The following is a 72,089-nucleotide window of genomic DNA, read 5'->3' on the forward strand; positions in this document are numbered from 1 at the left end:
GCTCGTTTCAGTAGGGTCATCTACCTCAAACGTACTTCAAAAATCATGATCCAATACAAAATACATCACTCAAATCTCTCACAGTATCACAATGGTTCTGAAAATATATGAACAATTACCAAAATGCAGACAAGGTACAATTTCATAAATGCAAACTAATCCTACTCTGTAATTACGTAGACCTGTGACAGTGACGTAAAAAAAAAATTTCTTCCTCTCAGTTAAGTGATCAGACAACTGTGTAATTCTGTTTTAGAGAAATATGGTACCGATGTGTAAAATTGTATAAGCAAATACCATATTATCTAGGGCTCCTTGCACTTGCCACACACATGGTATACAAAGTAGGCGTACCCCCATGAGAGATAATGTAATTATACCGTCAGATGCTACAGATTAAAACTGTGGAATGAAATGTAACGCCAAAGACCTTCTCTGTATCATAGTCGTTCAAAAATATTTCTTGAAAATGGTCCAGTTACAAAAGGTAATCACTCAAATGTGTGTCATGAAGCGCTAAACTATACTTCTTGCTGTAAGATAATTTCTGTCATTCGCTAATGGTAAAAATGTGCCAAGTGTCATAGTTATCGCTGATCATAAGCAAAGTTCTCCAAAAATCAATGTACTTACCTTTGTCATATACAGAAGTAAAGTACTATGCTTATAGATGTCGTAGTTATGACGCTCATTGCCGTGTCCTTGAAAGTACCAAACTGAAAGATATTGTTATGTTACAAAAAATACCTATCTCATTGCAGCTATGCCACAAAATCAATTACCAAAACATGTTTTACTTTTCAGGAGAACGCGGAAAAACTGTGCAGACGTAAAACAGATACAGTGTAAAAGCAATCATGAAAATTGTGTCACTTACAAGTAACGTCGTAGTATCATCGTGTAGCTCTCAATCAAACCAAATACTGTGTGGTCTGTTCCCAATAAAAGTGGACTCGTAAAGTTACTGTTTTAATAAGTTCTATAGGTTCCTGGTTAGATAGTTAACTTCAAAATATCGCTGCATGTTAGCAGTTTCTATGTGTGACCAAGCGTAATAGTAACGTGAAGTGAAAATTTATGGCAATGACTAAGTCAGAAAGCAAATTACCTCTCAATAAACGGTTTTACATGAGAAACATGGTGTAGTCATTTACTTTTCTTAGTATGCAGAGTTTCAACTTCAACGCAATTATCATGCGGTATACGTCGGATCCTAAACGGTCCATCAGAAAGAGTTTGTTACTCAAATGTTTCTTCTTACGTGACAATGAATGGGCTTTAAAGAGAACTTTCTGAGCAATATGTAATCTCTTTCCGTTTGTCTTATCGTGTAGTTTTCTCCTTTTGTCTGCACCACAATTTATATTTTTATAGCCAAATCAATTATGTTCCTCGTTCTTTAGTATAAGAGTAGGTGGTAAAACAGTGGAGTCATGAGGCATTTCATTTAGCACGTTTTGCAATAAATATAAGTATCTGTCCCAATACTGATGCTTTCTGTGACAACAAAGTCTGCAAAGCTTATTGATTTCTTTCATAATCCGTTCAGACGGGTTACAATGTGAAGAGTACAATGAAGTAAAAACAGGCTTGATTTTACGACTCCTAAGCATGCGTGACTAAACAGCAGATCTGAATTGTGGTCTGTTATCTGAAAAGACTTTGGTAACGTTTCCAACTTCACTTAAGAATATTTTAACAAAGGCGTTGGATACAGACCGTCCAGCGGCTTTACGTAAAGGTGTGAAAAAAACAATTTTTCAAGTATGTTCAACAGCGACTAGAACGTACGAAAATCCGTTCAATGTTCTGACAAGGGGCCCCAGAAGATCAACAGCAGCAAATTCTTTAATCTAGTAGGAATGATAGGAAACAATGGAGCACGATGTGAGATGGTAGATGGTTTAGCTTCTTGTCAAAGTTTACAAATAGACAAGATTCTCCTAATATTCTTTTCCATGTAGTTAAAATAACAATATGATAACATTTTCGTGGACCAAAATGTGCGTAGCAGACAAGAATGTACCAGATGAGCTTATTAACAAAATCGTCAAGAATACAAAGAACCCATAGCTTGTCATCAACAGTGCGACGTTTAAAGAGTATGTTGTTTCTAACCAGATAATTATGACGAATCTGCAGGTGTGTCTTTACACGCCATTTACTTTTGATGTCTTTCCAAATCGGATCCTTGTCTTGTTCATAAGCAATCTCCTTTAAAGATCCAATGATGAAGTTTCCAAACGCTACTTTCTGAATGTAAAGACTACTGAAATTTTTCTCAAGGTTTGATTCTATGTTACTTTTCTCAAGGCCTGCCGGTGCACGTGAAAGTGCGTCCGCAACAATGTTTTCCTTTCCAGAATGTAGACTATTCTGAAGCGGAATTCTTGCAAAAATAATACCCAACGTTTCAGCCTGTCATGATTTAATTTTGATGATACAAGAAATTGAACTGCACGGTGATCACTATAAACTTTTTCGTGCTTGGCAGAAAGAAAGAAACGAAATTTGTCGAATGCCAAAACAGGAGCTGAAGCTTCCAATTCAGTGAAGAAGTAATTTTTTTTTCAGATTTTATTGGCACGCGTCTAGCAAAAGTGATGGTTTTCTGAACGGTAATGTCATTTTCTATGGCTTCTTGAAATAAATGGGCACCAAGACCAACTAAGGCAGAAATCTTGTGACAGATCTTGTTGGGCTAAGACTGGCGCGTTAAGTTGCGCTTCTTTTAAAGAATCAAATTCTAACTATGCCTGTTCATCCCAGTTTCAAATAGTGTTTTTATCAGTGAGAGAACTAAGTTTTGGTGTTACTAGAATTTGCATATTCAGAAAATTACGGTAAAATTTCACAAGACCTAGAAAAATAAACAACTTATTTTTTTGTGGATGGAACTGGAATAGCTCTGATTGCTTCTAACTTTTCAGGATCCGGCTGAATGCCTTCAGAAGATATAATGTGTCCCAAAAACTTCACCTTCGACCTACCGAATTCAGATTTTTCCAAGGTAACTGTAATTCCAGATTCTGCAAAAATACGTAACACACTGTTCCCAAGATGCTACTGCTATTAAAATATTACCCACATATGACGTGATGTGTCGTTTTAAGAACTCAGGTAATATGGAATTTAGCCCACGAATGAATGCTGCCGAAGAACTGTTCAGACCAAAAGGAAGTTTCCTAAATTGAAAGCAAATGCTGAAAGATAGAAAAGCCGCATATTTCCTACACTTTGTATGAAGTTCAGTTTGATAAAAGTTGAATCTGAGATCAATCGATGACAACAGTTTTACGCCATTAAAATTGTGAAGAAGTTCTTCCAATGTTTGTGGCCCGTCTGTTACAAGAATGATGATGGTATAGATTTGACTCCAATCTAAGACAAGCTTAATCGATCTGTTTTTCTTCTCAACACGTAATGGATTGTTGTATGAGCTTACCGCTGGTTCAATAATGCCCTCGTCAAACATAGGTTGTATTTCCGTTCTAACACGGTCCCTGTAATGTGCCGGAATTACGTATGGTCTCACGCACGATTTAGTATACTTATGAACACGAAATTGGTATCGAAATATTTTAATTGTACCTGTTTTGTGAATAAAAACTGTGGAATGTGCTTGTATAATGTCAGAAAGGTCCTGCCTATCAGTGTCATTACAGTTCTCAATTGTTTGAACTTTTTTCTGAATCAAAACTTTAGTATCTAATATATCACCAATATCATCCCTGAAAGTAGCGGGTGATCAAAAAGTCAGTATAAATTTGGAAACTTAATAAACCACGGAATAATGTAGATAGAGAGGTAAAAATTGACACACATGCTTGGAATGACATGGGGTTTTATTAGAACAAAAAAAACCAAAGTTCACAAAATGTCAGACAGATGGCGCTGGACAGCAAAATGTCAGTGACTGCCCATGACAATCGTGTATAAAAGGAGCTGTCATGAGAGAGAGAATCGGATGCGCCAGCATTTGCGGTGTGGGCGTTTCAAAAGATGGCGGAAGATGACGATTGGTTGAGTAACGTGTTGTGGGCCGACGAAGCTCATTTCACGCTCCGCGGGTCTGTCTGTAGAATTTGGGCTACCGAAAATCCTAGAACTGTCGTGGAAACTCCACTGCACGACGAGAAAGTCACGGTATGGGTTGCATTTACCACATCTACCTTTATCGGGCCTTTTTTCTTCGAGGAAATGCGTGATTCTGGTTTTGTGACTGCTACTGTGACGCGTTAGAGGAACGTCGATATGTTACAGAATCGCATCAGCCCCAGCCTGACTGATAAACACCTGCTGGGACGTACGATGTTTATGCAGGATGGCGCTCCACCCCATATTGCTAGACGCGTGAAAGATCTCTTACGCGCCTCGTTTGGTGATGATCGTGTGCTCAGCTCCCACTTTCGTCATGCTTGGCCTGCCAGGTCCCCAGACTTCAGTCTGTGCGATTATTGGCTTTGGGGTTACCTGAAGTCGCAAGTGTATCGTGATCGACCGACATCTCTAGGGATGCTGAAAGACAACATCCGACGCCAATGCCTCACCATAACTCCGGACATCTTTACAGTTCTGTTCACAACATTATTCCTCGACTACAGCTATTGTTGAGCAATGATGGCGGACATATTGAGCATTTCCTGTAAAGAACATCGTCTTTGCTTTGTCTTACTTTGTTATTCTAATTATTGCTATTCTGTTCAGATGAAGCGCCATCTGTCGGACATTTTTTGAACTTTTGTATTGGTTTAGTTCTAATAAAACCCTATGTCATTCCAAGCATTTGTGTCAATTTGTACCTCTCTATTTACATTATTCCGTGATTTATTCAGTTTTCAAATTTATACTGACTTTTTGATCACGCGGTACTTTCCAAGTGATTAATAGTGTTAAATTCCGTCGAAAGTTCCAAACTGTGATCTAACAAGAGGTAAAGCCAATTAACTTCCACGTCATGGTTTGAAAGCGAATCTTCAAATTTCAAAGCTATTGACTTACCTTCTTTCTCTAAACTCATTTCAGCGCCGTGAAAGTTTAAATCTGCCTTATACTCATCCAAACAGTCTACACCCAATATAATTTCCGTCGACAATAATGGAACAATTAGAAAATTCGTAGTAAATCTGTGACTTTGACGAAAGAATTCTAAGTTAGTTTGTTGGTGTACATCTACACTTTTTCCAAAAACTGCACCTTCTAATTTAATCTTGCGTAAAGGAAGTGTGGGGCAATTGTTTGATTTGTTGCATTTACTGAAAGCTGTTTCGCTAATTACTGAAATAGGACTGCCAGAGTCAAGTACTGCCGTAAATTTTATGTCGTTTGCTGTGATGTGAATTAGGATATGCATTGCTATTCTTTTTCATGTCATGATCCTGGAGTAAGATGTCCCTAATGTCTTCCATTTCCACGTAATTGATAGCCACAGCAGCTACGTCGTCAGCTTCATAATTACGTTTTGTGGCTGCCTGTGGTGCAAGTAATTGTCTGTTATCTCTTTGTTGTCACACGTCGTTATTGCGATTTGGGCGAAACTTCGACGTATTAGCTCCCTGCCTCATTCTGTCATTATGCATCCAGAAGTGCTCACGTTAAAATAATTTCAGGTTTCTACATGGCAGTGTGGAAGGACACTGCCATGCAAGGTACTTGATTTTTGTTGCACTTTCTTCGATGACTAATTTAGTTGCATGCTAGTCACACTATGATGCCCACAAGATCCATAAGCTTTGCCGTCAACACTCACGCAAAACAACCTCATGCAAAATACACTGTGTAAAAAAATGGGGTAACATTCAGTCAGAATCTAATGAGATTTCAACGTTCTGCATAGTTCGAAAACTTGCTTTAAACGTTCACAGTCGAGAGAAATCGTGCACGTCACAAAAAAAGGAAAAATTGCTGTCATATGAATATATCTCTGAACGCAGATACCTGGATGCCTGGATGTCCGAAGGAATATTGCATCATTCTTCTTAATAACACAGGCACGGCAATATCGTGATCGAAACAGTCACTATTAGGGGTCGAATCAAATGTTTCAATGACGATACGCTAATTACCTTAGATGAAAAGGAGGAAGAACTGTGTAATAGACATGAGGTCGTCTAGTTTCTAACGCGAAAGTTTATGCTGTTTCATACTGAATTCACCAAAACATTGTTTCACTATTTCTGAAGTGTTGAAAAATGGTTCAAATGGCTCTGAGCACTATGGGACTTAACATACGTGGTCATCAGTCCCCTAGAACTTTTTTAAACCTAACTAACCTAAGGGCCTCACACATCCATGCCCGAGGCAGGATTCGAAGCTGTGACCGTATCGGTCACGCGGTTCCAGACTGAAGCGCCTAGAACCGCACGGCCACACCGGCCGGCTGAAGTGTTGAAACTAAAGACGTTGTTAATAATCCAGTTTTTGGTAAATGTTGTTATAACTTTCTTATAGATTTACTTCTGAAATTTGTCGGTTGTACGAATACTTTCAAGCTGTTATTGCGGTCTTCAGTCCGAAGAAATGTTTGGATAGTCTATGCAGAGCAGGCCTCTTCATCTCCGCTAGCTACTGTAACCTATATCCATTCGAATGTGCTTACTGTGGCTAAGCCTTTATTTCTCCTCAACAATTCTTGATCCACACTTTTAAGACGTTCCTCCATTATCAAACCGAAAAAGTCATTAATGGCACAGGAAGTGCCGTATTAATGATCCATTCTCTTACTCACCTTCTGTCATAAATTTCGTTTTCCCATAATTCGAGTAATTAATTATTCGATCGACCGAACTAATTCTAAGCATTATTCTGTAGCCTCACAATTAAAAAAATTCCATTCTTTTGTATTTCCGTTCTAAGCTGCTATCCATACAGCTACCTTCAGGAAAGATATCTTCGAACTTAACTTCATATTGGAAAAGTTTCTCTTTTTCGGAATCTACATCTACATGGTTACTCTGCAATTGAGATTTAAGTGCTTGGCAGAGGGTTCATCGAACCACAATCATACTATCTCCCTACCATTCCACTCCCGAACAGCGCGCTGAAAAAACCAACAACTAAACCTCTCTGTTCGAGCTCTGATTTCTCTTATTTTATTTTGATGATCATTCCTACCTATGTAGGCTGGGCTCAACAAAATATTTTCGCATTCAGAAGAGAAAGTTGGTGACTGAAATTTCGTAAATAGATCTCGCCGCGACGAAAAACGTCTTTGCTTTAATGGCTTCCATCCCAACTCGCGTATCATATCTGCCACACTCTATCCCCTATTACGTGATAATACAAAACGAGCTGCTCTTTTTTGCACCCTTTCGATGTCCTCCGTCAATCCCACCTGGTAAGGATCCCACACCGCACAGCAATATTCTAACAGACGACGAACGAGTGTAGTGTAAGCCGTCTCTTTAGTGGACTTGTTGCATCTTCTAAGTGTCCTGCCAATGAAACGCAACCTTTGGCTTGCCTTCCCCACAACATTATCTATGTGGTCTTTCCAATTTAAGTTGTTCGTAATTATAACACCCACGTACTTAGTTGAATTGACAGCCTTGAGAATTGTACTATTTATCGCGTAATCGAATTCCAACGGATTTCTTTTGGAACTCATGTGGATCACCTCACACTTTTCGTTATTAACGTCAACTGCCACCTGCCACACCATACAACAATCTTTTCTAAATCGCTTTGCAACTGATACTGGTCTTCGGATGACCTTAATAGACGGTAAATTACAGTATCATCTGCGAACAACCTAAGAGAACTGCTCAGATTGTCACCTAGGTCATTTATATAGATCAGGAACAGCAGAGGTCCCAGGACGCATCCCTGGGGAACACCTGATATCACTTCAGTTTTACTCGATGATTTGCCGTCTATTACTACGAACTGCGACCTTCCTGACAGGAAATCACGAATCCAGTCGCACAATCATTTTTCTTTCTATTGTCTGTCTACATTTTATGTCCACTCTGCTTCGTTCATCATTAGTAATTTTGCTGCCACAATGGCAAATTTACCATTTAAGTTTGGTGTCCCATTTCCTATTCTAATTCCCTTGTTGTTGTTTTTGTTTTGGTCTTCAGTCCTGAGACTGGTTTGATGCAGCTCTCCATGCTAGTCTATCCTGTGCAAGCTGCTTCATCTCCCGGTACCTACTGCAGCCTACATCCTTCTGAATCTGCTAGGTGTATTCATCTCTTGGTCTCCCTCTACGATTTTTACCCTCCACGCTGCCCTCCAATACTAAATGGGTGATCCCTTGATGCCTCAGAACATGTCCTACCAACCGATCCCTTCTTCTAGTCAAGTTGTGCCACCAACTCCTCCCCAATCCTATTCAATACCTCCTCATTAGTTATGTGATCTATCCATCTAATCTTCAGCATTCTTCTGTAGCAACACATCTCGAAAGCTTCTATTCACTTCTTGTCCAAACTATTTATCGTCCATGTTTCACTTCCATACATGGCTACACTCGAAACAAATACTTTCAGAAACGACTTCCTGACACTTAGATCTATACTCGATGTTAACAAATTTCTCTTCTTCAGAAACGCTTTCCTTGCCATTGCCAGTCTACATTTTATATCCTCACTACTTCGACCATCATCAGTTATTTTGCTCCCCAAATAGCAAAACTCCTTTACTACTTTAAGTGTCTCATTTCCTAATCTAATTGCCTCAGCATCACCCGACTTAATTCTACTACATTCCATGATCCTCGTTTTGCTTTTGTTGATGTTCATGTCATATCCTCCTTTCAAGACACCGTCCATTCCGTTCAACTGCGCTTCCAAATCCTTTGCTGTCTCTGACAGAATTACAATGTCGTCGGCAAACCTCAAAGTTTTCCCTTAGCATCGCCCAATTTAGTTCTACTACAGACCATCACCCTTACTTTGTTTTCTTTTATGCTCCTCTTATAACCAAATTTCAAGACAGTATCCAAAAAATGGTTCAAATGGCTCTGAGCACTATGGGACTCAACTGCTGTGGTCATAAGTCCCCTAGAACTTAGAACTACTTAAACCTAACTAACCTAAGGGCAGCACACAACACCCAGCTATCACGAGGCAGAGAAAATCACTGACCCCGCCGGGAATCGAACCCGGGCGTGGGAAGCGAGAACGCTACCGCACGACCACGAGATGCGGGCAAGACAGTATCCAATCCATTCAACTGCTGTTCAAAGACTTTCGCCGTTTTTGACAAATTACAGTATTAATCTGGAACCTTGAAGTTTTTATCTCTGAATATTAACTCCGTTTTGAAGTTTCTCCATAGTTACCTTTAGTCAGCTACTGTTTCCATTTCTCGTATAACTCGTGTAACTACTGTTTATGTGCAACTGTAGATAACCTTTCGCTCGCTATATTTTATCCCTGCTACCTTCAGAACTTCAAAACATGGTTTTCAGTCAATTATGTCAAAAAAGTAAGAACAGTCAAATAAAATTACTTCTCTTTTGCGCTATATACAAGGTGAACCAAAACTCCTCAAACAAACTTCCAGAAATACCGCCCGAGTGTTTTGGAGTAAGGGACCCCCAGTCGCTGGCATTTCGTATGGTTTCTTGTCCCGATTACCTTTGTACCCTAACTGCAGTGAAAGCAGAGGTCGATGGTATGCGTTGTGTGTCCTGTTTCCATTCGCTCACGGTAAATGCGGTCGACGACAGTTGTTCCCATTATACTCTTCGTCTTCAAGTTTGCGTTCAGTACTGTTCGGTCCTATCTCTAAGTTTGTTTTCCCGGCAGCGTAGGTTGTGCGTTAACAGCGATACACAGCTCTGATGTGCATTTAGTATATGGGCTAACTTAATGCAGTGGACTAGGGGCGGTATGTCGCTACGCTGTTGCCGCAGTGACGACAGCCATATCACTGTACAGCCTTACGTCTGAGGGTTGTTGCATTACTGTATTATGCTGGTTGGTTGGTCTGGAAGAGCGGACCAAACAGTGAGGTCATTGGTCGCAATGAATTAGGTAAGGATGAGTAAGGAAGTCGGCCATATCCTTTCAAAGGAACCAGACCGGCATTTGCCCGAAGCGATTTTGGGAAATCATGAAATACCCAAATCAGGTTGGCCGGACGCAGGTTTGAACCGTCGTCCTCCCGAATGCGAGTCCATTGTGCTAACCATTGCACCACCTTGCTGTATTGCGTGTTGTGTGATGTACGTTATGGTTATTGCATGTTACAAAAAATGGTGCAAATGGCTCTGAGCACTATGGGACTTAACATCTTACGTCAAATGTCCCCTAGAACTTAGAAATACTTATACCTCCGTAACATGCAGCCGGCTGCATGTTACGGATTTCTTCACTATTGCGAAAATGTTGAGCCGGCCGGAGTGGGCGAGCGGTTCTTGGCGCTACAGTCTGGAACCGTGCGACCGCTACGGTTGCAAGTTCGAATCGTGTCTCGGGCATGGATGTGTGTGATGTCCTTAGGTTAGTTAGGTTTAAGTAGGTCTAAGTTCTATGGCACTGATGACCTCAGCAGTTAAGTCCCATAGTGCTCAGAGCCATTTGAACCATTTTTTTGCGAAAGTGTTGTCACAGAAACAAGTTTAATTTCAGTGAAAAAAACGATTAAATCGTAACTAAATTATCACACCTTAACGAGCCGGCGGAGACCTGTTGTGTCTTATACCATAACACTCCTAAGGTATCACAGAACAAAAGTTTTTCGGGATGAAACAACTAAATATCTCTAAAAATACACGCGGAACGGGAAAGACTTCCCAGATGAAAAGTTAATATTTGCAAGGGGGGCAAAGGTGTGTTCTAAAACTGACCGCCCCTTAACCCCGCCCACCATCCCACGGGTGGGATCCACTTTTTCATTTCAAATGAAAACACTCCTCCCCGTGCGACGCTTATATTGCAGATTCCGATTCTAAGCCAAAAATACGTTCCGTTTGTCAAAGGGATTTTTTTCCATTCATGGTAGATGACGATGTAATCAACCAAATGTTCTGGTTTTTTCAATTAATAGCCGACTCATTTGATTCTGCTTTACACTTTCGATAAAAATGTAAACTCTTTTGTTCGAGTCAGATAATATTATTGTTGAATATTTAATTCAGTTTTTCAAATTTGCTAATGCGATAGACATTTAAAAGGCCCGCAAATAAGCTACGTTTAATGTAACTTTGTCTTAAAATTTTATACGTAGCTGTAGCAGCAGGAATGTCTCTGTAACAACATGTGATCCAGTTGCCAATATTTCCTTCTGAAGAAAATGTTTTTATAAAAGTTGAAACCATGGTAAAGGGGTTTTAATAAGCTTTCCATTTTGCATGTGATTAACTGTTTACTATTTGTGCAGTAAGATAACTTAGTTCCTGTTCCTTTCGGTGTTGATTTCAGTGGGTGCCGTCTTGACCGTTTACAGGGAAATCTACCACGAATGTAAAAAGGAATGCTTCATATAAGCTCTAGGTAATCTTTGACTTGGAATTCGTGGTGTGTGGCACGCCATGGTGGCACTGGCATAGACAGACGTTTCCATTTGAAGGCTTTAACTTTTCATCTGAAAAAATTTCTGTACGGTGCAGATTTCTCTAAATGCTCAATTAAAACATACACCCTGTAAGAACTTATGTAGGATATCCACTTCACAATCTGCCAATATATTTTAAGAAAGTGGAGTCCCAACAGCTGGTACATCTTTGAAAAACGTCATCATTTACCGCCAAGAGCAGCTGGTTTTTCTCTATTGAACGACCAGTTTCGACACAGTGATTTCTATTAAAATGTGATAACAATGAATAATTGATGTTTTTTTTTTATTACATGACGCCGTTAATTTTATATCGTCTAGTATGATGGCTGAATAGGCACTGTCCGAAGGTAAACTGAAACAAAAACCTGATGATGGTCCATGCACCAAAACTACCTTTCCAATAAAGAAATTTTATTAGCAGCGCTTGGCTGTAAACCATGACATTCTTCAGTATCTAACTGTCTCTACTCCTACAGTGCACTGCCGTCTGTCGAGATGACGAAGCTTAATGGACTGTTTGAAGAGCTAGGGGATCATAAAACGAACACTGAAATTTCGTTTCTCATTTAAAGGGAGGCTGGATGGGGAGCCCAGGCAAACAAGGGCCTCCTCATATCGGCGGTCCTTTCTACACAAGCCAGCAATCGTTCCCCCCGCAAGAATGCCATCGAGCGTAGAACTCGTTCACCTGCCGGAGCCGCTACGCCGAGTCCCCGTGCCCCGCGGGAATACTGGTCGATCGCATCATCCATCGAGCGGAAAGCAGATGCCGCTGTCGATAGCTCGGGGAAGATTCCGTTGCTCGGCGTCCCTTGTCTGAGACGTCGCTGGCATTCCTGCGGAACACGTATCGACCAGCGAGGCTACAACCGAGGAGTTCTCTAGTGACGAAAACCTAACTCTGTAGCCGATATCGCGTCTTTCGAAGCTCCTCATGTATCAACTTACAAAATATACTGCTGAATCTCGGCAAACGCCATCATTGGAAATATGAATTGCACTTTATGAGGAGTGAACAAATAAAATGGCAGCAGTTAATAGAATACACTACCCTGATTCTCAATACGATGATGGTTTGATACGTCCAGTAAAACAGCAAAACAAAATTTTTGCTTCATAAACAGCTAACCTTACTTATCGACATAGTCTCCTTTAGCGGATATATACTTGGTCCAGCGATTTTCCAGCTTTTCCAAACCATCGAAAAAATAGGTTCTGTCACTATCTACGAAATACTCTTTGACTACAACTAACACTTGATGAAAATTTCTTCCCAGTATGCCAAAGTTATTTCAAACGATCCAACAATGAAGCTTAATAGGGTCCAGATATGAGTATGCCTTCTTCCAAGTAATCTATGAGGATTATTCCTCGGAAATCTCAGAAAACCAGTAACCATCACCATAACAGAGTCTGCGAGAACATTCTACTCTCTTTTAATTTGTGTGATAATTCAATGCTTCAAATTAAACAGCATCAAAGTCGGTTTTCTCTATTTCCAACTGCAGTCGACACACTGACCAGTTCAGACTGCTGTCAAGAATTACCTGGTGGTGATGGTGGCGGTAAGTTCCTATGGGACCAAACTGTTGAGGTCATTGGTCCCTAGGCTTACACACAACGTTTATTTTAGACAACATAGTTGTGTGGAGATAACAGCGATTAATTTAATTTGGTAACTACCAACCGTGCACAGACAGGGTGACGACTCCAGCGAGCGACCAAATGGTGTAAATTGCCCTGAAGATGACCCCATCGCGGGTTTCAACCGGTTGGCGGCAAAATAAATAATTCGATTGTGACTGTCATTTTGAATAATAAATTACACACTACTTAATCTAACTTACGCTAAGGACAGCACACACACCCATGCCCGAGGGAGGACTCCAACCTTCGACGAGGTGAGGCGCGCGAACTGAGGCAAGGCTCCCAAGACCAAGAGGCTACCACGCGCGTCTACAATGATCTGAACAATGTACACTGTCGACATTCTTCATACGAACCTTGGAATAATTAAGCATCCAACCATGAAGACCAAACAAAACTATTCTTTGCTGAAGGTTTACCTGTTTATTAAACCACTGTCGTTAATCATTGGTACCTTCATAGCAATGTCTATCCAGTACGACGAGCATGGTGCGATATTGTTCCATTTCGTGGAACACTTAATTGATTCACATCTTCATTTCAGCTCTGGACACAACTGGGATAACGCATCCCAAATACACTGAAGAGCCAAAGAAACTGGTCCACCTGACTGACATCGTGTAGGGCTCTCGCATGCACGCAGAACTGCCACAACACAACGTGGCATGGATCCGACTGTTGTCTGACGTAGTGCTGGAGAATTACCGCCATCTCAATACTGCAGGGTTGTCCATAAATCCGTAAGAGTTCGAGGGTGTGGATATCTGGGCGGAGATCTCCTCTGAACAGCACGTTGCAAGGCATCCCAGATACCCTCCCTAATGTTGAGGTCTAGGGAGTTTCGTGGCAGTAGGAGTGTTTAAACTCAGAAGAGTGTTCCTGGACCCACTGTGTAGCAATTCTGGACGTTTGGGCTTTCGCATTGTCCTGCTGTAATTCCCCAAGTCCGTCGGAATGCACAATGGGCGTCAATGGATTCAGGTGATCCGAAAGAATGAGTAAGTAAATTCCAACTTTCAGAGTCGTATCTAGACGTATCAGATGTCCCATATCACTCCAAATGCACACGTCTCACACCATTACAGAGCCTTTACCAGCTTTAACAATCCCCTGCTGACATACAGGGTCCATGGACTCATGAGTTTGTCCCCATACGCGTACACTTCCAACCGCTCGCTACAGTTTGAAATGAAACTCGTCCGACCAGGCAACATGTTTGCGTCATGAACAGTCCAGTGTCGGTGTTGACCGGCCCAGGTGAGGCGTAGAGCTTTGCGTCGTGCAGTCATCAAGGCTAGAAGACTAGGCCTTCGGCTCTAAAAGCCCATATCCGTGATTTTTCGTTGAATGGTTCGCACGCTGACACTTGTTGATGTTCAATAAGATCTCGGGCTTGCAGCCGGTCGTCGTTAGCTTCCATCCACGATATTTCGACTGGACAACTGCCAGCCATCCTCAGGTGAGCCATCGAAGACTGACGAAGACGCCCTCCGTTCCGTAATATATAGCGTGCAGCGAGTAATCCGTCATGCAAGTTAGACGGAAGAGTGATGGCTCTCGGGGGCATTCGGTTTATCAACAGCCCACACATACTGATTTGTATTTAAATTCGTCCAGCTGCCATCACCTATCGCAAACAATGAGTGCACTTAAAACACTTGTACACAGAGCTCACGTAATATCACATGCAGATAGTTTGCCTGAAGAGCTTGCCCATCTGAAGAGGGTTTTCAAAGAGAATGGGATTCTACCCGGCAAATTAGCAAGGCACTTGCAGTTAAGCCAAAGAAACAGGGAGTGGAGAAAGACAGCACGCCTACTAAATCTTCAGCTTTTCTTCCCTTTGTTGGCAACATTTTCTTCAAAATTGCAAGAATGCTCCACGTTTCGAAGTGAAAGTGATTTTCCGTCCACCATCGAAGATTTACGATCTGCTGGGATCAGTGAAAGACGATCTGGTATTACGGAAGGCGGGAATACATAAAATACCTTGTCAGTGTGGCATGTCACATATAGGACAAACATTGAGAACAGTAGAAGAACGTTGCACTGAACATCAGCGCTGTACTCGCCTTTTGCAACCTAACAAGTCTGCAATTGCTGAGAATTGCATTTCCACTGGACACTCAATGGAGTATGACAAGACAACAATTTTGGTCACAGGAACAACCTTTTGGGACTGCGTCATAAAAGAATCAGTGGAAATTCCCATGACAGACAATCTTATCAACCGTGACAATGGCTACCAGCTAGATAATGCGTGGAACCCCGTCATCTCTAAGACCTGCTCCAGACGAAGACGTCAGAGTACTCCGATGGCCGCGGCAATTGACAGCGCCGAAGACAGCTGAGTTCTGCAGTTCCACCAGCGAGGGCGCTGCTGGCGGGCGGTGTGGTTCGTCTGTCAATATCATTTTGACGCATGCGCGGAATACCCGCTGCAAGCTATATATTACGGAACGGAGGGCTTCTTCGTGGTGTCTCCCTTCCTCTCCACTCCCCACCAGTTGCCGCGCCTTTACCGTTGTGTCCCTCCCTCTCTCCATCTCCACACCCTCCATCTCCTTTCCCAACACAACTTCCACCGTCAACCTCTCCCGGATGATGAGCTTCGCCCTGACATCTACCAACTCTAACCCCCTCTTCCTGCCTCCTCCACCGGGCTCCCTCTTCTCCCCCTCCCTCCTTCTGAGCGGATTTCGCCTCCTACTCCCCCCCACCCCCATCTCTTGTGCCTTCTTTCAGTGTCTCTGCGCTCCCTCCTGCCCTGTCTTCCCTTTTCCTCTCCCGCCCCATGTGTCTCCTGCCTCTTCGTGAACCCACGGTGGCCCCTCCTCTCTTCATCCCGCCGCTTCCCCAGCTGCCCCATACTCTCCCGTCCTTTTCCATCCTCTTTGACCTTTCCCTCGGCAGGTCCCACCTGGTAGTTTTATTCTTCGTCGTGTGTGCTCCAAGTTGGTTTTAAGTGTGTTGTTTCAGGGTGTTTTTAATACTGTGGCCAACTTTTAACCTGTGCATACGCATCCAGTGTCTTCTCTGTGTTTTAAGAATCGCCAACTGTGTGTTTTAACTTTCTGGTGACTTTTTTAACTGTCCCCAATCTGAACGTCTACATGTCAGTGTATTTTTACCTCCATTTTCTCCCCTTACTCTGTTTTATGTTCCCCTTTTTTATCTCCTTATGTATGTATTATTTTATTCTTGTTTTAGTTGTCGTGTCACCCGGCTGAAGAGCGGCTGACAGCCCTCCCCTGCCCTTATCGGGCAGGGGAATGAAATCACAATAAAGGAAAAAAAAAGCGTCTTCGTCAGTCTTCGATGGCTCACCTGAGGATAGCTGGCAGTTGCCCACTCGAAATATCGCAGATGGAAGCTAACGACGACCGGCTGCAAGCCCGAAATCTTTTTCAATATTTAGTTCGCTGGGAAAATTTTAAATTTCACACTTGTTGATGGCCCAGCATTGAAATCTGCAGAAATTTGAGGGAGAGTTGGATTTCTGTGACGTTGAACGATTCTCTTTAGTCGTCGTTGGTCCCGTTCTTGCAAGATCTTTTTCCGTCCACTGCGATGTCGGAAAATGGAAATGAGCTTACAGCATTGTGGGCCGGGGGTCCCCCATTCAGGGAAGTTCGGCCGTCGAGGGCATGTACGTATTGCATTTGACGCCATATTGGGCGACTTGCGCGTCGGAGATGGGGAAGAAATGATAAGGAGGACAACACAACACCCAGTCCCTGTGCGTAGAAAATCTCCTGCCCCATGGGGGAATCGAACCCGGGCCCCTTGGCGTGGCTTTCCGCCGCACTGACCACTTAGCTGACGGGGGCGGACTGCGATGTTGGAGATTTGGTGTTTCACCGAATTCCTGCTATTCACGGTACACTCGTGAAATGGTCGAACGGGAAAATCCCCACTTCATCGCTACCTAGGACATGCTGAGGCTCTAAGCACTATGGGACTTAACGTCTGAGGTAATCAGTCCCCTAGACTTAGAACTACTTAAACCTAACTAAGATCACCACACACAGCCATGCCCGAGACAGGATTCCAACCTGCGACCGCAGCAGCCGCGTGGTTCCGGACTGAAGCGCCTAGAACCGCTCTACCACAGCGACCGGCCGGAGATGCTGTGTCCCATCGCTAGTGCGCCTACTATAACACCACGATCAAACTCACTTAAATCTTGGTAACTTGCTACTGTAGCAGCAGTAACCAATCTAACAAGTGCGCCAGACACTTGACTTACAAAGGCGTTGCCGACCGCAGCGCCTACAGCAGTTACGTTTCTCCTTATTTGAATACGCATGCTTATAGCACTTTCTTTGGCGCTTCAATGTACACTCCTGGAAATGGAAAAAAGAACACATTGACACCGGTGTGTCAGACCCACCATACTTGCTCCGGACACTGCGAGAGGGCTGTACAAGCAATGATAACAACCACGGCACAGCGGACACACCAGGAACCGCGGTGTTGGCCGTCGAATGGCGCTAGCTGCGCAGCATTTGTTCACCGCCGCCGTCAGTGTCAGCCAGTTTGCCGTGGCATACGGAGCTCCATCGCAGTCTTTAACACTGGTAGCATGCCGCGACAGCGTGGACGTGAACCGTATGTGCAGTTGACGGACTTTGAGCGAGGGCGTATAGTGGGCATGCGGGAGGCCGGGTAGACGTACCGCCGAATTACTCAACACGTGGGGCGTGAGGTCTCCACAGTACATCGATGTTGTCGCCAGTGGTCGGCGGAAGGTGCACGTGCCCGTCAACCTGGGACCGGACCGCAGCGACGCACGGATGCACGCCAAGACCGTAGGATCCTACGCAGTGCCGTAGGGGACCGCACCGCCACTTCCCAGCAAATTAGGGACACTGTTGCTCCTGGGGTATCGGCGAGGACCATTCGCAACCGTCTCCATGAAGCTGGGCTACGGTCCCGCACACCGTTAGGCCGTCTTCCGCTCACGCCCCAACATCGTGCAGCCCGCCTCCAGTGGTGTCGCGACAGGCGTGAATGGAGGGACGAATGGAGACGTGTCGTCTTCAGCGATGAGAGTCGCTTCTGCCTTGGTGCCAATGATGGTCGTATGCGTGTTTGGCGCCGTGCAGGTGAGCGCCACAATCAGGACTGCATACGACCGAGGCACACAGGGCCAACACCCGGCATCATGGTGTGGGGAGCGATCTCCTACACTGGCCGTACACCACTGGTGATCGTCGAGGGGACACTGAATAGTGCACGGTACATCCAAACCGTCATCGAACCCATCGTTCTACCATTCCTAGACCGGCAAGGGAACTTGCTGTTCCAACAGGACAATGCACGTCCGCATGTATCCCGTGCCACCCAACGTGCTCTAGAAGGTGTAAGTCAACTACCCTGGCCAGCAAGATCTCCGGATCTGTCCCCCATTGAGCATGTTTGGGACTGGATGAAGCGTCGTCTCACGCGGTCTGCACGTCCAGCACGAACGCTGGTCCAACTGAGGCGCCAGGTGGAAATGGCATGGCAAGCCGTTCCACAGAACTACATCCAGCATCTCTACGATCGTCTCCATGGGAGAATAGCAGCCTGCATTGCTGCGAAAGGTGGATATACACTGTACTAGTGCCGACATTGTGCATGCTCTGTTGCCTGTGTCTATGTGCCTGTGGTTCTGTCAGTGTGATCATGTGATGTATCTGACCCCAGGAATGTGTCAATAAAGTTTCCCCTTCCTGGGACAATGAATTCACGGTGTTCTTATTTCAATTTCCAGGAGTGTATATCTTACACCACGCTCTCGACATGCTTTCAAAGATAACGATCCTTAAATCAGAGGAAAGCACAGGTCGCGTGAGATTCCAGGTGGACGAATCCATTCTACCCCAAAACTTTCAATTGATTGTGACCTTGCATCAACAATATAATTTGCCAAGGCTCCTTCCTTCTTGAATCAAAGACTGTTGTACACTTTGTGCAAAAAATTTTGTAAATGTGGTACACAGAAACTGATGGCAAAGTACCTACAATGGCCGTCAAGAAGATACACACCTCATGGTGCAAGCATTGTGATTCACCCGCCTCATAGCTTTGTTGCCATATGGTTGACAGTGCAATACGTCAGCGTCCTCTGAATGTTCATTGTCTCCGTGCGATATCGTGTGGTCACTTATGGCTTCAGTCTTGGCTTGTGTCTGGTAGGGAGTGAAACGCAGAAACAACAGGTGCTGCGTAGAGGAAGAAAAGATGTTCAAAAAACGATCTAAACTTGTCATATCGAATGTACTGATGTTTACTCATCTGGCTAACAGTGAAAAAACTAGGAGTAGTATAAATTTTTCGCAAGTTCTTAAAAAGACAACAAAACGTTGTTGTATTCGGAACCGACTGTACTTCATGTTAACAGGGCAGAAACGCCGACAGAATATCTAGATGTGAACATGTGTTTTGATTCTGCAAGAAATGGGTATAAATGAAAACGGAAGTCTACAAAATTTGACGACTTTTGCGAGAAGTGAGTGGTTGAAACTGTACTTAAATACACTGACCGATGAGAGTATCTGACGGCTAGAGCAACACAGGGTGGTCTCGGAGAAAAACTTAATTATTCTTGCTAAAAGACATCCGTTCTTTCTCTTCTCCGTTCAACCGACTTTTTATTCAGAAAGTGTAATGACGGGGGAAAATTTTTACTGGAATGCAGACACTGCAGCTGCAAGATCGAAGTCTTGTGGGAAATGCACTTATTGTTTTGCTGAGGCCAATAGCTTTGTACATACAGTGTGAGGAAAATAAAAGTGGATGCAACTGAACGTGAAAGTATGCATATAACCACACCTTCTGACGCGCACAACACATGTAGGCCTGCCACGTGACCCACATCGGTTGAAAGAATGGTGCAGGCTGTGTCATTGTGACTGGAACAGTGTCAAGGGGACGATGGTGCTCACAGTGGACCAGCGGGAATTCATTGTGGAAAGTTACATGACAACAAATTTCTGTAAACGGTGTGTCAGTTGTTTGCTGCAGACTTAAATGGTGCCAAAGTGGCAGCAAAGAGTGTCATGCAGTGCTTAGACCGAAAATGATGTCAGACAGGATCTGTCTTGAACAATCCAAAAAACATTTCGAAACATGACAGCACACCAGATAATATGATTGCGATTCACCAGAAAATGCTTCGAGCCCTACCAAATAAACCTGGTGCCTGTCACCAGACACAACCATATCACCCCGATCATGTGGACGAATACTCTACCTAGACCTGCACATGCATCCCTAGCGAGTGTCCTTTGTTCTTGCATTGAAACCAGCAAATGCTTTTCGGCGCCTCCAGTTTTGTCAGCGGCTGTTTCCTGAGATAACAATGAATGGCTTGGATATGGATCTGTTCTTCACATCTAACGAAACCAGGTTTCACCTGAGTAATTATGTCAACTCACAAAATCAAAGGTTCTGGGCAGCGGACAGTCCGCATAACTTCCACGAAACACTACTGCTTTATCAGAAGTTTGGTGTTTAGTGCCCAGTGTCTGCATGTCGCTTTATTGGTCCCATCTTCTTTCATCAGACGCTGGCTTGGGCGAGTTACATTGCCAAAATTTTGAAACCGTTTGTGTCAGCATTAACGGAGGAGGAAGAGACCTACAGTTACTTCCAACAGGATGAAGCAACTGTGCATAGAGCCAGCCGAACCTTGGAGCACATTTACAGTCTTTACGTTGCCTGGCATAATTGTTAGCAAAGGTCACTCTGGTCGCGGTCCTACCTGGCCACCCAGATTATCTGATCTGTCAGTGTGAGATTACTTTCTGTGGGGATCCGTCAGAGTCTAGCGTGTATCGCAACAACTCTCATGATCTTCAGTAACTGCAGCAGAATATTTCGGATAAGACTACAGCAGTTCCGGCAGTCCAGCTTCGATCCGCCTTCAGCAGCTTACTGACCAGGGAGATGAATGGTGGTAACTACTGATATCACCTACAATCAAGTTAGCACTGTATTGTCTTTCCTTTGTTGTGTTTTTTTGTATCCTGGAACTCTGCTCTCCGGGCCACTAATATTTGCCCCGCCCTGTAATTCGATGAAACTTGGCTTTCACGAAACCACACACAGAAATGTATTTTGTGCCACTTCGCGGGTGACACGATACAATAGTGATGTCTCAAATGTTACCAATATTAATATTGTAGTTTTGTTAGCAACTTTGTCGCTAGCAGTTTTACAACGTCCTATACTACACAGGTCATCACCGACGACATTTTTCGATCACAGGTGCAAAAGTTTCACCCATCTTACGGTATTTAATTTTTTATCTCGGGATACTTTTATGTTTTCACGATACAATATGTATCATATGCATCTACGAACTTTCAAAATAGTCATATATTTTTTTCTGCCCAAATACGCCAGTTGTTCTGTTTTATCAACTCTTTGAAGTAAAAAATTATTTATCTTCAAAATTTCTTATAACAATAATTTTTATTCTTTCGTAGCAGCAGAAAAGAATTTTATTGTAGAAACTACTGCATAATTTTCTAGGCCCAAAATAGACTGTCTAATTCTTTTTCCGAAATCCTTACTATTTGAAATTTTCACTAAATGTCAACGCTGTAAGACTGTGAGATGTCTTTGTGACGGCCGTTAAAGTGAAAAGCTTTGGTAGGACAATAGGTCCTACAACCTAGTTAGCAACCATTGCACATCAAACGTTCACGGAAAATTATTGTTGGTTAAAGTTGGTGAATCCTAACAGCAGGCACGGATCGCAAAGTCTCTGGTGCTACTACTTCGACTTTTGAGGTAACTACCCAACATAAAGTAGAGCGCAACTGTGAATATCAAATGTTTATGGAAAGCAACTGCGGAATCATTTTTATAAAGAAACATATGCATAGTTCCCACAAGAGCTGAATGATATGTAAAACTGTTGTGGTAATGTCCAATCGATTATGCTATCTGTTCTTATCGCACAGGGAATACTTAAAAAGAACATGCTCTGACAGCGTGCTCACGGCAAAGATTCCTTTCTCTACAAGATACTGTCAAAGTGCTAAAGCGGTAACTGGTGTGACTGTTTCCTATCAGAAAACCGATGCCCGTATTTTTCTCCCATTGTCCATCAACTATCATAATAATGTCAGGGACATCAAACAGTTTGTGGTGGATCCAGAACTTCACATGTTGACAACTGAAAAGACAAAATGAAGACGCAAAAACAACAATGAAGTTATAAGATGACCACAGTGGGTTGTTATCATGACAGTCAGCCCTTGTCAAGCGCTTGACTTGTAAAAGATGTGTTAAAAGCATTACTTGCTCCTCCGCAAAGAAATTATCCTTTGTGGGCGAACAATGGTCCTTAATTTTTAACAGTATCTATGCGTTACACATGAACCTAACGCCAAGTTTTGAAGAATTTGCGAACATACACTCCTGGAAATTGAAATAAGAACACCGTGAATTCATTGTCCCAGGAAGGGGAAACTTTATTGACACATTCCTGGGGTCAGATACATCACATGATCACACTGACAGAACCACAGGCACATAGACACAGGCAACAGAGCATGCACAATGTCGGCACTAGTACAGTGTATATCCACCTTTCGCAGCAATGCAGGCTGCTATTCTCCCATGGAGACGATCGTAGAGATGCTGGATGTAGTTCTGTGGAACGGCTTGCCATGCCATTTCCACCTGGCGCCTCAGTTGGACCAGCGTTCGTGCTGGACGTGCAGACCGCGTGAGACGACGCTTCATCCAGTCCCAAACATGCTCAATGGGGGACAGATCCGGAGATCTTGCTGGCCAGGGTAGTTGACTTACACCTTCTAGAGCACGTTGGGTGGCACGGGATACATGCGGACGTGCATTGTCCTGTTGGAACAGCAAGTTCCCTTGCCGGTCTAGGAATGGTAGAACGATGGGTTCGATGACGGTTTGGATGTACCGTGCACTATTCAGTGTCCCCTCGACGATCACCAGTGGTGTACGGCCAGTGTAGGAGATCGCTCCCCACACCATGATGCCGGGTGTTGGCCCTGTGTGCCTCGGTCGTATGCAGTCCTGATTGTGGCGCTCACCTGCACGGCGCCAAACACGCATACGACCATCATTGGCACCAAGGCAGAAGCGACTCTCATCGCTGAAGACGACACGTCTCCATTCGTCCCTCCATTCACGCCTGTCGCGACACCACTGGAGGCGGGCTGCACGATGTTGGGGCGTGAGCGGAAGACGGCCTAACGGTGTGCGGGACCGTAGCCCAGCTTCATGGAGACGGTTGCGAATGGTCCTCGCTGATACCCCAGGAGCAACAGTGTCCCTAATTTGCTGGGAAGTGGCGGTGCGGTCCCCTACGGCACTGCGTAGGATCCTACGGTCTTGGCGTGCATCCGTGCGTCGCTGCGGTCCGGTCCCAGGTCGACGGGCACGTGCACCTTCCGCCGACCACTGGCGACAACATCGATGTACTGTGGAGACCTCACGCCCCACGTGTTGAGCAATTCGGCGGTACGTCCACCCGGCCTCCCGCATGCCCACTATACGCCCTCGCTCAAAGTCCGTCAACTGCACATACGGTTCACGTCCACGCTGTCGCGGCATGCTACCAGTGTTAAAGACTGCGATGGAGCTCCGTATGCCACGGCAAACTGGCTGACACTGACGGCGGCGGTGCACAAATGCTGCGCAGCTAGCTCCATTCGACGGCCAACACCGCGGTTCCTGGTGTGTCCGCTGTGCCGTGCGTGTGATCATTGCTTGTACAGCTCTCTCGCAGTGTCCGGAGCAAGTATGGTGGGTCTGACACACCGGTGTCAATGTGTTCTTTTTTCCATTTCCAGGAGTGTATTTTGCCGTCGAGTGTAACCGTTCTTCTGCAAAGTCAGAGTCGGTGTAGATTTCAAAAAATGATCAGTTCGCTCTGTTTACTGACAGGATTCAGGAGCCCAGCGAGAGGTGGGAGATATCGATAGCGTGTTTCTTTCCCTTCAGGAGGCTTTTCTTATACAAATGCTTCACTGGGAATTAGTAAGCGAAATTTTGTAGAATACAGTTATCCATTTCTGGGCAGACATACATTTTAAGCGTACTGTCCATAATGTCAAGTATATACAGGATGCAACAGGTGTAAGTGCAGATACTTTCGCATGTTGTACCTAAATGTACACAAACATCAGTCTGTTGTTTGCTTTTTCTCTGCATCGAACAATCATCCCATAAACACGTCACAAACTTTATGACATGATATTTTCTGCATGACTGTAGCTGGGCGTCGAAGTGAGTGACTCCTGTTAGTATAGACTAACCGTTTTGCGTCCACACATCGACACTTCAACATCTGACCTCCTGCTGAAGTGAAAATCAGCATTAATAGCTTACTCTTATCTCATGTAGTTGGTGGTCCTACTCAACCTAAAAGCATACGACTTGTAATAGCTCTAATTATTAGACTGCAAATGACGTAAATACTGATGTAATGTTGTTCAGTACACTGAAGCCGATCACCGATAGAGATATAAGCACTTACACCTGTTACACCTTGTGTATACATATGTATGTCCTGCTAAAAGAACCTAGTTAATTGTTAAATTTGTTCACCTTAGAGTGTTAAGTGGAGAAATTAGTAAGGCAAACTTTTGATTCAGAGCAAAGACGAGTACATTAGGTGAAATCTTTCTTGTTCTGTGTAAGCATTGACTATTAGACTAAATTCAACTGCGCAAGAAATGCCATTGATACATTAAAGTCATAAGCAGCACAACAGAAATAACATGGCAGTGAGGTATTGAAGAGAAAATAATGAAATCTTAGGGCTGCTCGTTTTAATTTTTGCAAAATTACTTATGACAAGAATGAACTATTCTCCTAAGAAGTGGATCAGTAACTGTAAACTATGACACTGATGAAAACTAAAATAGAATCCGTATTTAAACGGTACTGCATTCCCATTTTATCAGCTAAACAGAAAGTTATCAGACTTCTGCTACAACTCTGTCAGGAAGCTGACGTACTCGGAGAAATACTTCAAAAATTGATAGTTTATCTTGGGAGTAAAACTGCAAATACATGTTGTACAAAAAGGTTTATTGTCTGTCTAGACGGCTCTCGTTTTTAAAATGACCAGTCTCGATTCGACATGAACAGTCTTCAGATTTCAGGATATTTCATGTGGTAGTGAAGCCAGTCACATCACATCACATCACATCACATTCGCGTTAGTATTTTGCAGCTGTGACTTATTAAACTGATAGTTCGGTAAGTTTCACATCTGTCAACAACTGCTTTCTTTGGGATTGGAATTATTATATTCTTCTTGAAGTCTGAGGGTATTTCGCCTGTCTCGTACATCTTGCTCCAGAACGCCGGCCGTGGTGGCCAAGCGGTTCTAGGTGCTTCAGTCCGGAACCGCGCGACTGCTAGTGTCGCAGGTTTGAATCCTGCCTCAGGCATGGCTGTGTGTGATGTCCTTAGGTTAGTTACGTTTTAGTAGTTCTAAGTTCTAGGAGACTTATGACCTCAGATGTTAAGTCCCATAGTGCTCAGAGCCATTTGAGCAATAACGGCGTGCGGCCTTTAAGAGCTACAGAGACGGTGGAAGGATCACATGCATGTCGCATTTTGGACGCTGACGGTCCCGTGTCTCTTATAGCTTCAGATACGCTTGAATAGTCAGAACGACCGCATTATTTAAAGGCTGAGTCATCGTGCCTTTATGTGTAGAACGTGGGAGGCTTTTAATGAGAATGCATTTCGCTGTGACCCGTTAATTACCGGTTAGACATCATACGGAGAACAGATAAAAATACAGGCATTGTAATGCGCTGAAATGAAAGGAAGAGACGAATGGTATTTGTTGCTCTGGTGGCTAAACCTCACTTTCAGAAGAACCCTTATAAACTCTACGTCTGCATGAATGTAATGGACTGAGGCTTATTTAAAATATAATTAGAAACTGTAATGCACGTTTTGAAATGACGTCATTTGATGAGGATGCAGAAGTCAAAATGGCAGGTTATTCACCTGCTTTCACGATTCAAGGTCAAATTTACTACAGATTTGGCTCTTCCCTTCCACCGGACAATCATCACCAGTAAAGCAGACTGTAGAGTAGTATAACTGAAGAGGTGAAGAAAGAGACGGTTTTGAAAATTCATAGAATTCATTCATTATGTACTTATATACATATATATATATTCTTGTACTCTACAAACGTTTATTCATATACACTTAAATATCTATGCAACTATATACCTAGATATTTGTAAATTACCAGCACACTTCTTCACCGTCACTTAAAACTACTGATATGCAGGCACAGCTGGGGTAACATCTGGCAGTAACAATAACAATAGCAAAATTTGTAGATGTCAGCGAGTATTCAGATTTTGTATTTCAAACCCTTGTCATAAACAGTATAAAAACTATCATGAGCAACTGTTGCTTACTGTTGTGTATAAAATTCAAAAACCATCGAATCATTTTCAGACTGCAGGCCGGAGTGGCCATGCGGTTCTAGGCGCTACAGTCTAGAGCCGAGCGACCGCTACGGTCGCAGGTTCGAATCCTGCTTCGGCATGGATGTATGTGATGTCCTTAGGTTAGTTAGGTTTAAGTAGTTCTAAGTTCTAGGCGACTGATGACCTCAGAAGTTACGTCGCATAGTGCTCAGAGCCATTTTCAGACTTTGGAAACGAATTTTCAGTCAATCTTTCGATGACTTAAATACGGCTCTCCTGTTTCTCCAATGAGATATTATTTTCGGGTAATCTTGTTCTTTCGTTAGGATGGTGGTATTTTCTGAGAGAGCAGTTCGCCTTTTAGGTTTAGTTTTACTCCCTCCGCTAAGATTTACTTAGTCGTGTGAAGTTAGCACCCTTTTTTTCAGAAATATATATTTTTTTCAGAGTTCTTGATAGATATGAAATAGTTCTAGAGTTCTTTGTACGAAATTTCAATAGTTCTGCAGAATTTAGCGAAGAAAACAACAATACTCGAAAAAATTTTCGTACCCAAATCATTCTTTGTCAATTTCCGCAAAATGTAAATAAGTATGACAGTACTGAGCACAGTTCTGAATAGAGCTCCAAGAGTTCTATCGAAAATCCCAGTAACATTTTTTTGTGCAGCTAATAGTTTACAAGATAATTGCAATTTAAGGAGAAAATTCTTTCACTTACTGTGAAGTTGGCACCCTTTTTTTCAGAAATTTATATTTTTTTCAGAGTTCTTGACAGATATGCCATAGTTCTAGAGTTCTTTGTACAAAATTTCAATAGTTCTGTAGAATTTAGCGAAGAAAACAACAATATTCGAAAACATTTTCGTATCGAAAACATTCATTGTCAATTTTCGCAAAAATTGAACTCGTACAACAGTTCTGAGGACGGTTCTGAACAGAATCCCAAGAGCACTATCGAAAATGCCAATAACATTTTTGTATGGCTATAATAGTTTATGAGATAAATTGATTTAATGTGGGACACACTTTCTCTACAGAAAATATAAATATATTCGTACAACAGTTCTGATGACAGTTCTGGACACCACGTGAAGAGTTCTATCGAAAATCCTGGTAGTATTTTTTTGTGCAGGTAATAGTTTAAGAGGAAATTGCAACATAATTAAGAACTCTATAAGAGCTCCCACTGTGAAGCTGGCACCCTTTTTTACAGAAATATATATTTTTTTCAGAGTTCTTGATAGATAAGCCATAGTTCTAGAGTTCTTTGTACAAAATTTCAATAGTTCTGCAGAATTTAGCGAAGAAAACAACAGTACTCCTAAAAATTGTGGTATCGAAACGATTTTTTGTCGATTTTTGCAAAAAGTCAATTCGTACAACAGTTCTGAGGACAGTTCTCAACAGAGCCCCAATAGTTCTATCGAAAATACAAATAACATTTTTTTGTGCAGCTAATAGTTTGCGAGATAATTGCAATTTAAGGAGAAAGTCTTTTCACTTACTGTGAAGTTGGCACCCTTTTTTTCAGAAATGTACATTTTTTTCAGAGTTCTTGATAAATATGCCATAGTTCTAGAGTTCTTTGTACAAAATTTCAATAGTTCTGCAGAATTTAGCGAAGAAAACAACAATACTCGAAAAAATTTTCGTATAGCAAACATTATTTGTTAATTTTCGCGATAAGTAAATTCGTACAACAGTTCTGAGGACAGTTCTGAACAGAACCCCAATAGGTCTACCGAATATCCGAATAACAGTTTTTTGTGCAGCTAATAGGTTACGAGATAATTGCAATTTAAGTAGGAAACCTCTTCACTTACTGTGAATTTGGCACCCTTTTTTTCAGAAATGTACATTTTTTTCAGAGTTCTTGATAGAAATGCCATAGTTCTAGAGTTCTTTGTACAAAATTTGAATAGTCCTGCAGAATTTTGCGAAGAAAACAACAAAATTCGAATAAATTTTCGTATCGAAAACATTCTTTGTCAATTTTCGAAAAAAATGAATTCGTACAACAGTTCTGAACAGAACACCAAGAGCTCTATCGAAAATCCTAATAACATCTCTTTGTGGCGGTGATAGTTTATACGGTAACTGTTTTGATGGAAGACCTACTGTATCCACAGAAAAAAATTAAATCTTGCAACAGTTTTGATGAACAGTTCTGGATAACACCCCAAGACTTCTATCGATAATCATAATAACATTTTTTGTGGTTATAATAGTTTGTAAGGTAATTGATTAATTGTGGGGCTCACTTACTCTAAAAAAAATTATGTCTATTCGTATGTTCTGATGACAGCTCTGGATAGCAATGTAAGAGTTCTATCGAAAATACTGGTAACATATTCTGTGCAAGTGTATTGATTACATAGTGTATTGTTTAGTGTTTCCTGAAGAAGACTTGTTGACGGACCTGTACATCACAGCCTGTAGTTTTTACTGGTACTTTGAAATTTAATAATGCAAGACTGTCAATAGATTCAGGAATGAAACTTTTATCAAAGAATTGGTATATTGTGAGCTCCAGGTGAAAAAAATTGTAAATCTGTGCAGTGAATATTGATGTTTTCTTACATACTGAATTACACGTAAATGTTATTTTAGGTTCAATGTACTTAACGCTATTCCAAATAAAAGATAAAAAACAAATTTTATTCTTTGAATTATTACATTGTTGAAACAGCAAACCAGTAATATTTACATTTCATGTTTTGATTATTTAAAAAAAAATGTATTTTAAGAGTAAATTTTTTCTCCTAATGATTTAAGAACATAATATGAGATACTGCAGCTTAAAATACTTAATCCATTGTTGAATAATGTGATTCAGTGTGTATGCAAGCACTATATTATTATTCATCCATAGCTTTGTTTATGTAGCTTTAATAGTGGATGAGATACCGGTAACAGTATCTCGGTATGCAAACACGTTGATTACAGAAAACTGAAACTAAAGATTTGTATCTTTTGTATCTTTGTATCTGCTTATCACTAGGCCGCTAATTTAGTCTAGTACTGAGTGATAAAGGAGCTCAGAGTGTTTAAATGACATTGTTTCTCAAGTATTGTACATTAATATAGCGGTGTATTGGTGTCCATCAAGTAAGTTGCATAGTAACCACGCCAACCGCACTCCACCAGAGCTCATTGTACCTCTGGTGCGCTTCTCGACAGGTGTGACACCACCTGGTTAATGGCGTGTGTGAATGTATCTGCCCTCTCAGCCATCTGTTTTGCACTGACGAGCCTTCTCTCTTTGAATCATCTAAGCGTGCACATCCCACGCTTCCACCTACAGTTACTACAATCAGTCTTAAGAAGGTGTACCGGTATTTGTACAGTGCTGAACATTTAGACTTTTTGTATTTAGTAGAATATATATCCGGATTTTCGGTTATCCGGATTACTTACGGTCCCACATAGTCCGGATAAAAGAGCTTCTTGTGTACCGCACTGCACAAAGTAACATTGTTTATGTCTCACATAATTTCAAAATAAAGGTGAGAATTTACGATCCGTCCTCATAGCTGTACTTCTAGCAGTACCTCATCTCCTGCTTTCCCAATTTCGCAGAAGTTGTCCTACGAAAATTGCAGAAGTAGCACTCCTGGTGGAAAGGATATTGTGACGATATTCCTTCGTCACAGCCTGGGGTTAGAGACCCGGCCCAGTACACAGTTTTTATCTGCCAGTAAGTTTTACATTGGCGCACACCCACTGCAGAGTGAACACACAATCTATTTCATAATCTATTGGCACAATAAAAATGTTATTAGGATTTTTAAAAGAACTCTTTCGGTGCTATCCAGAAAGGGTTGTGCCAATTTATTATAATGTAGACCAAGTGGATCTCTCGTAAATGATATTATCTCATTAATTGTTATCCCCACAAAAAATGTTATTACAGTTTTCGGTAGAACTCTTAGGGTCCTATTAAGAAATGCCATCAGACCTTTTTTACGAATTTATTACTTTTACATGACAAAAGTGAGTCTCACATTAATTATCTCATATAATGTCATCGTCACGAAAAATGTTGTTATAGTTTTTGGTAGAACTCTGTAGGTGATATTTACAACTGTCATCAGAACTATTCTACGAATTTTGTTTTCATAGAGAAAGTATGAGATTAAAACAATTATCATATAAACTATTATCGCCACAAAATTGATTTTATCAGTTTCAATACAACTCTTCTGGTGCTATCGAGAAATGCCAATAGAACTGTTATACAAATTTATTTTTTCCAAACTGACAAATAATTTTTTACTATACCAAAATTTTGCCCAGTTATTGTTTTCTACCCGAAATTCTGCAGAACTATTCGTGTTTTGAGCAGGGAAATCTAGAACTATTGCATACATATAAAGAACTATTAACAAATGTATATTTCTCGTAAAAGGGGTGCCAACTTCACGGGAAATGCTCATAAGCATTCCTTATTAAATGCAGTTACTACGTAAACAATACACTTGCACAGAATATGTTACCAGTATTTTCGATAGAACTCTTACATTGCTATCCAGAGCTGTCATCAAAACATACGAATAGACATAATTTTTTTTAGAGTAAGTGAGCCCCACAATTAATCAATTATCTTACAAACTATTATAACCACAAAAAATGTTATTATGATTATCGATAGATGTCTTGGGGTGTTATCCAGAACTGTTCATCAAAACTGTTGCAAGATTTAATTTTTTTCTGTGGATACAGTAGGTCTTCCATCAAAACAGTTACCGTATAAACTATCACCGCCACAAAGAGATGTTATTAGGATTTTCGATAGAGCTCTTGGTGTTCTGTTCAGAACTGTTGTACGAATTCATTTTTTTCGAAAATTGACAAAGAATGTTTTCGATACGAAAATTTATTCGAATTTTGTTGTTTTCTTCGCAAAATTCTGCAGGACTATTCAAATTTTGTACAAAGAACTCTAGAACTATGGCATTTCTATCAAGAACTCTGAAAAAATGTACATTTCTGAAAAAAAGGGTGCCAACTTCACAGTAAGTGAAAAGACTTTCTCCTTAAATTGCAATTATCTCGCAAACTATTAGCTGCACAAAAAAATGTTATTTGTATTTTCGATAGAACTATTGGGGCTCTGTTGAGAACTGTCCTCAGAACTGTTGTACGAATTGACTTTTTGCAAAAATCGACAAAAAATCGTTTCGATACCACAATTTTTAGGAGTACTGTTGTTTTCTTCGCTAAATTCTGCAGAACTATTGAAATTTTGTACAAAGAACTCTAGAACTATGGCTTATCTATCAAGAACTCTGAAAAAAATATATATTTCTGTAAAAAAGGGTGCCAGCTTCACAGTGGGAGCTCTTATAGAGTTCTTAATTATGTTGCAATTTCCTCTTAAACTATTACCTGCACAAAAAAATACTACCAGGATTTTCGATAGAACTCTTCACGTGGTGTCCAGAACTGTCATCAGAACTGTTGTACGAATATATTTATATTTTCTGTAGAGAAAGTGTGTCCCACATTAAATCAATTTATCTCATAAACTATTATAGCCATACAAAAATGTTATTGGCATTTTCGATAGTGCTCTTGGGATTCTGTTCAGAACCGTCCTCAGAACTGTTGTACGAGTTCAATTTTTGCGAAAATTGACAATGAATGTTTTCGATACGAAAATGTTTTCGAATATTGTTGTTTTCTTCGCTAAATTCTACAGAACTATTGAAATTTTGTACAAAGAACTCTAGAACTATGGCATATCTGTCAAGAACTCTGAAAAAAATATAAATTTCTGAAAAAAAGGGTGCCAACTTCACAGTAAGTGAAAGAATTTTCTCCTTAAATTGCAATTATCTCGTAAACTATTAGCTGCACAAAAAAATGTTACTGGGATTTTCGATAGAACTCTTGGAGCTCTATTCAGAACTGTGCTCAGAACTGTCGTACTTATTTACATTTTTCGGAAATTGACAAAAAATGATTTTGAAGCGAAAATTTTTTCGAGTATTGTTGTTTTCTTCGCTAAATTCTGCAGAACTATTGAAATTTTGTACAAAGAACTCTAGAACTATTTCATATCTATCAAGAACTCTGAAAAAAATATACATTTCTGAAAAAAAGGGTGCCAACTTCACAGTAAGTGAAAAGATTTTCTCCTTAAATTGCAATTATCTCGTAAACTATTAGCTGCACAAAAAAATGTTACTGGGATTTTCGATAGAACTCTTGGAGCTCTATTCAGAACTGTGCTCAGAACTGTCGTACTTATTTACATTTTGCGGAAATTGACAATGAATGTTTTCGATACGAAAATTTTTTCGAGTATTGTTGTTTTCTTCGCTAAATTCTGCAGAACTATTGAAATTTTGTACAAAGAACTCTAGAACTATTTCATATCTATCAAGAACTCTGAAAAAAATATACATTTCTGAAAAAAAGGGTGCTAACTTCACACGACTGATTTACTTTCATCTCCAGAGAGGAGGCGGATTTAGTAGGAAAGGGAGTGGGGTCCTGTTGGCCTTGGGACGTGACTGCATCGGCCGACTGGTGTCGTTACAGCTTCAGCTCACGTATCAGATCATATCACGGACACAATACGGAGGGTCTCTGTCTCGCCGAAAGGACATGTCCTGCCTTATACAGTACGGAACATCTAGCAGTGTGGGTGGAAACTCATTTCGAAGGATGTCCAGGAAATGACGTCGGTAAAGCTATTGCGTAACATGACAGGGTCAATTAACTCACTCCAACTCCTACAGCACTGATCTGATATTAGACAATGGCGAATTAAATGGAAAAGACAACATGAAATGTGGCTTTCGGGAGTGAAAATCTGTCGATCACTAGCGAGTTAAAAGGGATTATTACACTTACTACTTACGTAACCGCTAAATTCTTATCTAGCAGATTTATTTCTATTTTACACGCATGCATATCTGTAACAGTCCCTTATTAAACTGAAAACATAATCACATGCATAAAATTGCTTGAATTTGTCCACATAGAAGTATATTTCACTAAGGTCACCAAAATATTACTCACTTGTCAGAATATGCAGATGAAATCAACGTTGCTCTGGGTCGCCAAAGTACTTTTTATTTACCAGACAACAGAGATCAAATTAATGTGCTCGTATTATCCTTACGTGCAGTTTGAACTTGTTGTGGTGTACCGAAGGTTCAGATAACTTCCTTGACGGTTACCGATATTTCCATGGCTGATAACCCCTTGTGATTGTCGGCTGCTGACCTGTCAAACCATCGGTAGCTATTGAGGGCGCCCACACAAATTACTTAAGTAAACTATTTCTAAATTATTGATTTCCTTATACTGAATTCAAATGTCCGTAAGCATTTTTCCCTCTGCTTTCTGATTCGTTGCTTATCATTAGACACCTTCAGTCTCTCCTCTGCAAATGCGAAAACTAATTGAACCACGACCTCAATGGTATTCTTTCTTAACACCAGCACCTCATTTTCCTGCAATATATTTCTTGCTCCTATTGTCGAAACGTCTTCTATATGTTGACGTATGGACAGAAAAACCAATTTTCGATACACTTCACTTCAGCACAAAAAATGTTCAAATGTGTGTGAAATCTTATGGGACTTAACTGCTAAGGTCATCAGTCCCTAAGCTTACACACTAGTTAACCTAAATTTTCCTAAGGACAAACACACACACCCATGCCCGAGGGAGGACTCGAACCTCCGCCGGTACCAGCCGCACAGTCAATGATGGCAGCGCCTAAGACCGCTCGGCTAATCCCGCGCGGCTTCACCACAAGTGAACTGTAGAAAATCTTTTGTACTTCATTGTCGGAGCAATTACAGCGGCCATAGGATACTCAGGAGCCATCTGTTGTATCTGTTCGAAGAAATCAACCTGAATGGTTTCTGAAACAAATGTAGTATTGGGAAAAAAAACATTGCAGCTTTGTTTGTTTTCCGTACGAAGGTTCAAAATTCTTTCGAAGTGCTGTAGACGTCCGCGTTATAAAAAACTATATGTATAAATATATATTAAAGGACAAGAAATACGTCCACATTTCTTTCTGAACTGTTGCTTACTAGTACATTCATTTTCTGTAGTAGACAGACAAGGAAACCCTATGTCTAGAACGTCAATAAAATTAACGTTCTTTCGAACAACTGGAATAAGAAAGCATCCTGCCTGAAATCTACGGAAATAAATTAAAGACCTAATAAAGAAAGTACACTACCTGTCCATAACAAAGCAAACAAAAGAAGGGATTATTGTGAATCTTAAGGCAGATATTCTTATAATTCAGTCACATCAGCATGAGACACCTAATTAAGGAAAGTCCTGTATAAAATCCTCACAAATTATAAAAACCTTGAATAAGAAGACGGTATGAAAAAAGCTACTTTACAATTGTCACAATCAAAATACCTTAAAAAGTAAATTATCTTCCTTTGATATCCTAAATCGTACTCAAACAACCCAGTAAACAGAACACTCCAGATTAAAAAGTGTCTCAACAAATATTACAAAATTATGAAATTCGTAATCCTGAGAATTTTCAAGCTGCTTAAACTACTATTCTCAAATGTCTGCAACAGCACTGGCATTTATCCGCAATTACGAATCTCTGCCATCATCTAAGCAGCATGACAAAAGCACCTAGTGAAACAATTGTTTATTTCCTCTAGGAAACAATTGTTTACTTCTGCCAGCCCCTTCAACGAAAACGTATATTACCATAGGTATGATGATGGCACAACTATCAATTTCAGTGGAATCAGAAACGAACCAGGTGATTTATAATTGTCAAATAACTTCCACGGTCCCATGCAGTTCAACGTTCATCAGAAGAGGAAACACAACGTTAGAAAATTCAGGAACAAAATAACCTCTGATACAGGTACTAAAATCTCAAAGGTACCAATAAAACCACCCACACATCGCTGCAGGAGGATAAAGTCGAGTCCAATCCGAGCATAGAACGTTCACCTATGTCAATTCTACACGTACCTTACTCGTCTCAGTAATGTAACTTTATCAAACTTCCGCTTCCTGTATTGCAACGATCTGTAAACTGAGCAACTCGACTAGAGATGATGCAGTGCCATAACTTACGACGTTTTGTCTGCAGCATATTTCGTTCATAGTTTACCTGACTCCTGGGAAACACTGTGCGCATATACTACAGTGAGGTGTTATAGCCGTGAGATAGCGATACGCACTTATACAGATGGCGGTACTATCGCGTACACAAGATATAAATGGGCAGTGCATTTGCGGAGGTATCATTTGTACTCAGATGATTTATGTGAAAAAATGAACGACTTTATTATAGTCGCACGACGGGAATTAACAAAATTTGAACGATGAATAGTAGCAAGGGCTAGACGCATGGGACGTTCTATTTAGTAAATCGTGAGTGAATTCAATATTTCGAGATCTCCAGCGTCAAGAGTGTGCCGAGGCTACCAAATTTCAGGCATAATCTCTCATCACGGACAACGCAGTGGTCTACAGCCTTCACATAACGACCGAGAGCAGCGGCATTTGCTTACAAGTTGTTAGTGCTAACACACATGTGACACTGCGTGAAATAACATCAGAAATCAAGGTAAAACATATCCATTATGACACTGCATCGAAATTTGGCTTTAATAGGTTATGGCAGCAGACAACCGACGAGTGCCTTTGCTAACAACACAGCATCGCCTTCGGCGCTGTTGCTGGGCTTGTCACCATATCGGTTGGACTCTCAGCGACTAGGAAACCGCTTGTAGTGGCTCAACAAATGTGTTGGCTGTGTGGAAAGGACTGTGCTCCCTGCTGCAAATGAACAGATCATTGACTGGAAGTGGCTATGTTGGGCTACTGAAAGGAGATTTGCAGCCTTCTGTTCAACTAATGTTCCCAAACAACGATGAAATCCCCATGAATGACAATGTGCCATGTCACTGGGTCACAGTTGTTCGGGACTGGTTTGAAGAACATTCTGGACAATCCTAACGAATGATATGGCCAACCATATTATGAATCCCATTGAACATTTGTGGGATGTAATAGAGAGGTCAGTTCGCGGACAAAATCTTACACGCACGACACATTCACAATTACGGACGGCTATGGAGGCACCACGGTAAAATATTTCTGCAGCGAACTTCCAACGACTTTTGGAGTCCATGGCACGACGAGTTTCTGCACTACGTCCGACAAAAGGAGGTATGACACGGTATTAAGAGGTATCACATGACTTTCGTCACCTCACTGTATTGTAGTGAACTGCAGCAGAAGGCAGGGGCATTCGGAGGAGGAACGTTGGAGAGAAGGAAAAGAGGGGATTATTGTCGTCACCATTCACGAGGTCATTTGAGATGGAATACAAGTTAACGGCCGGCCGCGGTGGCCGAGCGGTTCTAGGCGCTTCAGTCCGGAACCGCGTGACTGCTACGGTCGCACGTTCGAATCCTGCCTCGGACATGGATGTGTGTGATGTTCTTATGTTAGTTAGGTTTAAGTAATTCTAAGTTCTAGGGGACTGATGACTTCAGATGTTAAGTCCTATAGTGCTCACAGGCATTTGAACCATTTTTGAACAAGTTAACGTAAGAGGACACTCAGGAGAAACAATAAAAAAGCGTTCCCGGATACTCCTGCATATGAGTCCAACGCCGCAACCACTGCACCACCTCGCCCGTTTACAAATTTAGGAATACATATGGGATTATAGCCCTACACATTGTCGAAGTAATATAAATACTGACTGATGATTATTTATTTTATCTTTGTCATCGACTGACTTGGACAGTGACTCAGAAAGAAGCATTTACATCATCATTTGGAATTTTGCAAAAATTAAGTTCTATCCTAAGCGCCATCGTACCTTCATTAAGATAGATCACAAGGCACTGTCGCTTGTAATACCTCGTAAACCGATCCACAACAGACTGATTAGATTGACAGTGTCATTGCACGGAGACGATTTCCACATTCTGCAAAAAAGAATCAGCACAGTCGTTCACAGACGTCTTCTAGTCAGTGTGATAGGTATTTACATTTCTTTATTTTATTTTAAATTCCTCATTTTGATATGTTCCTGTATTGTTCAAGTATAATTCATGGTAGCTTCCGAGCCGAGTAGGATCCTGCTTCAGGAGCGGTTGTTTGTTCCTGTGGAACCTGACCTGCGGATTACATGCCCACTATGCACCTGCAGGAAGTAGCCAATAGGTCGCTTATTTTTACCTGGACGGCTTCGTCAATAAACAGAACTGGCTCATATGGGGAACCGAAAAGCCCCATGTTGCAGTCCCATCGTCCCTGCATCCTCAAAAAGTACTGGTCTGGGCCGCCATTTCTTCCAAAGGAATCATTGGCCCATTTTTCAGATCCGAAACGATTACTGCATCACGCTATCTGGACATTCTTCGTGAATTTGTGGTGGTACAAACTGCCTTAGACGACACTGCGAACACCTCGTGGTTTATGCAAGATGGTGCCCGGCCACATCGCACGGCCGACGTCTTTAATTTCCTGAATGAATATTTCGATGATCGTGTGACTGCTTTGGGCTATCCGAAACATACAGGAGGTGGCGTGGATTGGCCTCCCTATTCGCCAGACATGAACCCCTGTGACTTCTTTCTGTGGGGACACTTGAAAGACCAGGTGTACCGCCAGAATCCAGAAACAATTGAACAGCTGAAGCAGTACATCTCATCTGCATGTGAAGCCATTCCGCCAGACACGTTGTCAAAGCTTTCGGGTAATTTCATTCAGAGACTACGCCATATTATTGCTACGCATGGTGGATATGTGAAAAATATCGTACTATAGAGTTTCCCAGACCGCAGCGCCATCAGTTGTTGAAAATTGTAACTACTGTAATTTCGAAAGTTTGTCTGCCTGAAAATGTACTGTTGTCCCAAGCATATTGCAACAAACGGTGTATTTCTATCGCTGCTCGTTTAGTTTTTATTGCCGTTTCAAATATACCGGTCATTTTGAAACACCCTGTATTATACAGGGTGAGTCACCTAACGTTACCGCTGGATATATTTCGTAAACCACATCAAATACTGACGAATCTATTCCACAGACCGAACGTGAGGAGAGGGGCTAGTGTAATTGGTTAATACAAACCATAAAAAAATGCACGGAAGTATGTTTTTAACACAAACCTACGTTTTTCAAATAGAACCCCGTTAGTTTTGTTAGCACATCTGAACATATAAACAGATACGTAATCAGTGCCGTTTGTTGCATTGTAAAATTTCAATTACATCCGGAGATATTGTAACCTAAAGTTGACGCTTGAGTACCACTCCTCCGCTGTTCGATCGTGTGTATCGGAGAGCACCGAATTACGAAGGGATCTAAAGGGAACGGTGATGGACCTTAGGTACAGAAGAGACTGGAACAGCACATTACGTCCACATACTAACACCTTTTTATTGGTCTTTTTCACTGACGCACACGTACATTACCATGAGGGGTTAGGTACACGTACATACGTGGTTTCCGTTTTCAATTAAGGAGTGGAATAGTGTGTGTCCCGACATGTCAGGTCAATAGATGTTCAATGTGGTGGCCATCATTTGCTGCACACAATTGCAATCTCTGGCGTAATGAATGTCGTACACGCCGCAGTACATCTGGTGTAATGTAGCCGCAGGCTGCCACAATACGTTGTTTCATATCCTCTGGGGTTGTAGGCACATCACGGTGCACATTCTCCTTTAACGTACCCCACAGCAAGATATCCATAGGTGTAAGATCAGGAGAACGGGCTGGCCAATTTATACGTCCTCCACGTCCTATGAAACGCCCGTCGAACGTGTACCTCACCCCTCATGGTAATGTACATGTGCGTCAGTGAAAAAGACCAATAAAAAGGTGTTAGCATGAGGACGTAATGTGCTGTTCCAGTCTCTTCTGTACCTAAGGTCCATCACCGTTCCCTTTAGATCCCTTCGTAATTCGGTGCTCTCCGATACACACGATCGAACAGCGGAGGAGTGGTACTCAAGCGTCATCTTTAGGTTACAATATCTCCGGATGTAATTGACATTTTACAATGCAACAAACGGCACTGATTACTTATTTGTTTATATGTTCAGATGTGCTAACAAACCTAGCGGGGTTCCATTTAAAAAAACGTTGGTTTGTGTTAAAAAACATACTTCCGTGCATTTTTTTATGGTTTGTGTTAACCAATTACACTAGCCCCTCTCCTCACGTTCGGTCTGTGGAACGATTCGTCAGTATTTGATGTGGTTTACTAAATATATCTAGCGGTAATGTTAGGTGACTTACCCTGTATATATGTCTAGTGAAAGATATGATATTTTTAAAAATAAGTCTAATACAGAAAAACCCATAGCGTTTCCCACGACAATAAAGGTGTAATCAATCGTTTATGATTGGTTATTTACGTAACAGATACTTTCTTTATACAATTCAGTCTTCTTTTGCAACAATAATTTCTTTCTCTGATACAACTGTCATTATTTTATTCAATATATTTGATACTGGCTGGTACAAACAGCAAGTGGATAAAACAACCAAACAGAGAGACACAATGAAATACTTATGTGTATACAGTACACATATACATATAATATGCAATCATCTCAGGCAAGCATATCATGAACACCTATGGCGAATGGTCTATATGACTGTTTTGCATACACTCACACACACACACACACATGTGCTATTTACAAATAAATACCCATCGACTATGAAGCACTCAAGTGAATAGTGAGAGAACGGGAGGGTTTCAATCCCATTTCTGCTAGTGCAGTATTTGGGACAGGTCGCATAGATCTGAAACAAAAATAAAATACCGTAAATATTCAAGAAATACACACAAGGAATAATTATAAGCCGTTGGTTAACAATAATAATATGTTCGGATGTAAGAGATTTGTTTTCACTTTTATTCTAGCCAGAGGTGGTGGATGATCTCTGCTTGGACTACATGATAGTTTTACCACAGGATACAGACCTTTAATGATGAAACATACGCTGGAATACTAATAAAAATGATTAGGGAGGGGGAGCTCGTCTCTGATTGGTCTAGAGGGAAGTGGGAGAGGGTAAGGGAAGGAGGGACGAGGGAGATGGAGACATGGAAGGAGACCTTCATTTTCCCGCCATTTTTGTTTCACAAACTTACCGAAGATGTCTGTGCAGGGTATCAGGTTACGTACTGACCTTGACTGTACCACACACAAGCGTCCTAGAGGTGGGGCAGCCGGATGCCGGGAGGCAGGGGGGCGTGGCGTCGGGATTTAACTCGTATGACGTTACGTCCTCACGTTCAAAGTACTTCTGAGTACTGCCTAACAGGCGTGGGCTGAGACGAAGATTCCTGGGAAGCGTGGACGTGACCTCCAGATAAGATTGGCATCTGTCCCTGAACACTCCCTGTCGTCCCACTCACGTCAACGTCACTGCTCCTACAATGAGGTTTCCTTTGCGAGACAAGTAAATAAATGTCACATGTGTAGTAAGCATTCCACTTCCTCAAAAGTGCAAGTTGTAAGGTTCTTCTTTCTCACTTTATCATCAGTTGATATTCTCTTTATCGGTGAATGGATTTAAAATGGTTCAAATTGCTCTCAGCACTATGGGACTTAATATCTGAGGTCATCAGTCCCCTAGACTTAGAACTACTTAAACCTAACTAACCAAAGGACATCACACACATCCATGCCCGAGGCAGGATTCGAACCTGCGACCGTAGCAGCAGCGCGGTTCCGGACTGAAGCGCCTAGAACCGCTCGGTCACAGCGGCCGGTGAATCGATTTAGATGTCTGTATTATTTAATATACCCTTCGTCGAAAGTTATTACTGAAGTATAGCAGTAAAGTCGAGCCACAAGATCCGAATATAACTTCAACTTACGTGAATGCTTCAGTCTTGAACGACATTTCCTACTTTCGAATTACCGTTCAACACTCAGGCGACACGTGACCTTCATATACAGCTCACCGCTCGGCTTACACATTCGAATAGTTTTTCCGTCTGTTCACGGTCGACCAGATCCCAAATCTCCACATTACTGACGAGCTGGCTAACGTTAAAAAAGAAGTCATTGTAAAACTCATTGTTGAGCCTAGAGATACTGAACTACGCTTTGTCGCACCTCACAGATGCATCCGCTCACGTATCGATCGTGATGCAGCAACTCTGAATCACAAATATCACAAATAAATCTGAAAATAAAATTTGCTGTAATGCGAAAGTTAGACGAGATTCATGTTCGTTTTATGGCCCTTGTTTTCGCCCCTCCTGATTTCTGCTATTCACACAACAAGATTAATCCCTTTTTACTTTGTAAAATTTCATTTCGTAAACATTCCAACGTAGAGTTAAAAATGACTCAATGTAATTATTTCTTGTAGAGTCCTTTGTCAGCCGGCCGTGGTGGCACATTCAATAAAGATACACAAATGATTGACATAAGTGTTAAATTAAAGTGGCTAGTAATATCTCAACCAGTAAAATAACTTACAGAAACGCTAATATTAACAAAGTTGCCCCACTTAACTTTAGAGAACAGCGTTAAGGCCCACAGCCTTTGGAAGCAATGACGCTACGGCCGGCAGGCAATACGAGCGTTCACTCCCCACGGCTTGTGCTCAGGCTCACTAGCAGGCGGTATATATATATATATATATATATATATATAGTCCGACCGGCCTCACAACGAGCGGTCCTGACAAGAATCCATAACCGCACCGACGCCAGGAAACAAGCAGATTTAACCAACTGCCTGCAGCACAAATAGACTGCAATGAAAACAAAGTCAAAACACAGCCATACTGAAATATATAATAAGCATTACCCCAAATTCTTATGGAGCAATATTCTAACACTACGCGTCTCCCAGTAAATTCGCGGGAAACTTAGAGATCACTTCCAGTTGCCTTAAGGCAGTTTCAACATTAAATAAACATACTAAATCCTGCCGTGACAAATGATTAAACCATTAACTCTACGGCTGCCGAGGGCTTACACAACGGCAACCAGTCCCCAAGCGGTCAATATGTCCTAAAATAAGTTAAAATTTGCATGAAAACCACTTAAAACACACACTACACAGATAATGAGAAATGAAATGAGGAACATCAGCCTCCTTAAAATAGCCACTGTGGAACCAAGTTCAGAACCATCTCCGGCAGCTACCCATGCCACAATAAGTTTCAACAATCTTCTTAGTTAAACACAGAATAAAAGTCATACGTAACATGGAGCTTGCAAATTACGAGCTGGGAAGCTGTTCAGCGTGAGACGACGAACCCACCACAATTTTTCACGTCAAGGCGTGGCGCGGCGCGGCAAAAGACAAGGGCGGCGAGCACGGCGAGGCCCATGCACCATGGTCAGGAACGCATGCTTTTTTTCAACTCAAGTTGGCTCGTTGAACGCAGACCGAAGACTCTTCCGTCACACGTTCACCCGGAAGACCACCTGGAGGAACAGTCAAAGACAGCAAGACAGCCAAATATCGATATCAGCGATGCAGGAAGAACACCCTAGCGCCAGCCGCTATGGCTAAAAAAAGTACGTCATTTTCAAGATACAAATGTACAGAGAAGTCGCTATTTATACAGCTTAAACTGTCGTTGAGAGGGTCAGCGCCAACATAGAAACCAATAGACGAAGTGTCCTTCATTTTCAAGCGTTCGTACAGGTCTGGCACTTGACAGTCTGCATTTGACCCGCAGGTAGTAGCTTTGAAAATTTCCACAAGAAAAACGGTCGATATCTATAAAAGGACTTCGTCATGATACGGTTTCTTCATATAATGAAAACAGAACAATCTAACGTTACGAAAGACTTTGCAGCGTACACTGACAAACCAGAACATTATGAATCATAGCCAACCACGACGATCGATACCGCCTGGTGGTAACGAAAGTATGTAAGCGGAGGAGACACCTGGTGGGGGATCACTCTGGCGAAGATACGGGTTGCAAATGGAGAAATCCACTGAGACAAGCGTCGTCGACAGTGGGCAGACTATTATTACGCAGAGCCTGTGAACGAGTATCTCGAAAACGGCAAAGCTGGTCGGATGTTCGCGTGCTACTGTCGTGTGCTTCTGTTGAAAGAGGACAGCGAAACTACCACTAGGCGCTAAATGGCTGGACGTCGACGACTCTTCACAGAACGTGCGGTTCGCTGGCTTGTCTTCTCAGTAAAGCACTACTTAATCTAACTTAAACTAACTTACGTGAAGGACAACACACTCACCCATGCTCGAGGGAGGACTCGAACCTCCGACGGGGGGAGCCGCACGGGCCGTGACAAGGCGCCTTAGACCGCGCGGCTGCCCCGCAACATCTGCAGCTGTAAATTGAAGGTGGAGGGGGCAAGGAAGGAAAGAAAAGGGAGGGGATCACTGCTGTCAGCTACGTCGGGACAACACGCGGAATCAGCGGCGTAGAGTGGAAACGCGTACTGAACTGGGATTCGCACCCAGGATCTCCTGCTTAGTATGGAGGTGCTTAACCATTGTGCCATCCAGGACACAAGAGTTCTCACAACTGCACGGACAATCAAAAAATGGTTCAAATGGCTCTGAGCACTATGGGACTCAACTGCTGTGGTCATAAGTCCCCCAGAACTTAGAACTACTTAAACCTAACTAACCTAAGGACATCACACACATCCATGCCCGAGGCAGGATTCGAACCTGCGACCGTAGCGGTCGTGCGGTTCCAGACTGTGGCGCCTTTAACCGCTCGGCCATTCCGGCCGGCGCGCGGACAATCTCGGAACTCCTCACAGCCACACCGCGTCCCCATCGAGAGCCACATATCCATGTCCCTGTCCATTTCCCCTACGTTCGTGACCAGGGTGGCCGAGCGGTTCTAGGCGCTTCAGTCCGGAACCGCGCGACTGCTACGGTCGCAGGTTCGAATCCTTCCTCGGGAATGGGTGTGTGTGATATCCTTAGGTTAGTTAGGTTTAAGTAGTTCTAAGTTCTAGAGGACTGATGACCTCAGATGTTAAGTCCCATAGTGCTCAGAGCCACCTCTATGTTCGTTATCTAACATTCTCACAGGAGGTCGGACGTATTTGTGCATCCGCACTGAAGAAGGTTGGTCAATTGTCCAGCTAGGCCAATGAAATTATATAATAGCATGATATCTGTTCTTTCAAACAGATCCGAAAGAAGAGCAAACACGCATTCAAATAAGTGATTCGCCTAGCTGGGCACTGGATCCACCTTCTCCATTGTGGTTGCACAAATACGTCTGATCTCCTGTTGGAATCTCAGAGTAGCGAACATGGAATCAGTGGACCGGAACTGTCGATAGATGGCGTTCGATGAGAGTGTGGATCGGCCGTGAGGGGCGCAGAGATAGTCTGCACAGGTGTGATGATGGTGTGTCCCAGATGATGCAGCGGTTAACGCACCTGCCTAGTAAGCAAATGATCCCGGGTTCGAGTACCAGTCCGGTACACATTTTTCTCGTCGCCGCTGATTGCGCATAATGTCGCGCTACAGCTGCCAGCAGTGATACTCTCTCACTCCTTTCCTTTCTTTCCCTATCCCCCTTCCAATTACATATTTGTGGAGGATGACCGATGACAGTGAAACGAAGGTATCGAATTATTACAGATCCAGCTGTGCTCGCGTGTGGTCGGGTGTTGTCAAGCTCTAGGTGGCTGTGCTCCATGTATAGACGAACTCTTAGAATTGTAAACTGGATTACAACACGCTGTTCCTCATGCACCACCATATCACACGCTACGATTTGGTGCCCTCTAGAGGGTTGCAAATATGTAGACATGACGAATAATGATGTTGAGTGTTAGCAACACTTTTTTTTTGCTTAAAGATCTTTAAGAGTTTTGACATGAAATATTTCGAGGCATTACTTTTCAGGACTCCATCGTAGTAATACTGACATCGGGCTGACGTGTCAACTGTCGTTAAAAAAAACCACAAGAACCTTAAAACTCTTTGGTTGCTACGGGAAAAAAAAACTTCCTTGCAATAGAAGAGGGCGATTGTTATTCAAGGGACATTTAAGGCACTGTAGCTCTCGATGTAGATTCAGATGATGTGGCAGAGAAAAGGAAATATTTATAACAAAGATGTATAAATGACGCGTCAAACGACGTAATGCATCTTTACAGAATCAAAGACGCCATTAGAGTACGAAAATGTAACATAAATGGTCCAAGAGAGGACAATATGACTTCCATGCAAAGGCCACTCTCGTTCAGAAATCTTTTGCACAGATATTCGGACATGGCCTGGCCGCTGTAGCAGCTGCCACTTGCCGGCTGAAGTCTCCGCGAGCCGCGGCATCTGGCTGGAGGTATCGACAGGCGGCGCCTTGTTTCCGCTCCCTGCCTGATGCGATCGGCTGTTATTCTCCCGGGGTGCGGGCTCGCCCCACGGGGGCCCTACAGGTGATCGCGTCTCACCACCGAGGACCTGCTGGAGCCGAACATCCGCTAGCTGCCGAGGAAATCGTGAACGACAGACATCTCGTCGCCGTCCGCTCATACCTTCCGGACTGCTAACAAGGACGTATCCAGAACCTGAGATGGCGAGCCGGGAAGAAAGATTCGTCGAAGCGGGAGGAGTGGAGGAAACAAGGCGCCACAACGTACAAAATAAAACTAAAAATTGTTGAAGCCTGTGTTCATTAACCACCAAATTGAGTAACACTACCACCTTAGAATGACTACATACAACCTACAGTGTATCTCACAGCTATTAAAATTTCTACATCTTGAAGGCGGCATGGAATGAACATCACATTGGCATGAAGTGTACTACATCTACAGCTACGTCATAATTTGGAACCCACCTAATGGCGTGTAGTGTAGGGTACTACTGGCACACTCCTGTACACTCCTGTGTATAACAAGGGTAAAAGAATGTACATGCAAACCTGCAGACCAATATCCTTACCGCCGGTTCACTGCAGAGTTACTGAACATGTTCTAAGTTTGAATGCAACAAATTTTCCTGGAGCCAGAGAAGTTGTTTAGTTTTAGTCATGTCATGTTCCTTAGATCATTTTCCCTATGATTTTATCGACATGATTTGGAACAAGTCAATTTGCAACATATATATACGCATATGAATAGTGCTAATATTAATATTACTGAAATTTTTATCTCTACACACGCAGCTACATTTAGAGGTACCATTTTTTTTATCATTTCAGAAACTCGTCCATGGAGCAGAAGGAGTTGTCCAAAAGAAATGTTCTTAAGCTACATTTAAAACTTGATCTGCTAACTGACAGACACTTTATGTTGTTGGGCAAATTAACAAAGATTATTGTTGCTGAATAATGTACCCCTTTTTGAGCAACTGACAGCTTCATTAACGGATAGGGACTGATGACCTTAGCGGTTAAGTCTCATAAGATCTTACACACACACCATAACAGATAGGAAAGGACATTTTTCCCTCTAGTGTTGTGTGTATGAACATCACTGTTCTTCGCGAATTGAGATGGATTATTTGTAACGAATTTCATTACCAAATATATGGTGGTACAGTTAAAATACCTAACTCCCTGAGAAGGTGCCTACATGACGTCCTTTGGTGAACACCACTAGTTATTCTCACTGCTCTCTTTTATATAATCACTCCTTTGTGTCTAAGTGGTGAGTTACCGCAGAAAACTATTCCATAAGACATTATTGAGTGGAAAAGTACGTCAGGAGGCAGATCAGTTTACTACCAAGAGTAACGATTATATGAAGAGCGAAAGAAGCTGAACTTAGTGGTTTGAGAAGCTCAGTAATATGCTTCTTCCGGTTCAAGTTGTCATCAATGTGAACACCTAAAAATTTGGAGAAATCTACCCTGTTAGCTGAGCCCTATTCATATGCTACATCAATTGTCAGTATGACTATTCGGGGTACAGAACTGGATGTAGTAAGTTTTTTCAAAATTAAGGGAGAGTTTATTTTCAGAGAACCACATAATAAATCTTTGAAAGACATCCTTAACAATATCTTCAGCTGCTTTTTCTGGAATGGGATTTATTATAACACTCGTGTCATCTGCAAAAAGTACTAGTTCCGCTTGCTGAACGTTAAGTGGGAGGTCTTCACATGAACAAGGAACAGCAGAGGGCCTGTGCGACTACCTTTGTGATAACTCCCCATTCACTAGGATTTACCACCTTACCAACATTATTTGTGCTATTCTGCACAACACTTTGCTTTATGTTTCAAACCAACTGTGTGTAGAGCCTTCAGTTCCATAAAACCTGAGTTCTTCTTAGAGTGTGACATGATCCACACAGTAATAAACGTATTAAATGATATATTGAAAATCTAGGAAACTTGTAAGAAATCTAATAAATATATGTATGTAAATGGAGGCCATCCAGTAACTGCCACAGCAGCGTTCAGACTGGTGACTAACAAAGCATTTTTCTGACTGTATATATGTCAAATTCAAATTTTGTAAATACTTCAATACTGAGAAGTCAGATGATAATATTCTTCAAAGAGGTACATAAAAGACAGTCATAGAACGACATGTAGACAAAGTGTAAATGAATTTCATGTAAGAGTGTGCCATGAAAAACGTATTCCTTGTGTACATGCAAAACATTTTTCTATATATTATTATGAAAATAACTAACAACGGATTCCAACTCATGAACATTCAAAAATATTACTCTTGCTGGACGAATATGAAGAAAAAATTTATTCATCCTCAAAAAAATGAACTGTTTGTCAAGAAATTTAAGATTTAATTTGTTTTAATGAAAACCCATCACAAACTTAATAATAAATGGTGAAGACTATATAGTCTGAACTGTAGTAAAGCGGTTGCTATGTTAATGAGGAATTTTAAAATTAACCTGTTTTAAATGTACCGCTTGAATAATATAATTACAGGAAAAGAGTTTAAATGCCATAAAAAAGGAAAACTGGAGAAAATTTCTTGTTCATACACCAAAAAAAAAAATACATACTTACTGATTATGAAGCTCAACAAGAAAGAGTAATACATATTCCAGATCTCATAATTTTCCACAACTTTAATGGTGATAGTGCTGATAAATTTAAAACAAATGAAGAATTCTGTAGGCAGATGATATCTGAAGAAAACAAGAATTATACAGTCATAGCTCACTATGCAAAAGGATATGATTTACAATTCATTCTGAAGTACTGTATTGAAAATAGAATAAAACCATGTACACACATGTAAAACCATCTACACAGGAACTAAATTAATGTTATTGGAGCGCTAACAGGTAGGGTTAAAAATTATAAATACTTGTAATTTTGTACAAGACAAACTTAGTAAATTTCTAAAAATCTTTGATTTGAAGGAATTGAATAACAGATATTTTCCACATTCATTCAACACAAAATAAAATGAAAATATCAAAGGACCAATTCCTGAAATCGAATATTACTTTGCCAATAATATGAAAACAAAAGATGAGATGAATTGCTTGAATGGTGTAATCAAAAAGTTAAAGAAAATTAAGTATTCCATATGAGAAAAAAATTTCGAATTTTGTAATTCCTATGTAGAGATAGCCATAAGAGGGTGTTTAGAACTAAGAAAACAATTCCCAGAAATAGCAAATATTGACCCATTCTGTTATTTAACAATCGCTAAGGTTTGTTCAGGTATTTAGAGATGCAAATATTTGTCTAAACTTACAACTGTCATAGTGGATAAGGAACAGAAACAAAATTATAGTAACCATCCACAGCTTGAACAATAACTGAAGTTTGTATCCCAATATTTGCTAAAATTACAGCTGCCATAGTGGATATGGAACATCAAGAAAGTTATAATAAAGGTCCATAGCATGGTTAAATATCTTAAAACTATTCAACACAAACTTAATGGAGGAGAAGAAATAAATAACATTTATCAGTACTGTAGCTGGTTTTGGGATGGTTCTAAAAAGTGTTTTAGAACTGAAAGGATTAAGAAAAAGACATTAGCAAGAATTACAGAGCATGGAACATAATTTAGTAGAAATGTGGAAATGTAATCAGCTTAACTCAGTAGCCTATAAAAAAATTAGAACAGTTACCAGAAATTGTGGAACCACTGAATGCAAGAAATGTTTTTTGTAGTGGTCCTACATACACATTAAAATTAAGAGCTACAGCTGATGGAGTTATCAAAAACATCTGCAATTTTACGTTTTTTATCCTGTACAACACCCAGAAAAATTTATAAACCATAAATATATAATAACAAATGGTGTGCCTGTATAAAATGTAAAATATTAGTACCTAGAGGTTTGTATCACCCAATGCCACCAGTATGAATAAAAATCGATAAAAAAGAGGAAGTATTGTTTTCTTTGTGTCAAATATATAGAAGAAAAATACAAAAATGTAATCACAGTAATATCGAGAGAAGTTTTATTGGAACTTGGACAATAAATAAAGTAAATAAAGCTATAGAAAATTTATATTTAATTTAAGATACATAATAAGTGTGACATTTTAGAAGTAAAAGCAAGATGTTGTACAAAAATTATATGATAGACTTTTTGAAAATAAAATTAGAAACCAGTAAACATGATTTTGATGACAGTGAGATGTATATCGAATAAGTGAAACAAAAATTGCAAATTGACATGGAGCCTGATAAGATAAAAGAAAATGCTGGAAGGCACTGTGTTGCTAAGACATGTCAGAATTCTTTATGGGGAAAATATGAGGCAGAGTATGTTACAGATTTAGAAAAATTAATGATATACTATCAGATGATCGATTAGATAATATAAATATAAATTTCGTTAATGACAATATTCTTCAGGTGAGGTACATTTTCAAGGATCATTATGTGAAAATAACACAGCAACAAATATTTTTATAGCATCATTTACTACATCAAATGGAAGGTTTAAGTAGTAAGATATGTTAGTTAAATTAGGAGAAGCCGTTGTATATTTGGATACAGACAGTGTAGCATATATTGATAATGGTGAAAGTACTATGGAAACTGGTTGTATGTTGGGTGAATCGACAGATGAATTAGAATAGGAGTTCTCAAATTTTGGGACATGACCCCAAAGGGGGCACAATTGACATGCAAGGGGGGGGGGGGGGGGGCGTTTTGTGTTAGGAAACAAAAATATATTCTTATTTGCCCGACGTAGGTGTTAACGCCAGACTTGGTCAACGACAGTGAAACTGCTGTCACATTTCCAGCGTTGTTTGAAATGATCTGTGGAGCTATGTGACATCCTTCAATGCCACCGAAAAACAAAGGCTACACATGCATGCTGAGTTGGCTTTGTTCCTATGTTGCATTGCCTCCTTCGATAGTTGGCGGTATACCCTTTGTCGCCTGTGCCTTTACTGTTTCTGTAACTATCCCGCACAGTGCAACGTTTGGCTAATGTATCTCAATGCATCCTTATAGTGATGAATATAATTATAGTCTTATGATTATAGACTTTGCGATGAAGACTTGACTGCAGTATGAAACGGTTCCTGATCTGTGACAAACATCATGACAGCAATGGTCCTTTAATTGGCAGAGGGGAGGGAGATACTTCAAAGGCGAAAACGAGGAACTATCATGAGAACTATTTATTACTAGGCTTCAGATAAACTACAATCAGTGGTGAAGAACGTCCAGAGTGTGCTGTTTGTTAACGATTTTAGTTGCTAATAGCATGAAACCTAACAAGTTAGAGACATCTTGAAACCAAACATTCTGAATTAACAGGAAACTGAAAGTTTTTCTATCTGCCCAGAAGAACTTTGCTAGAACGGCAAATGTGACGTATAAGGCCCTCTTACTCTTTTACCACATTTCTTATAGAATTGCTAAATGCAAGAAAACAAACACCATTGCAGAAACTATGGTTTTACCAGCAGCGATTCATATAGTATCAACAATGTCTGGCGATTCATTTGCTCAACAGTTGGAAAGTATTTCTGTCTCTAGTGACACAGTTCATAGAAGAATTTTAGACATTTCTGACGATTTACTTAAGCAGTTAATCGGTGAATTGCGCAGTAACTATTTTGCAATTGAAGTGGATGAAGCAATAGACATTCATAAAGATGCTCATTTGATTGATTATGTTCATTTCGTTGATTAATTTAACATTTGAGACGAATTTCTTTTCTGTGAGCCGATACAGAAAACAACTACAGCTGAAATCCTTTTTGACGTTCTCAGTACTTTTTTTTAATCAAAACGGTATATCATTGAATAGGTACATTTGAGTATGCACAGACACAGCTCACTCAATATCTGGAATTCATGGTGGACTGCAAACTAAAATTAAAGCTGTAGCTCCTGACGCTACATGAACTCACTGCATGATACATCAGGAGGCTCTGGCTGCTAAAGAACTTAGTCCACCTCTTCATGAAGTTCTGCAAATGGGTTTACAAACAGTTAATATTATTAAGGCGAAATCTATAAATAAAGTGCTATATGAGGAGATGAGTGCTGAACACACTCAGTTGCTCTATTTTACTAATGCTCGATGGCTCTCAAGGGGTAAAGTATTGAAAAAAATGTTTCAAATGAGTAACGAGCTGTTCTGTTTTTTAAAGGAGAGAAGTCACTCTTTGGCAGACTGTTTCAACAACGGAGAAGTTTTGTTTAAAACAGCTTACCTGACTGATATTTTTGAGAAACTAAATATTTTAACACTTCAATATAATCAGGCAACTATACTTTCTTGGAATGAAAAGGTGAAAGCATTCATAAAGATATTAGAGCTGTGATGAAAAAAGAGGAGAATGGCATACTAGATATGTTTCCTACTGTAGTGATACTTTTAAAGGATACAGATAATCCGATACTTCCAATGGCAATAAAACTTTGCTTTCTTCATTATCTTGCAACATTAAAAGTTCACTTCGAGAAATATTTCTGCAAAGATTTTGATGAATTTAGTTGGATTAAAACCCATTCATAAATCTTCCTGGACCATCATTTCTAAATATAGAATAGCAAGAACAATTTACAGAGCTCACTTGTTATACTTCACTGAAGATTAAATTTAATGTAATATATTTTTTAGAGTTTTGGATACATATTAGTCAGAACTTCTCAAAGCTAAGCCAAAATGCAATGAAGATGCTGATTCCTTTTGCAACAACATACCTGTGCGAGCCTGGATTTTCAGCTTTGTCAACTATAAAGGAGAACTACCATTCAAAGCTAAATGTGAAGAAAGAGCTTGGAGTGACTCTGTCTGCTATTCCTCTATGTCTTGAGAAACTTTGTTCTCAAAAGCAAGCCCATCCATCACACTGGACTTTTTAAATTAAATTTTTATTGCTCTTGTAATTGTTGTTATCTGAATTGTAAATAATGTTGATTTCATAACTTATGAATAAATGAAAACATGCTGAAGATAAGAAAATTGTTCCGTATTTTTGTTATAATAAGTCATGTTAGTTTTTGTTTCTGCTGTGTAAAATCCTTTTAAACTGAGTTTGGTAAAACGATAAGGAAAAAATGTAGATTATGACTATTTTTATAAATAACAATAGACTGGGGGACTTTACCTTAATGAAGCACTTTCCACATGGGCGAGGAGGTTTGCATGCCATGGATCCAGACGGCTATGCCGGCGGTAGCTTAGCTACCAGAAGAGTCACCCAAGCCGGACATTCTGAAGGGGAGGAGCCACACAAAGTGTATCTTACAACGTCCTATCTATCCCCATTTTCCTATCCTCATCCTGTCCTTGCCTTGTCCTTTTTCCTATCATCCCTTGTCTTAACTAAAGGGAGGGGTAGACAGGGCTCCTTAGCCATAGTGAAGGCAATCTGTGTAGGGGTGACAACCTCGAATAATAAACCTTTCAAGCTAACAAATTGGGTAGTAACTTGGACAGTGGCTTGCCACTGTCACACAAAGAATAATCTTCAACTGAGCATGGAGGAAAATTTCACTGCATGTATTACCCCTTGTGGTATCTAATCCACCATCACTCTACGTGACGTTGAGGACCTTCAGATTCTGGGGAGTCTGCAACAACATGCTTTAAGGATGAGTCGGAGCATCCTGAAATCACTGGATGTAAACTCAGACCAAGACCCCATAGCTTCTTCGCAGCATTTAATGCTTATTCACTGCTCAAAATGGGTAAATTAGAACATCTGACCGATTCACTTACAGAGCACAACATAGTACTGGCAGCAGTATAGGAAATCAGATTCACAGATGATTGTTCCTTCGAGTCCCAAGGATGCAGAATCATCAAAGAGAAAGTGGGTCAGCGGGTAATGAAGAGTGTACCCCGCTTAGGTACAAAATTTATAATCAGCCATAAGACACTGGATTCAGTCATTGACTTCGCCTCCCCAAACAGTCGTTTATCCATCCTGTCCCTCAAATATGCTAACGAGGGCCATAGTGTAGTCAATGTACACGCCCCAAGCAACCAGGACAAGAAACGCAATTTAGACAGAATTGATGAATTCTGGAAATAATTAGAAGATATTCTAAAATTCCAGAGGCACACACTGTCATACTGCTTGGTGACTTCAATGCCCAACTTAGAAGGGAGAAAAAGTATAGAAATATAGTGGGCAACTATCCAGCACATATGAGAACTAACCACAATGAGGAACAATTAGTGGATCTGTGTAGGACTTGTGAGTTGGTCAAGAAGTCTACAGCCTTCAAACACCCGCCAAGGAAATTAGACTTGGATTTCACCTAACACCAACTTGGGTGAATTCCATATAGATCATGTAGCCATTTCCAGAAAATCTCAAAAGCAAATACAAAATGTGAGGACATTGAGAAGTGCCAATCTGAACTCAGACCACTACCTCTCAAATATCAAAATGAGACTCCAACCTAGAAACACTATAGTACACAAAACCCCCAAGATGTTGAGATCTGACGTAGAGTGACTTAAGAACAGTCAAGAATTAAGCCAGAGACTGAACAGTACAGATTTCAACTGCTGTGGCCAACTGAAGGAGACTTTTACGAAGGCAGCCAATGAGCTCGCCCCTCCCCCTCACAAGAAGAAGGAAGCATCTGTGGTGGAATGAAGACTATGACAATGTAATAGCACAAAGACAGACACTCTGGGAGAAGTGGGATTGTAAGAAAACGAAGATAAATTGGGAAAACTTTTTGGAACAACGAAGGCTAACAGCTAAGATAATTTGAGGAACCAAACGGACCTTCACACAAAACCAATTAACCCAAATCGAAGAGAACTTTGCTAGGAATAACCTCAGAGATTTCTATAGAACCTTCAAGCAGACATTCAATAAACACAATCCGCCAAGCCTTGTAGTGCTACAACAATGAAAATTAATATTACGACGATGTCAAACCTTATTTTCATGATTTAAAGAAGTATTCATGATATTAAAAATGTAATTATAATTTTATTATTTTCATTTTTGTGCTCAGTGTATCAAAGACTTTCTAGTGCACGGAATAAATTAGCCTTGTTTGTACTACGAAACTATATATGATTTTTAAGGGTTAAGCATGTAATAATTCGATGTAAGACATTTTGTTGAGTCTGAATTTTGTTCTCGTACTGGTCGGTAGAAAAGGAAAAGTTCCTTAATGGATGCGAAGGTATAAAGGCTATAAAAAGGAGAGAGAGAGAAGGTAAATACAAGTTATTCAAAAGAAATATATCTCTAAAGTGTAACGTCTTGTGATTTTCTGTAATTAAAAATTGTTAGGTCTAATCTGAGCCAGTCCTGAGTAACAGTGAAGAACATTTATGTTGTCATATATTTTCTTCATTTGATCACGGTTGTGATTCGCATGTTTCTTTTTGTTATGCGACGTGTTATGAATATTTTCATTATACGCGCAAAAGTGCACTCAGCTTTAATCGAACCTGCGTCTTTCGGAAACGATAATTTTTAATCAGTACAATTACGCGAACACCGTTTAAATCGCAACCGTGATCGCAAAAGCGTTTCCTGGACCAAATAATTGTTGTAAAATGTGTATTCTGCAAAGCGAGCAGCATTGCACTATCACTGACTCGCAACAATCGAAAGAGTAAAAACAGTGTTTAAATAAAATTGCCACCTGTTATTATTATTATTATCTCATTAAATAAATAAATAGCAATTCAGTGGCTATCCAATCAATAAACAAGGAGGGCAATTCAGTGGCAGCCTATTAACAGGGCTAGCAAATATGTGTGTGCTAACGTGTGTTATTCTCTATTTGTTTCATACTGTAATGAGCGGAAATATACGACGGCCCTAAGCACGATAATTTTGTTGTACCATTCCATCCCACCGGTAACAGAACAAAGCACTGCTTGAGGTAGGTATATTTTCTACAGCTGTATCTTACTTAGGAAGCTATAAGAGTCAATTATATTTAAATAACTGCGAGAAGGATCAGTAAAATTCATCATCAATTGTTTTCAGTAGAGGTTAACTGAACGAGATTGGAACTGAATTTTAATCAAACGAAAGTGAACATTTATAGTACTGATTCCAATTTGGTGCAGTGAAGTAAAAATTTTATGTTTTGTGTGACGGAAAAATTGATGTGTTGCGTGTGACGTTTTCCCGATTAGACTTGCACCCAAACATTTGCAACATGGTGAAAACAGCGCGACGCGTAAGAAAAGCTACACAGCAGGAAGTAACTGTAGAACATTCAGAGGAGGAAGGAATAACTAGTGATGTAGAAATTGATAATATTTTTTCAGATCAGACAGAGGATATAGAACAGGACACTAATATTAAAGTAAGTGATCCATCTACTGTAGAACACTCTGGCAGAATACAGACGGTAGTTCAAGTGCATACTGAAGCAAAACCACAAGAAACACCAGTTACAGTCGATTTACCACCGGTAGAGCCAACACAGACAGTAATGGATCCATTTTCTCTCTTAATGATGAAAATGGAACAAATGTTTAAAATACAGAAACAATCACAGATACAGCGTGCAACTGAGATTAATAATAATTTAGATAATCGTATTAGCAGAGTAGATGAACGGATTAGGACCTTGGATGAACGCATCAGTCAATTAGACGAGCGTACGCAGTTAAGGTTCTCACAGTTCTCAAAAGAGATAGATCAAAAGCGTGAAAACCGGTTAAAAGAACACGATCGCCAGCTGCGACAGCAAATAGATGCCCAGTTGTCTGCTATACAGAACAACATTTCAAGTATGCAACAAACATACCATGACTTACCACAGAATGTAAAGGAAGTAACCCAGGATGCGGACAAATTACAACAGACACACACTTCTTTGGAAGCAGAAATACGCAACATAAGTACGCGTATAGAAAACCTTACGGTTGATAATCAAAACGTAAAAGAACAAAAATGCGAAGAACAAGAAGAACGCGTTGTGACCACATTCAACACACAGTTAAATGACAAAGATAAACAAATTAGTACTGTTATACAGAAGGCACTACCTGTGATGTTACAACGAGCAGGAACACAACTGATACATGAAAACAACACAAAGATTCATGAACTCCAGACTGAATTACAAAACGTGCAGAAAATGCTTAATGAAACACGTATGCAAACATCTCATAACAGTTCACCGGATTGTGTTAGTATCACAGGAACACACCCTCATCATTATGAAACGCCTTTAACTGAAGGTAGGGGGGCAGACGGGCAATAATTTCAATCCAACGCGTGGAGTAACATCCGTTTATCAAGACCATACACAATCATTGGTGACTCAGCATGCTTTAGTGAAGAATTCACAGTTTCATAAGTTTACCAATGATAAGAACGGACCCGATCCAATTGTGTTTATCAAAGGGATCCGCGGAATAATGCCAAAAAGTAGGAACGAAAGGGAGAAAATTGTCTTTACCATTACTCATATTCAAGGTGAGCCAGCGATGTTCGCGACACAGGAAGCTGAACAACGCAGCTCCTTCGATGAATTTGAACAAGCTTTTCTGAACAAGTATTGGTCGCGTGGGGTACAAGAACGATTAAGAAAAGAAGTTTATTGTCCTGAGCCATTTAATAGAAAAGGTGGCACTTTGCGGAAATATTTCGAAAAGTATCTGGACTAAGTGAAATATTTATCCACACCAATTCCTGAGTGTGACGTTGTAAAGATATTGAAGGAGAAGTTACCGCGTGATCTAAAGGAGAAATTGCTTCACATTCCTGAAGACAACGTGGAACATTTTCTATCTCTACTGGACTCTTTAGATTTGGCTATCGAAGAGGACAGACACCATTATGGGAATAATTCGTCGAATAATGGTAATGGTAATGGCAAAGGGCGAAACCACAAGAACAATAGTAATAGAAACACCTACTATGGGAATCAAAATCATTGGAATAGTCCGAATTATTCAGGATGGCAGAACCACAATATGAACACAAATGGACAGTACGGTAATGCACCGAATCACAATTATCATCCACAGAACAATAGTGGACAAAACAATAACCGAAACTTTTCAAAGAAACGGAAACGAGATTTTAGAGCTAACGCCAATTACAATAACGGTAATTTTTCAAATAATCAGCAAAACATGCAACCACCACATAACTGGTCAACACAGAATTATGTACAACAGCAATGGCAGCAGCCTAGGCTACCGCAATATCACAACAAAAATCATGTACAACCCCCGTACAATAGAAATATGGCAAATAACAGGCAGCAGCATATGAATGCGCAGCCATGGCAACCACCGAATCAAAATATCAAGATCATTGAGATAAGTGAACCGCAACCATCAACCAGTTCCAGTCAGTCAAACTAGATGCGAAGACATTCTGCTCCCGTGTGTCAGTCGCAGCGTGTCTAGGGGGCACTTGCATGAATGATGTTAGTAATAACAAGCAACCAAGCGTGCAGACAACCAGCTGTAGTAACGATGAGAATGTGTGTCGTATAGAATCAGCAGCGATCGGGTCGAACGACGCAAAAGATGCAGTGTGTAGGAATGATTCTGTTGATGTTGCTCAGCAACGTAGTTCAACTATGCAAGTGTAATTTGTTTGAACGGGAAGTTGTACAAGCAGCTATAGTTTGTGATATTTATGGTATTCAAACTATGATGATTTTAGACACTGGAGCATCTGTTTCTGTGCTGAATGAATCGTTCTTTCTTCACTCAAAGAAGATTAGAAAGATTCCGGTTTTTCCAGTCACTAATTGTCGAGCTACAGGGGCCATTAGTCAGAAAGCCCAACTAGTTCGGGAACAGACACGGATTTGTATTAATTTTGGAATGGGAGCCAAAGAGTGCACCTTCCTTATTGTAAAGAATTTAGCCGTGAACTGTCTCCTCGGATTAGATATTTTGCGAGAGACGGAAACTATAATCGATCTCGCAAAGGGTGAATGCAGCATGTGTTTCGGTGACACGAGAGTCAGGTTAGACTTGGTAAAGACCAAAGAATTGCATGCCAAATATTGTCAAATTTTAAAGATAGAAGCGATTCGCGCACTTTTATGGCGGATTCAAGATAGTTTCAATTGCAGTACATTCCCGGTCATGGAAGATGTGAAGGACGAGGAGAATATCCACCTCTCTGAAACAGTAGAAAAAGTACAACAATCCTCTGGTCTTGACAGTCTGCAACAAAAGCAATTATTAGACACACTTACTAATTATCGTAAAGTATTTTTGAAAAAACCTGGACTAATTAAAGGTTACGTGTACGACATGCAAGTGTTTCTCCATGAAATTTACTGTCATCAAACGTACTCAATTCCCAGCGCGAAAAGGGAAGCAGTAACAAAAGAAATTAGACAAATGCTGGAATGGGGTATTATTGAGACCTTGTTATCACTATATAGTAACCCACTTCCAAAACTAAATACCGAACCGGAAGACTGGGAGGACAAAGTTAGACAAGCATTGGTCACACTATACGAGAATGCACAGAAACGGCAAGAATCACACAACCGGAGACTACAGAACTCTCAACAATTTAACGTGGGAGATATGATGTTGGTAAGGAATTATCCGAAGTCGTCATTATTAAAGAGAAAAATAAAAAAGTGGTTTCCGTTATATTCAGGACCATTTGTGATCTTAGGTACACCACATAAAAATAGTTATTTCTTGGTCTATCCCAACTCAAATAGACAGAAAGGACTATACAATCACAAATACTTGAAAAGATATGTGTCTTAAGTACAGTAGATGACATTTTAAGTGCATCGTAATGAGGTGAAGTCAAACATCAAAGACTCAAGTACTGTGCGAGTAGGCTAAGTGACAATTATTAATTAATGGACTAGTGTATAAGTATTTCATGGACACACTACGATGTGGCATGTGGGAGAATAGGAACATACAACATTGGAAGCGTCAGTACTGCTTGGAGGAAGATACTCTCAGAATACCAATTAGTTGTTAGAAAATTTCAGCTCCAGTTCGACGGAGAAGAAGACACCGAGCTGCAGCAAGGAGAAGAAGAATTGCTTCATGATGATTCCACCCTAAGACACTTAATCAAACATAATTCAAACTTGTTGAGATTTAGTAAACTTTATTTCGCACAACAGTAGGACATAGTGACTTTGATTGTTAACTATTTTGAACTCACTAGGGTGAGCAGGTTATGTTCTTTTTTTTTCTTTCAGACTGTGTACAGGATGCACTTACAACACGTAAAGTTTACGCAAGTTACGTATAGGTTTAACAAATTTTCCACCGCAAGTTAGTGCTCGGACTTGCATGAGCTATAAACCAGGTCGAACAAGATGTTGTCCATGACTGAACAGATCATTACACAGACAAACATATACAGACTTGCGTTTATCACTGCACAATTATTTGTAAGTCCAGGAGCACCTTTTCGAGAAAATATATGACTTAGGATTTGCTTTTATATTTTAAATGACTACAATTATGTACTTCATTTGACATGTACAATCATTCAGTTATTTATCATTATGTAACTAGACTGTGTAAAGACATTCTTATGGGTAGCACAAGGACTTTACCTTGTCAGACTTGATAACTGTGATCAAGTGACTACGTGGTGGAGTGAACATGTCACAGATGACCTATAAACAAAGACTTCCTGTGAACATTATCCTCTGCGCGTACGAACTTTATTTCACTGGCGAAAGAGTGGAATTTAACACAAAAGTGGACGCTCAATGAGTTCCTTTGTTACCATGATTTCGTTTTCAAATTTTTTGCTACGAGTGTTTAGTAAATGCCAAGTATTCAGAGTGTTATTGGGACCACATGCGTGGACGTAACATTCCAGGCAAACTAAAACTCAAGAGTAAGTGTTTTTATCGATCAATCAGCAACAGTGGTGAGTCGTAACAGTGTTGGGAACTGCTACTGACTATATCATTAAACCCGTTGCAGAACTGTATCAATGTTGGAACGTAATTACATGAACCTTTAATTGCAGATAGTCAGTTACGTCGGAAGGACGAATGGACTTGCATCATGATAAAGAAACTCACAAACAAATGAACACCTCACAAAAAAAACACATTTTTCTTGTTGAGTGAAAGAGTGCATGAAATATGATGTAATGTAGATGTTAATTTAAGGAACTGATACTGCTGTTTGAATTTCATGTGACTGTATGCTGGGATGCTGAGTACACGTGTCGGTGAGGGCTGCATACTGCAGCGACATCATCCGACATCCCTTGCCGCACCCTATCACGTCATCGCAGTCCATTGCAGACTTACCTGATGGGGCGAGACATCGGTGTTGCAGTACACCAAGTCGCCAGCCGTCGTCACCAACAGCACTATCAAGAAATTGTACCATTATTAAATGTCATACGAAGTGAATATTCAAATGTTGAAAATTAAAAAAGATGGTATGGAAGATGTGCTCGCTCCGCCGTGGTTTTTTTTTTTTTCGGGGTGCTTCCCATTGGCCTTTGCCCGAATGGGGGAGCGTAACTCAAAATCCCTGAGACTTTAAAGTAAACAAAGTACATGCTTCCAAGTGAAAGAACATAGTGAGCTTTAAACAGAACAGACAAGGAAAATAAGCCTGCTTGGATGTCCAGTCAAACAAGTGTGACTGTACATCCAAAGGGGGCAATGTAGTGCTACAACGATGAAAATTAATATTACAACGATGTCAAACCTTATTTTCATGATTTAAAGAAGTATTCATGATATTAAAAATGTAATTATAATTTTATTATTTTCATTTTTGTGCTCAGTGTATCAAAGACTTTCTAGTGCACGGAATAAATTAGCCTTGTTTGTACTTCGAAACTATATATGATTGTTAAGGGTTAAGCTTGTAATAATTCGATGTAAGTCATTTTGTTGAGTCTGAATTTTGTTCTCGTACTGGTCGGTAGAGAAGAAAAAGTTCCTTAATCGATGCGAAGGTATAAAGGCTGTAAAAAAGGAGAGAGAGAGAGAGAAGGTAAATACAAGTTATTCAAAAGAAATATCTCTAAAGTGTAACGTCCTGTGATTTCCTATAACTAAAAATTGCAAGGTCTAATCTGAGCCAGTCCTGAATAACAGCGAAGAACATTTATGTTATCATATATTTTTTTCGTTTGATCACGGTTGTGATTCGCATGTTTCTTTTTGTTACGCGACGTGTTATGAATATTTTCATTATACGCGCAAAAGTGCACACAGCTTTAATCGAACCTGCGTCTTTCGGAAACGATAACTTTTAATCAGTACAATTACGCGAATACCGTCTAAATCGCAACCGCGGTCGCAAAAGCGTTTGCTGGACCAAATAATTGTTGTAAAATGTGTATTCTCCAAAGCGAGCAGCATTGCACTATCGCTGACTCACAACAATCGAAAGAGTAAAAACAGTGCTTAAATAAAATTGCCACCTTTTAATAATTATTACTATCCCATTACATAAGTAAATAGCAATTCAGTGGCTATCCAGTTAATAAACAGAGAGAGCAATTCAGCCTCCACTTTAGAGACTCACAGGGGAAACTGGTTTTTGATGAGAAGGACAATTGCCACCTCTTAGCTTAGTACTATAAAAACCTACTCAGCTGTGCTCCACCCAGTGAAGACTTCAACTAAAAATCAACCGCACCAAACCCGGACTCACTGCCTCCTCCATTGGAGGGAGTTCGACAAATCATTCAACTTCTCAAGAATAATAAGTCAGCTGATGAGGATTCCATCATTGTTGAACTCTGGATATGTGCTGGAAGTAATGCGATGGGTAAGTTCACTGAGATCATTCAGAACATCTGAGAAATAGAGAAATTACCATCTGATTGGAACATGGATCTGATGCGTCCCCTTCACAAAAACGGTGATGTTACTGATCTGAACAACTACTGTGGAATTTCTCTTGTCCTGGTAACATAAGATTCTCTGCAAGGCATTATTAACAAGGGCAGAAGATCAACTGGGCAGTCAACTGGGAGAATATCAGGGAGGCTTCAGGAAAACCAGATCCTGTGCTGAACAGATCCTCAACCTTAAAACGGTACTGGCATACTCCAAGGTGAGAAACCACAAAATGGTTGTCACCTTTATTGATTTCAAGAAGGCCTACGACTCTGTTGATAGAGAAATGCTTAACAAAATACTCCACGAGTTAGGACTAGACAACAAAAACCACAGACTCATTCTAGAAACCTTGACACATACCGATTCAAAGGTCAAATTTAGAAGTGAGATCTCTAAAAGCTTCGCGATAAAAACTGGAGTGAGACAATGGATGGACTCTCCCATCTTCTCTTCAACTTTGTCCTCTAAAGGGTTGTGAGAGAATGGCGCAAAGAACTGACCAATTTGGGTGTCCAGAGTGTATACACCTGGGCCGTAAAAATAAAGGAAGGACTGGTAGTAGAGTGCTTGGCTTTTGTAGTCAACATGGCACTGTCTGCTGATTCTCTTGAAATGGCAACAAATCAGGTAAACTGCCTTAGAAAACAGGCAGCCAAACTGGGTCTTCAAGTGTCGCTGGAGAGAACAGAGTTCTTCACCAACATCAAAGAAGCTAACAAAGACATGTTATTAGACAAGTGAAAGATCAAAACGACTGAGAAATCTAAGTATCTCGGCGAATGGATTGAACCCAACTTATCCAAAAAACGTCACTATTCATGTCAGCAAGTTGTAACTAGCCTATCGACTAACTATGAACACCTATAACAAGAAATATCTGTCACACAACATGAAACTTAAGCATTACATCTTAGTGATACGACAGGAAGCCCTGTGTGCCGTGGAATGTCTTTCTATGAATGGGTGAGTTCTGATGGGGAAATTGGAAGTCAATGAGAGTCCTCAGGAAGATCCTAGGCCTAGTAGAAGAAGATGGGGAATTCCCGAAGGAAGTCCAAGGATTTCAGGAAAAACCCCAAAGAAAAGATGTCCTTGGATAGAAGAAAGGAAGGACTTTCACCGACAGAGGATGAGACAGTACTGGGCAAAGATGAAAGCCCAAAGTTGAACAAGCGTGGTCCAGAGTAGGCCCATTCGAAACAAGAAGAATAGACTGAGGGGGAGGCTAATGCCATTTTTCCTAGTGAAGAGGGCGTCGAGGAAAAATGTTTGAGAACCACTGAATTAGAAGATAATAAATGGATTTCAAATTGTGCTGCAACAAAACCTGAAAATTACTATTATGAGGTAAACGCTGGAAGAATTGATATGAAGGTAAAAGGATTCGTTTTAAACTTCCAAAAATCTTCAAAAATTGAATGGAAAATCTATGATAAGACTAATAGAGGATGTAGTAAGGAATAAAGTACAACTAGAGTACAACCAAGTAACTAGAGGTGTAAATACTAAAAATTTAGTCTATCAACAAGTTAAAAAATTCTCAATTCTGTAATATAAAAGAATTGTTCTTGAAAATTATGATAAAGTACCGCACCATTTTTAAAATTTTTATAAATTTTTATTCTACATGAATGGAAGCATTTTTGAAGAAGCTCAACAAAATTAACAGTACTAATATGTTCAAAACGATTGGTTAGCTACATGTAAATATTTTATGTAGTATTATAGACTGTGAATATTTTCGTACTCGATATGGAGATGAAACATGTTTGCAAACCTATAGTGAGTTTAAAATTACTCTGCCAGACAAACATTTGAAAATAACTAGTTATTGAGATTCTCATTGTTGTCAAGAAGGGGATATTAAACTGAAATATAAAGGAATGAAGAAACTTAAAAAATAATCATAATGATTTGTAATTTTTGTTTCAGATTTATTGGGTTCCTTATGGTATTATAGACACTTTGAAGCCAGAGCCTAAAAATTATCGGATTTTAAAATTTCCCTAATTTTTTAAATTTATCATAGTGTGCCCAACGCTCCCAAATAAAATATGTAGTAATTAGTATGTGGGTACATTGGGTGCACATAGACAGTTTCAAGTAGTCCAACCTTTGTTTTCAACGAATTAAGTAGCTCCTAATATTGGTTAGTTTAATCAAACGTCTTTTACTTAACTCAAAAAACAGATTAATATGTAACAAAGTCAAGGTAGATGATTCGACTACCACTAGTTCTTTTTATATTAGTCTGTTTTTGACTTACAGAAAGGGTATTAGATTAAACTAATCAAATTCGAAAACTAGTTAATTATTTGAAAAAAGTTAGGTTATTGAAAACCATCATAGTGCACCCATCGTACCAGTGACTAACACAATTATTTTTCAGTGCACCCTATCTTACTAGGCACAAGCTTTCCAGACTCTTTCTGATCACCCTGTATAGCAACAACATGCAGCTAATTCCACTATTAGTCTGACAACATATCATGGGACACATATGTACCAGTGGTAGTGAAAGGCTAGAAATAATGATGTGTACTTGACACTGAGTGTTTCGTTTTTGTTGTTAATTTTATGAGCTGTGGCATGGGTGCAAGAGAGGGGGCTTCATCAGCTTCAAAACATCCGTGTCTAGTAACCTAATGGGCCTGTACAGCCTAACTAAAAACTGTGACAATTGACTTAGGTTCTACATCTACATAGATACTCCAGAGGCCACCATACAGTGCATGGCGGACGGTACCCTACACCACTACAAGTCATTTCCTTTCCTTTTCCACACTCATACAGTGCGAGTGGTCCTTATGCGCATTGCATATAGGCAGCAGTAGAATCCTTTGACAGTCAGTTTAAAATGCCGGTTATCTAAATTTTCTCATTAGTGTTTCTCGAAGAGGGCATCGCCTTCCCTTCAAGGATTCCTGTTTGGGTTCCCGAAGCATCTCCGTAACACTTACATGTTGATTGAATCTATTGATAACAAATCTAGCAGCCTGCCTCTGAACTGCATCGATATCTTCCTCCAACCTGACGTTGTGTGGGCCCCAAACAATCAAGCAGTACTCAAGAATAGGTCGCACCAGCTTCCTATATGCGGTCTCCTTTACAAGTGAGCCACTTTTTCTCAAAGATTCTCCCAACAAACCAAAGCTGACCATTTGCCTTCCCTACCATAACTCTCACATGCTCCTACCATTTCACACACTTCCAGATATTTGAACGACTTGAATGTGTCAAGCAGGGCACTAGTAATACTGAATCTGAACATTACAGATTTGTTCTTTCTACTCATCCACATTAACTTAGATTTTTTCCATATTTAGAGCTAGCTACCATTCATCACTGCAACTGTAAATTTTGTCTGAGTCATCTTGTATCTTCCTACAATCACTCAACTTACCGTACACCACAGCATCATCAGCAGACAACCGCAGATTGCTATCCACCCTGTCCACCAAATCATCTATGGGTATAAAGAACAACAGCGGTCCTATCTCAGTTCCCTGGGGTACTCCTGTAATTAAAGTCCCGGTCTGCACAGTTGAATGTGTTCTTTGCATGTCTAGGCTCGAAACTGCACCCAATGCAAGCACTCACTGTCATCTTGCTGGCTGTTTCTCAACAGGAAACACACGTTTGCCGCAGTTAATATACTCAGCCTTCAGGCCACATGTACCTACAGCTTTGACTCCATGTTCCAGTACCTTACCCAAAAGCCTAAGGCATCAGACATTCTGAGGAAGCTGCCGATTTTGATGAGCAGATGGCCAATGTTGTTGTTCCTAAATGAAGACTATTAAAACAACTGATTATCACAGTTACAAACACATGTTAATGTTGTGAGTTGGCGTTGTCTCCTGACCTTCATTTCTTGCATATTCCGTTCTCACGATCCTATTCTGCACATCAAGACGCTTCATGCAAACTCGATAAGGTAGAGTCAATTTTGTATGAATTCATGTAAGTGATATGCAAATCTAATAAGTAAATCGCAAGTGTGCACCGAGGTTGAAGAAGTTGAGGCTGGTGTACACAACATGATGGCCACAGGAATTTTCGATCTAAAGAGGCAACAAGCCCTCTGAGAGGCGCATCCCTTCAGAGGGGTGAGTCAACACACACCTACTTCGGCCAAAGGACCACCAGAGAGAGGACAGCTTTTGCCAGAGCGAAGGGATAACGTCCCTCGTGTTTGACTTAAAAGCAAATTCCGCTACATTGTGTGGGAGCGCCCAGAAGATGCATTTTTTTACGAACCGACTGCATAGTTACGGAGATCTCACAGGAGGACAGTATATGCCTAACAGAGATGCTACATATTGCCGCATCAGTCTCCTGTTTAAAAGAGCAACACTGATAGGCAGAATATTTCTGACGCAAAGAGCCAGAGGAGTGAAGGAAGACAGCGAATGAAATACTCTTGCAATTTTTCCAGAATAGAGGGGCCGTTCTGCTGTCGATCTGGGAGCGGGAACATGTAATGAGAGCAAGTGCGCTCGTATGTGTACACAAAGAGTGAGGAACAAAGTCTCTCCTCAGTACTTCACTGGGAGAGCACCTCTGTCGTTAGTGAATTGGAGTGAAACTCTATATTGAGTCGCTCGCAATTAAGCATTGTTCACTGTGTTGGCCACCACACTTATTGTGCGGTGCGAACACAGAGTACTAATAAAACGCCTGTGAGCGAATATTGAGTAGCATAGCGGTGGACTGGTTATCTGACCGGTGTACCTCGCCAATAGTTAGACTAGGGGCAGATAGGAGCCCTTGACTTCTTCAAGGGCGAGTTTGATTGGTGAAAGTCAATCCAGGTAGAAAGAGATAGTTGTGTTATTTGTCAGCAGCGAGCGATGCCAGCAGCAGTCGTCACAGCTCACGGTATTGTGTGCTATAGTATATGCACGCCCCATCTGTCCTCAATAACAGTACATCCCATTACATTTCTCATGCGACAGCCTCGACTGTACCTAGAAAAGTTATTCAATTTGTTTGTTGCGGCTCTCAGCCATTCTGCCGAGTAAATACTATTCTTAAGGAAAAAGGAGAAAAGAACCTTTCCATACTTTGTAAAATAAAATCCTTACTATCCATAAGAGGTAATCTGATCTTCCGAAAAGAAACCGGAAATTTATTAATTTATAAGGAAAGTTTCACTTGATTTCTCAGAATTTTTTTTGCAATAAATAATATTTTTCAATCGTTTAATGTTTTTCTTACACTAACTAGCAATACTCCAGTATCCAAGTATTCCACTAGATACGCAAGAATGTAGAACATTTTTGTCTCTTTTCCTCACAGCTGACGACTCCAGAAGATATTTGTTGCTGAATGTTTTTCCAGCAGTTCTTGTTGGTACATTAGGAGCGTCTGTCTGACTTCTGTAGTAGTGTACGGTGGAAATTGTTTCTTGCAGGAGCCAAAGGGTACTTGTTGGATCAATCCATTGCGCTACTTGACAAAATAAAACCCACACACTGACAATGTAAATACACGCATTCTTTCTTAGAAACGTTTTAATCGTTTTTGTGGAACCAGTCTCACCTGAAAAGCGATACTGTATAGTTCCGATACGATGGCCATCCATCTCTCTTGTCACGTATTGAAATGCATGTAATGAATGAAACATTCCTCGACTGATAAATGGACAGAATGTTGTAGTAAAAATGGGCTGCCAGTTTCCTCAACTGGACTTTTCACGATTATCTTTGTTGGTCCGTTTATTACTTTTAGTTAGAATTTCGAGTCGATTAATTCGTCAGTACACGCCGGTGGTCTGTCAGACCAAGGAGAATATTTTCACATTAATGCAATGTCTGAAAATTGTTTCCAAGAAGCTATCTTCTCAGTACCTTTAAGTGAGTGTAATAGGAGTCGTTTGGTATGGTGTATCTGGTGTTTCAACAACAGCACTTCCGGTTAGCTCACAACAATGAGGTCTAGGGTCTCACAGGCGAGCCGCGTGCACTGGTGTCAGTTTGTTGTTGGCTCCGCCAAGGTTATTCACGCTCGCACATATTTCCGGTATCTGCTTAGTTTAGTGGTAGAACAGATTTTTTCGTCCTTTGAACCTTATTTTAGTGTGTTGTAAGTGTTGTAACTGCATCATGGCTTATTCTTACGAGGCACAGCAGGAGAGAATTAGGAACTTGATTGAAGAAGTGAAGCTGGTGATTCTGAAGATGGAGAAATCGACTTTGTAGAAATCCAGGACCCAGGGTGGAAAAGTGATTCCGGCACCGAACAAAAAACGTCGAGTGATGAATCAGAAGACAATAATTGTGATGCTGACAGTGATGTGTTTTTCGGTAAAGACGGAATAGTATGGAACTCACGTGCTCCGCCTTAGAACTCCTGCACACTTTGTCATAACATCGTAACTCATTTAACCAGAAGTGAAAGGTGTTGCAAAAAGTGCTAAAAAAACCTCTACAGTACTGGGAACTGTTTTTTGATGAAAAAATTATACACATACTCGTTGACTGCACTAATAGGTACAATCAAAGTGTCCAGGGAAACTTTTCAACGGAAAAAGATGCACAACAAGCTAATAAAGCTGAAATAAATAAAGACCTTATTGGGATTATTGTACTACGCTGGTGTAATGCGTGGCCGTCGACTAAGTCTACAAGATTTGTGGCGAACAGATGGCACAGGAGTTGAAATATTTCACCTCACAATGGGGATAAACAGATTTCGTTTTCTCCTTCGATGCCTCAGATTCAACGATAAACAAATGAGAATGGAAAGGGAGAAATCAGATCACATGGCGGTGATAAGACAGGTGTTCAGTCTAATTGTTGATAACTTTCAGAAGGCTTATACAGTTTCTGAACACGTGACAGTTGATGTAAAACTAGAGGCATTCCGTGGAAGATGCAAATTCCGACAGTACATGCCAAATAAGCCAAACAAGTATGGAGTAAAGATTTTTGCAGCAGTGAATGCCAGAATGCTTTACACATTCAACATGGAGGTGTATGTTGGGCAACAGCCTGAAGGCCCTTACAGACTGGACAACAGAGCAGTTGAACTTGTTCAGAGACTTTGCCAACCTATCCTGCATACAGGCCACAACATAACTTGCGACAATTATTTTACAGGTTACATGGTTGCAAACACATTGATTACGAAGAAGACGGCCATCGTTGGTACCCTGAGGAAGGACAAGAGACAAGTCCCAAGGGGATTTATTAACATTAAAAACCGACAAGAAAAATCATCTATGTTTGGGTTGCAGAAAAATTGCACCTTAGTCTCTTATGTCCCGAAAGAAAATAAAGTGTTACTACTACTGTCAACGATGCACCACAATGGAAATATTGACGAAAATACAGGGAATGATGAAAAAAACAGAAATTATCACTTTCTATAGCCTTATTAGGGGGGGGGTTGACTTTGTAGACGGAATGAGTGCAACATATAATGTAACTAGAACACAAGAAGATCGCCAACGGTTGTTTTTGATAGCATGATGAACACAGTTGCGATAAATGCTGCTATTATTTTCAACTCAAATCAGAAAGAACAGCTGAGAAGAAGAGAGTTTTTGAGGCAGCTTTCTTTTGCGCTTCTGCATGATCATCTTCAGCAAAGATTAATATCAAAAATATTGCCAAGGAAGATAACTGAGAGAACTGGAGAGCTTTGCAGTGTGAAAATTTCTGAAGTGGAATCAACTGCGACTTCACGAGGGCGGTGTGTAGGCTGCAGAAGCAAAAACAGAAAAACAAGATATATTTGTAAGAACTGCAAGAAATAAATTTGCCTTGAACATTCTGTTACTGTGTGCCAAGACTGTAGCGACAAAATATCTGACTGAATACATGCATTATTTTGATAACAGCTAAATTTTATGTATCTCCATTTGTGTAAATATTTTTGACCAAAATATTAAATTTATCCCTTAAATATATTTACTAAACTTATTTTTAATGATATTACTTCATTTAATAACGCTTCCCTCCATAATACACATCTAAATACAAATTCCGAAAGATAGAACCTGCAAGGGTCTGTGAGACCAGCTGCGTGTACTGCCGTCCCGTTTCCAGGTGCGTGCACCGCCGGGGTTAAATATGCATATTTCAGGTGTTTCGCAACAGTTTGAATTAACATTTAAGTGCAGCATAAACGTCTCGTTCAGAAGAGTGTGTTACATTTAAGCAAAATTTCGAGAAGTACAAGCAGTTACAACATTTCACCAGCTGGAATTATACATCATATTCCAAAATCTCTGTAAGTAGTATTTCTGTGTCTCACGGGCAACGAATTGTCAGATTATATTTTCACCCACATAAAACCGAGTTCAGATGTCCTTTTCTCCGTGGATGAGACTATTTCTTTTTAAGGAGGGCGGATGGGCGACATTTACAAGGGAAAGCTAGCAGAGAAGAAATTTGTAACGTGCTGTCGACATAAGGTCAAAGAGTACCTCGACTCTTTCATACGAGATAGCAAACGCTAAGAACCTAAACCAATGGTCTTTCATCAACAGCTCTGCGGACGTTTTTGATCTCGGTGTTCATTTCTCACATGCTATACGAAACTACCTGTTGGTTGAGCCACGAATGAATGAGATCCCGTTTGACCTTCTCAGCCATAAAAGAACTCATTGAGAATCTCAGGGCCAGCACAATGTTGCGGACGATTCCCGAAGTGTGCAAACCACAGTTCGAGGAATGCTCATTGAAAAGGACTGTGCTACCTTTATTCTGAGCTTCTTACAAATTGGTCTGACTGTAATGCGAGTTTCGTTGATGTAAAGGTAATACCCACGTAGAAGACACCGAGAGAAATTCACGAGCAACGCAAGATGGGTTTCTCTCTTAGTTTAAGTTCTTAGTTTTAGGTAGCACCACCATACGCACACTACAAACACTGCACAGCGGGGGCACTAAAAACTCACGTAGAAAATTCTCTGCCACCAGTTCAGTGCGCGTAAGACATTGTTCGACGTATCATTCAATAAATAATGTGGAATAACTTGTAAGATTTTTAGTTCTCTTTTGTTGTAGGTGACTAAACACACAATATATGTTTCACAGTCGCTATTCATTCATGTCTTATTTCAGATAATTCTGCTCCAAAAATCGGAGACTTCACTAACAACCTCTTCATCTACAGTGCAATGTTTGTTTCTAAGCAGCCTAAGAATCTAATGCAATTAATGTGTTTAAAGAGTATGAGTCGAAATTTAATGATTCTACTGCGGTGAAAAGCACAAACCATGTTCTTACTACAGACCATACAAGAGTAATGGCGTCTGTTCATTTGCTGAGCCACGGGTTACAAACACCAAATTACTAAGTAGT

The sequence above is a fragment of the Schistocerca cancellata genome, chromosome 5 (assembly GCF_023864275.1).
Source record: "Schistocerca cancellata isolate TAMUIC-IGC-003103 chromosome 5, iqSchCanc2.1, whole genome shotgun sequence".
Lineage (NCBI taxonomy): Eukaryota > Metazoa > Arthropoda > Insecta > Orthoptera > Acrididae > Schistocerca > Schistocerca cancellata.